This window comes from Thunnus albacares, chromosome 21 (assembly GCF_914725855.1).
Source record: "Thunnus albacares chromosome 21, fThuAlb1.1, whole genome shotgun sequence".
Taxonomy (NCBI): domain Eukaryota; kingdom Metazoa; phylum Chordata; class Actinopteri; order Scombriformes; family Scombridae; genus Thunnus; species Thunnus albacares.
This window is the reverse complement of record NC_058126.1, coordinates 27,304,501-27,365,448: the sequence shown is the minus strand read 5'-3', so window position 1 is coordinate 27,365,448 and position 60,948 is coordinate 27,304,501. Positions and strand designations below refer to the sequence as shown.

Below are 60,948 nucleotides of genomic sequence, written 5' to 3'. Positions count from 1 at the left end.
TAACAGCCTTCTATAGTGAAAATTGACCATTTTGTTAAAGATAGGTATTTGATAGTAGATAAGCTCTTAAGATGATTATTTGCTTATTTCATCTTATTTTTTTACTTATTCAAAACATTATAGGTCAGTTTTTCCTCTGCAGGATCAATAAAGTTTTGTCTAATCTCATGCCTGTCCTCTCCTACAGCATTTTATATATTTAATATTCTTTTCACCCCCCCACCCCCCCCCCCCCCCCCCACCACCACACACACACACATGCTGCAGGATGACATGTTGACTTTGCCATTTGACGAGCCGTCCTCTAACCAGACCAGCAGTCCTTTCAGGACCAGCTGGGCCACCAACCAAATAATAAAATCAGTGAAGCCAGATCCTGGCAGAGCCTTGCAGGACACGCTTAAGTCCGGGAGAGAGGATGAAGAGAGGCATGGTGCAGAGGAGGAGGAACAGGAGGAGGAGGAAGGCGATCTGAGAAGAAGGGGTTCTCGTAAAAAGAAGCTGAGCCAGGCCCGGCAGGACCGGGTTCGGCTGCGGCGCATTGAGGCCAATGCGCGGGAAAGGAACCGGATGCACGGTCTGAACAACGCACTGGACAGCCTGAGGAAAGTGGTTCCATGCTACTCCAAGACGCAGAAGCTGTCTAAAATAGAGACGCTCCGTTTGGCCAAGAATTACATCTGGGCCCTTGGTGAGATCCTGAGCACTGGGAAAAGGCCGGACCTGCTCACTTTCGCCCAGACTCTGTGCAAGGGTCTTTCCCAGCCCACCACTAATCTGGTGGCCGGTTGTTTGCAGCTCAACACCCACAGCTTCATCTCAGAGTCTGGTGGGGAGGCATTGTCCCTCTACCCAGCCTATCACCACCACAGAGCTGAGGGAGTGGGCTCCAGCTCGGTGGACAGCAGCAGGCCCCTGCGTCCTTTCAGCTCCTTCTGCAGCCCCTACGACACTCTGTACGACAGCCATTCTCCAGACTGCTCCAGCCCTCTGGATGCAGGGACCCTCAGCCCTCCCATCAACTTCAATGGCATTTTTTCCCTGAAACACGAGGAACCGGTGGACTATCGGAGCTGTCACTATGGTCTCCGCTGCTGCTCTATCAGCCAGAGCTCCTCCACAGACATCGGCCCGTATGACATCCATCTCCGGGGCCAGTTTTATCACGTGCAGGAGGAATTAAACAAGCCTTTCCGTAATTAATGAACCAGATTAAAAAGAAATCCTATCACCCAGTTGAAAAAAAAATATTTAGGATGTACATTTTGGCGGGGTGCTTGGCTGCAAATCATCTAATGAACAATTATTAATTCATATTAATTGAATGGTAATCACTTGGGAACCATACGTGTTAAGTTGAGGAATACTGTGGTCCTGAAGGACAACACATACAACACATTGTGTGGCACACACATGCACAAACATAGGATTTTTTGTTTTGATTTGGTTGGTTATTTATTATAGCTTTTTTTTTTTTTTTTTTTTACTACTAGAGCCCACGCTGCAATAAAAGAGAACAAAGAGGCAAAGGAAACTATGCAATACTGAGCAGACAGTGTCACACCTTGAGAAGATGCTAAAACACACATTGCTTATTATTAAGCAATGTGTGTTATTATTATTATTATTATTATTATTATTATTATTATTATTATTATTATTATTATTATTATTATTATTATTATTATTATTATTATTATTATTATTATTATCAATACATAATTTGAACATGGAGGAAAATGAATACCCCATATTTTTCTGTTGCTCTGCAGTGTCTCTTGCTTTTGTGTAATTTATTGGGTGAAATTATTTTCCCAGAAAATATGTAAATAACTTTCCAAATTATACAGTATGTTTGTATATAAAGGAAAGCTGGAATTATTCCCGACTGTATGTATGTGTTTCATGGAACTGTACAGCCTTTAGGCCCACACTGATTTTGATTGATTTTGATTACTATTGATTGTAATGTGGTAGTACACACAGGCCTTGAAATGTTTGGGAGTGTCATTACATTTAAAGCAAAGATGTTAAGCTATTCCCTACTGAAGCAACAAAAACAAATTCATTTATTTAGATTTGTTTTTAATCTTAATCTGCAGTTAAATTATATATAAACTATGTGTAACTGTGGTGTTTTATTTGTAATTCTCTCAGCGACAAGGTGGGTTTTGGAGATGGTCTGTTCTTGTGCACTATGCTTCTGCTTTATTCAGCTTTGTCACAAATTTGTTTTATACAACAAATAAAATCCAAGTTAAAACAAGTAAAGCCAAACTGTGTTCCTGCAATTAGGAGGGCAGGTTTATATACTTTTAGGATAATTTGGAAGCACCAGTCAGTTGTTAGAAAATGACTCCACTGTGATTTAGGTTTGAGATTTTTATGGTTATCAACGTTATTATGATTTGCTATAAATTTGTGTTAAATAGAAAATCATAAATAAATAGCAGATTAAATATTTGCTATTTATTTTCACGTTAAGTGAAATATTAAAACCCAGGATGCACGTTTTTATGCCTTTTTCACATGGAAACATCTTTGATGATTTCTATCATTATATAATAATTTCTCCAAAATTCAGCTTAACATGTTTTGGAAACTTAAAGAAAAAAGTTCTACTTTGAAATATGCAGGTCCAGCAGGGACACACAGGGTAAGAAATGAAAATGACATTTGAAATAATCTTGTCACTTTGTAAATCTGCTGTAACTGGCAGACATTTGTAATACGATGCTGCTGTAAATGCTGTTAAACAAAACTCTACCTGTGACTTTCACTTTTATAAATATCCAGCCTAAGCCAAAATCACACAGAGTCATACAGTCCAGTGAAAACCATGTGTTTCTAAATTCTGGGATTTTTTTTATTGTTAGATTGACTAAAGGATAAACTGATTTTTCTGTCTACTTTAAACTGCATTGGCACCAACTCATTTTGGTTCTAGCAGTGAAGTTAAATTATATCTACATTCTAAAATAAATACAATCATATTAATAATATTAAAATATATTATGGTGTAGGTAAATTGAGCACTAAGGTCAGGGGTTTTAGAAGACCAGCTTATTAAAACCATATCTGTGAAGTATGTGACTGAATCTGACAATAGCTGATTATGTGGTGGGAAGAAATGTGACAAGCCTGCATAGTGCTTGTTCACACTATTCTCATCCGTATGTACTTCGGTGTGACAGCTAGCACTCCACTCCTCACGCCTTAAATATCTCACTTACACCAACATTAACTGCAAGGTGTCCGCTTCTAAACAGTCAAATGGAATTAACACATTCTGTGAAATAAAGCTTACTCTGTGCTGTCTGTGTTTGATCTTTTTGTTCATATCAGGTTAAAGGGAAATCACCCTCTCTACAGTGTTGGATGTCTGCATCACTGCTATGCTCCCTGCATTCAAAGAGTGAATTTTGTAAAACTCAATGGCAATTTCCAGATCAATGTTTGAATGGATTATAGGCTAATACAACAAGAATATACCAAAATCTCAGCCACACTATTCTGAAGGATGATTCCACTTAATTACAACATAGGTCTTATATTCATAGTTATAGGCCAGTTTTTAGTTGTTGAGAGCTACTTTAGGAATTTGAGTGAGAAGTGAGTAATGTTAAGTTCTCTGCACTCCATTGAAAAAAAATGTCACTTTAACATTATGATTGGTAATAGATCAATTGTTAACTAGTCATTTAAGTTACATTTTTACTGAAACAAGTCCACATTTACTTACAATGTGCTCAATTAAAAGTGGTAATGTTACTAACTTGTTATTTTTTTTAAATATTATCCATGTTGCTTGCTTTACACCCATAAACAAGGCCTATTTTAAATTGTGTATTTTTATACAGAAGTTGGTATGAGCATTGTTAACTCAGATGCTGTTCAGTTGGGCCGTGCTTTCAGAGCCTTCAGCAGACATGCCCCCAGCATCAGAGTAGAAAATAATGCTTGCTTTTCCATGATTTTGAAATGTAATTTTATATACTTGGTTATTTTTTTAATCATTCAAATTTGGCTGAGTGGTTAATTACACATTTTTCTGTGGTGTGACGAACTCAGAACACATATTTATTATTGATTTACACAGACTTTCAATGAAAATAAAAGAGTTATGCTGTGAGTATTCTGTACTTAACAGGTCATATAAATTCCACTGACTGATCAGAGTTGGAATTTTGATGAACTAGATTTTGGCTTTCACATTTTGGAATGGATGTTAATGGGTTTGTTATAAGAGCTATAAATTGAAGATTAGTAAGGCTGCTTGGCTTTTCTGTTGTAATTCAAACATTTTGCATGTCCTTGGAAGAACCTTCAGACAAGTCAAACAGTTACGATGGGGTTTAAAGGAGACACTGATCTGGCCTTTGCTAACAGAGAGGAAAGATACAATTCTCCCTCTCTTTCCAATAATATCTGATATACAGTGTACACCACAGATAAATGCACAAAGTCAAAAACACTCCTCACACACACACCTAGCCTATGGAGGTTGGTCTTATTTTCTGCTTTCAGGCAGCCACTGGTTTCAGGACATTACAACAATTCACTTGAGAGTAGGCCTAGAGCTGCAATGATTAGTTGCTTGACTGAAAATCATTAGTAACTATTTTGCTAATCAGTTAATCATTTTAGTATTTTTTGAATGCGAAAATGCCAAATATCTTAGCTTCTAAAAATGTGAGGATTCTTTTTTTTGTAGAACACGATAGTAAACTCAATATCTGGATTGTTGGTTGGACCAAACAAGATATTTGAAGATGTCACTTTCGACTTTGGACATTATAACTGTAATTTTTCAATAATTTCTGTCATTTCAGAGACAAAAAGAAATTAGAATTTAGAAAATATTTGTTAGATTATTCTTTAATGAAACTAATTGTTAGTTGCAGCCCTACATGGTCGTCTTTAAGTATCTACAAGCTGATTTTGATAGAAATGAATGGCACCAATGGTTGCCTGAAAGGGAGGGAAATCAATCTAAAATCTTGAAATGGCAGTACTCTGGTTATTTTACACACGCAAAACCACCAGTATAGTTCTTTAAACTCCTTACGACATGACCATGCCCTAATCACACTACAACTTTTATCAGTATGTGGACTTTTTCTTATATTTATCTGTATAGCAGTTTATTGTACTAAATTTTCTCTTGGCTGTTTGGAAAAGCAGGTGTTAACTGATAACCAAAAATATTTTGTCAGATGGTCTTGGACAAGATAAACTGGTCCAGAGAGGATGAAGAGGAAGACAGTGATGTCTCTTTGGAAGATACATGTAGGATCACAGGATTCCTTCGCACATTTATTGAGAATGGTAAATGTGTACTTAATGTAATAGTCCCTTGTAGGTTATTTAACTGAAGCTCTGTAATGAGGACAGAGAAATTACTGTGCTTCTGTACTCTGTGCTTCCTCTAATTTTCTCTTTAATTGTGGTTTCTCAGCTACAGTAACAACTCTAAGCACAAATTAAGTACAATTATTGTGGTGAATCTTTTGTTTTTGCATTAATGATTGATATTGTTACTAGGGATGTGCAGAGGGCCCAGTATATAGAGCTTAGCGTAAATTCAGGCAGGAAGACTATCTTTAAACATTCATTCATTTCCCACTCCTCTCTCTCTCTCCCCTGCTCCTCCCGCTTTCTCATCAGCTGTTTAGGGGTGTCACTCCTAGTTATCAAATCAGATTCCTCCACAATCTCTAACCACCAATCACGGTTCAGCTGTCAAATGTTAAAATCTGTTTCCCTCTCTGCCGCTGTCAGCTGTCATTCCAGAGCAATCATCAAGACCCTCCTCCACCCCATCCAACTCCATGGCTGCATCCTGGAAGCTTGCTCCTCTCCTCTTCATCCCAGCTCACTATCTTGCCTTCCCCACTCTGTTACTTCAGCCCCAGGCCCGAGTTCACCAGAGGCTGTTACCACACCACCAAGATCTACACCTCTTCATCACCACCACCAGTGTCTAGACTCCATTGGGGGTTATCCTATAACTAACTATATTTACTTCATAAAGAAATTGAGTCTCTCCTGATTGAATTGTATTTGTATCTTTATTTGTTGAGGCAGCAAATTTATTTGTATTTGTATTCGAATAAAAGTGGAAGTGGTTTTGTTTTTATTACACTTTTAATTTTAGAAATTTAAAGTGTTACAATAAGTGTTCATGAATATAACTGGCCTGCACGCTGTTATTTGACGTTTTTTTTAAATTTTATAATATCTGTATGAAACACATTTGTAAAAAATACACTATTTGTGCTTTGCCAAATAATATATTTGTATTCAGGCACACCCCTTGTTGTTACAAAATCTTTTTTGGCAATAACAGAGAAATGTACTTTCTTCTCTCCTGTGGTAGACTCTCCAAACCTGCTTGAGCAGCTTCAGCTGCTTGAACTTGTGCAGTTCGAGGTGGGCTGGAATCTGCTTCCCAGACACTTGGATGTTGAAGTGGTGGAGAGCAGCTTCCCAAGGTCTTCCACATGCTTCCTTATGCTTAAACTCTCTGCTCCCAGGACATTACAAAGAATACAGTGTCTTTGAAAGAGGCATCCTTACTGCTATTTGGAGTGGTGATACTGGTTTTGGAATGGTCTACCCAAGCAAAGAAAAAAAAACGTATAAAAAAAAAGTATATTTTCTAAAAGTATATTTCATATGCTTTGGTGTACTTTTTTAAATGTTGAAATTACTATACTTGAAGTTGTGTCAAATTGAAACCACTTAAGTTGTATTTAATATACTGAAAGCTGCACTTAAAGCATGCTTAAATACACTAACAACATATTTGTCCTGCATTTAGTTAGTTAACTAGTGTTAAAATATACTTAAAGCATCAGAAGTACAATTTTGCAAATGAAAAAAAGGTATACTGGCATTGAATTTATAGTTTATTACCAATATAAAACAAAATAAATGTACTTAAAATATACTGTCAGTGAATTTTAATACCATTTTTACTGCATTCAAAATACAATTAAATCATGCTGGAAATATGGGAAAAGTATACTAAGGTGTATTTTCTAAAAGCATTTTAGTATGCTTTCATGCACTGAAAATAAGTGCATTTAATTTGCGTTAAATTGCAAACACTCAGGTTGAACTAAATGTATTAAAAGTTGTCTGGTTGGCTGGAACAGCAACTGCAGGAGTGCGTCTGTAGTGGCAGGGAAGGCACGGGAGTATCTGTAACACAACTTGAGACAGAGAAGGTGAGACTGGACAGAGAGGCAGAGAGGGCCGCTACACAGGCGCTGCTCCCGCAGCAGCGCTGCAGCAGGGAGACATGAATATATCTTCTCGATGGACTGAAGCTTTAACACTGACTTTACCTGTCAACAGACGCTTCAGCTGGGTTTGAAATAACTCCTTGAGCACTACCATTGACTGATAATGGCCCCATTAACCAGTAACAGCTAATACTATGACACCGGCGTCTATCAGCCCTGCTCTGCAGGCCCGGTGAGAGCTTAAAACAAATAGGGAAAGAGAGGAGCGCTAACAGCTAAGTTAAGGCAATCTCTACCCAGCATTTTCCTCACCAGTGTACAGTTTCTGGTGAACAAAATGGATAAACTGCGACTGCAGATCAACACTCATAAAAGGATTACAGACTGCAACTTCATGATTTTTAGTGAAACATGGTTTAACAGCAGCGTCCCCGATAGGCAGTTTCCCGGCAAGAAAGTGTTGAAGCTGAGAGATATTTTCAGAGGAATCAGTGCTTCTCTTATCATAGCGGACCAGGTCACGGACTGAGTGATGAAGTTACACGATTGGTCGGCTGATGGCATAACTTCATTGGTTGCCTCGGCAGGGTTTCACCATGTGTTACCACTTCCTGTGTCCGTCATTTAAAATTAAAAGCCAGACAAATTAATACAAATTAATTAATAAATTAATAATTCCCCTTTATCGGGAAGAAACCTCAAGCAGAACCGGGCTCAACGTGGGTGGCCATCTACCTTGACTGGTTGAGAGAGAAAGAGGGGGGGAGAGAGACACAGGAAAGCATAATAACAATAATATTAACAATAACAATGATAATAATAATAGAGATAACTAGTAGCAATAGTAGCCGCAGAAGGTGTCAAGGCAGGACCATGCAGTTATCACTCAGGCTCTGGAGTTTCCTGTGAGACAAGAAAGCACAAAAACTCTGGGGAAGAAGCCAAATTAGTTAACATGCATTAATGGTATATGAATGCATACAGATGGAGAGGAGGAGGAGAAGAGAGGAGCTCAGTGCATTACAGGAACTCCCCCAGCAGTCTTGGCCTATAGCAGCACAACTAAGGGCTGATCCAAGGCAAGCCTGGCCGCCCCTAACTATAAGCTTTATCAAAAAGGAAAGTTTTAAGCCTACTCTTAAATGTAAAGAAGGTGTCTGCCCCCCGGACTGAATCTGGAAGATAGTTCCACAGGAGAGGAGCCTGATAGCTGAAGACTCTGCCTCCCATTCTACTTTTGGAGACTGTAGGAACCACAAGTAAGCCTGCATTCTGGGAGTGCAGTGTTCTAGTGGGGTAATAGGGTACTAAAAGCTCTTTAAGATAGATCATTAAGGGCTTTGTAGGTGAGAAGAAGAATTTTAAATTCCATTCTGGATTTTACTAGCCTATTTAACTCAAGCTCACTGGGCCCGCAGGCCACCAATTGAATAGGTCGACTGTATATTGTTGTGCTACTACTACATCTCACCTTATACTATATTATGCTTAAATTCCATACTGCTTATACCTTACCATATTTTTACTATTTTTTGCCAATTGTAAATATGTTATACTGCTGTACCACCCAAATATTCCCTCTGGGGATCAATAAAGGCATATCTTATTTTATCTTATAATTGTCTTCATCTGTAATTGTCTGTCTTGGAGTATATCTGTATCCTTTCACTGCTATAAAAATAAAGAAAGCAGACTGACTGCCAGTGTCTTACTATTTGCTTTGTATTTGCAGATTTTGTTCCAATTTTCTCAATGAAAATCAGTTGAGAAATGTAAACATTATATTGTTTTTTTATCTCCCTGTTTACTTTTGTTTGTTTACATGCCAGTCTTGCCCGGACCAATATGGCAGACACGTTGATGTATCGGAGCAACGGGCCGACACAGTCAATGCAGCATCTACATATATATGTTTATGGTGATGCTATTCAAATTTGAGATCACATGATGCATTTCTTTAGCTCAACCAATCAGCTCATGATTTCACAGACAGCCTGTCATGATCTGATAAATATGAGATAAATTTATATATATTTATATTAAATGCAAGGGGCCCGCACCAGCTTTTTTGGATTGCAGTTGCACTGGCTGCATTGTCTATATTTATGCCACTATATGTGTACATTGTGTCCTATGTCAACTCTGTCTCCTAGAAATTACATTCATATACAACTAAATTATTTTGCCAATTGCCAATTGAATGAATGAAGTGTTACATTTATATATTGCTCTGAAGTTACAGGGAGGAAGTCAGATGACCTGTAGGACTCTAATGTAGAAAGATGCAGAACTCTGACACCACAGACCTAGGTTTGCATCCTGAGTCCTGCATGTGTTTAGGTTTAGGCACTTTCGTTCAGGTTACTGAAAGATGGTGTTGTGGCTTAAATGTTAATGCTGAGTTTCAAGTCACTGCAGACTTTTTTCCAAGTTAAATAGAGACCATAATCTTTTCCTAACCCTAATCAAGTGCTGCCATTGTCTAAGCACAACCATACAAAAGGTTAGTAATTATAATGACATTGTTCTGTGATACAGGATATATTAACAGAAGAAAAATTCAATACATTATCACTGAACATTTTCTCATATGTTCAGTATCAACATTTTTGCAGCTTGTCGAATATGTTAATGACATTTAATAGGAACATTTTGTCATTTTGTAGATAGAAAATGTAATACAGCCAGCATTACATTTCCTGCCTAATGTACAGTATTTGCTGTTGCAATTTAGTAGTACAGTCTCTATACTATTATAATATTTCAGGTTTGCCAACATAGCCCCTTATATTTTTTTTAAGACAGTGCTATTTTCAGTCTAATCACTCATTAACTCCCTGATGTAGACTCCCTGCTCCTCAGTGGCAGGTGAAAAAATGCAAGTGATGAGAAGAAGTATATTTGTCTATAACTCCCCCCAGTCAGCAATGGGAGTTAGCTGCAACAATGACAGCAGTGCAGAGGGAACTGGCAATTTTGAACTGTCTGAGAAAGAGAGACATAAAAAAATAATCCACATAACTTTTATTAATGCTTTAATCCATTTGTAGAATTCTCCAGTGTTTTTACTTTTAACATTTCTACTGAATTATGTAAGAATGCACAAAAACTGTTTTTGATATAACCACACACAAAGACCCCTTTCTGTGGAGTGCACAGAGAGACACATGTATGTAAATAAAACACACTCTCTGTATGTTCTCTGGTGAAAATGTCACCATTTTCAAAATCCTGCCACAAATACTGGGTCACAGATGGTGCGGGACACAAAATTTCCCCCATTAAATTCCTAATAATCTGCTTTTGGATGAGGAGGGTGCTGTGGAGCCTGGTGGAGGGATTCTAGTTTTAATTAGAGGATTTAAGATGCTAAGTCCCTCAGAACAGTGGCCCTCAAGAGAGGTGGGTGCAGGTGATGCTCAAAAACTGAAGTCACACCTTGGTAGCAGCCAACAAGTCATTTATATGTAGAATGGAGTCACTTTGGCATTCATCCTTCTCTCCCCTGGCCCCTGAAGAACTCCCCCTTTTGCTATGATTGGCAACATCCCACACAGTTTGGCTTGGGCTTGTAGAGGTTTAGCTAGAACCACTGGGAAATAATCAGTGTGTGTATGCGTGTGTGTGTGTGTCTGCAGTGATGTTAGAAAAATAAAATCAATGTAATAGTATTCCCTATTTTCAATCCTTTATAAGAAGTTAAATATCTCATGGATTCAGATTAAGTTCAAGTTAATCACAGACACACATTCAACTCTCCATCCATTCATTTGTTCACTTGACATTTAATCAGCCTATCTATACTTTGGCAAACTCTACTGCTAGTATCAAAAAGATACTGTAGCAGAGAGCAGTGCACATTGATGCACCCCTCAAAGAAACACATAAACTGCACCAGACTGCAGACAAAAACCGATGCCATTAGAATAATTTGAATTTGAATACTCAACAATTCTACACAGTGTGGCTTTAAAGCGGCACTAATCACTATTTTTATATTAACAGTGCATCAAATGGAATTATGTCCAACTTAGACTCTTACAACTCTGTTTTACAGCCTGCAACTTTACTGTTTGGGTCACACTAAGCCCTGAAATCAACCTCGTTTCTAGCAGCAGGTGGCTGTTTTGAGTGAAAAAGCTCTGATATACCCACTGCACACTACTGAGTCTCACACTGAGAAACTCTTGTTAACTTTTTACCTCAACAAAGGACAGTTTCGGTGTCCATCTAAAGACCTGCACTCCTACAAGTTCACATGTGCCTTGTGGAATGAGAACAATTTGAGCTCATCTATCTGCCAGACCATTAGCTATGAAGAGAGAACTGAATATTAAATATGTATGAACTGATCCTATCTGGACAAATTACGTGAAGTTTGTCTGTTCTTGACTCAGGCTAATCAGAGCCACATTAAGGGCTATTTTGAATGACATGTCATGCAATGAGGCCATTTATATTACCAGCTAATACTGACATCCACTAACTGCTAATGACCCCATCAAAGTCCCTAAAAATACCATTAGTTTCTTCATTTAAAATAAAAATAGGTATTTAAGTTTGAAGTCATTATGATATTTGAATATCTGTACTTCTACATTACTTGGAATATACAGAAGACTCAGGTGTAGAGGACATTACATATTAGCAACTGCAAATGAAAAAAACTTTACACACTTAAAAAAAGTTAAGAGGCATGAATTAATTTAGGATGTGTCAACAAAGAGTCACCTGGTCACTTCCCAGGCAAAGGAGGACAAATCAAAGGGTGAATCCAAATGTCCACCCTCCAGACTTGTGGGCTGAATCCTCACGGACTTCAGTCTTATGTACCGTGACATGTTTACCGTCATCATGTCAAGTCTGCCAAGGCACAGAACAGCTAAGGGATAAAATGCACTACAAGATGGGACTTAAGACCTCACGTGTCTCCATGGAGATTAATTGAAATTCCTGACTCTGTAACTCATTTCAAAGTGTTTTTCTGAACGGTTCTTAATGGTTTTGATATGTGCAGGTCTCTTGCTTTTCACAGCAGCTACAACACATCTGGTCAGAATGCTCAGTAAAATTTTCTCTTTACTTGAACTGCTAAACACTGCTAACATTATATTCATATTAAATCCTCAACTGAGGACCTTCACATTATAGACAGAAAAAAGCAATCTTTGCTCATTTAGCAGACTATAATAAACAATTCCACATTATTATTAGGCCTATGAATATTCTGTGTGTAGCCTACATTATACCCCACTACATCAATTAAAAAAGATGAAAAGATTTGAAAAAAAGATGAAAAAAGCAAATTTCATCAGAAGTATCCTAAATATTTTACATATTATTATGATAATGATAATAATTATTGTTTATTTAATAAATGATAATAATAATAAGTATTAATATTGCTGTGGAATATGGGTAATTTTCCGAGCAAAGTCTGGTGAAGTTTGCACCCCAAGCAGACTCTCTGGAAGTCTTCAGAAAGTCTGCTTGAGGTCCCTTGTGGACTTGATGAACTGTGGATTTGGACAGTCTTTAGCACTCACATCCCAACTTCAGCGAGTCTGCAAGTGTGGTTAAGTCTGGATATTTGGATTCAGCCACACACTCCTACCTGAAAGGACCACCCCTCTCAGCTACAGCCACTTTACCGCAAAGGCTATAAGTTTAAGTTTATTTTATTTGACCTGGACATCACAATAGCATTGGAACTGCAACATACAATTATAAACAGGCACCAGATGCACTGTGTGTGGTGTTTGTAATGAAATGCTAAATTACAATGCCTGTCTGCAGGATGCTTTTTTTAACAGTTAGAATATAAAAGTTAAAATATACAGAAGAAAAGAAAGATAGAGGAAAAATAAGAATACATGCACAAATACGAACATAAAAATACAAGTGTATCTATATGGGTGTATTTGGTGTGGGAACAATGTTGTTTCTCTTTAAGCCATGATTTAACACCTCTGTTGAAAACATTAAAATTGTGTTGCATTTTCAACTCAATGGGTAGACAGTTCTATAGTTTTGCTCCTTTAACAGAGAAGACTGATTGTCCAAATAGGGTTTTGCACATTGCAATCCAACAGCTACCCTTTGTTAAGGTCTGTGAGTTGACTCTATTGGAGTGCTGGTGTCTTGTAATAAATACATTAAGCAAGGAAGGAGCATGACCATGTAGGCATTTAAAAATAAGCTTAAGGTTGGAGTAGCTTATGAAGCTTTTGGAAATTAACATATTGTGTTTCTACAAGATGTGACAATGGTAGCATTGTTTTTTTATCCATGATTTTTATTGCCTTATATGGTGATATGATGGGTTTTATAGTTAATTGTGAAGCTTGTGACCAGGTAGTGATGCAATATGATAGGTGTGAGAATATCATGGCGTGCATGTAGAGCTGGGCTGTGCTGAAAGGCAAATACTTTCTGATGAGTCTGAAGCAGCTCAGACTTGATTTAACTTTTCTGTTTTCCCTGGGTTTTCCCTCCACACCTGCCCTGCACCAGTCTAGTTAGCCCTGCCCTGCTCCCTGTGTCTTCCCCAGCCTATCAGCTCCTTTCCTGTTCTCTTGTTCCACCAACACCTCATCCCTCTGTCGGTTTAGTTTGTATTTAAGTCCTGGTTTTCATTTTAGTGTTGTTGGCTCATCTGCTCTGCTTTCTTCTGTGTTGTTCAGTTGCCCTGTTAAGTTCAGTTTAGCTCTGCCTGCACTCGGTTTTCATTAAAGAGATATTCTTCAGTTCATACTGGCTGGTGTCTCCTGCATTTGGGTCCACCTGCTCCGCTACTCCTCCCTACCTTTTTTCTCCCTGTTGACGCCAGCCATGTGATGTATGTGTCATGTGACTGACATGTATTAATTATTTGATTAAATTCAAAATTTAAAGAAAATAACATGCTTTGCATTGCATTCTTGCCTGATGAGTCTGCTTAATCTATCTGGGTCTTTCACAGTAACTTCAGCCTCCCACAAGATTTAGAACTTTACATCAACATTTTTGTAAAATGTAACATCTGATGTTATACTTGCAAGCCAGAGCGGTATATCATCTTTACAATGCTACTGTAACAAGCACATTTGTCCATTGTTCATTTGTTCATCTCTTTGGTGAGTAGGTTGTTGCTCAGCAGTTAGAGTGGGTCATCTATTCTTTGCAGGGTTTGCCATTCAATCCCTGGCTCCTCATATCCACATTATAAATTGTCCTAATGTTAGGCCAGTGCCTTGTGTGTTAACTTGTTGCTGTCAGAGTGTGTGAAAAGATGATTGTAAAGCGCTGTGTAAATGCAGTCTTGTGATCCATGTTTATCTGACAAGGACCTCTGGTGACAGTAAATTTATTATGTAGCCAAAAACCCTTGTAAGGAAGATAGGTCAATAATGCATGAGATTATGACACAGTAGAACGCTGTTCATTTCATATTTCCTTCCATTTGTCAGTGTTGGTTGACATGACTGTGATCCTTCCAAACCTTAACCAATAAGGTCCACCTATTCAGCACAGAGCTGGGCATTTAACCTTGACCATCCATCCATTTGTCAGACATCACTTATCAGGCCAAAAGCATGTTTACAGAGCTGATAATCTTCACTTTGTAATAAAATGTGTTGTCTTTTTGAATGTAAAAATGATACAAAATATGGTAATATGACATTTAATTGGGATGGAGGTTTAATCTTTCGGAGAGTATATGTGCAGTTGTAAATATGCACATTGGCATTTGTAAGGGGTGGAAGTGTGTGTGTGTTTGTCTTTTGATACCACACATTTCCAAATGGGCACACACTAGCAGCACTCACAGCCCACACAAAGACCAAATGGTGTGCTGGCAGCCAACTTACATCCCAGATCTGCTTCTTACTGTGGGAGTGCAGGGTGTGTAAAAACTGCCTCAATAAAGAAGACATTACAGGAAAAGAACATACTTCTTTTTATCTAATGGGCTCTATAGTGTATCACACAAGAATGGCATGCATCTTGGTATGCCTTTCTCATGAGTAACAGTTACAGGTCACAGAGATCTGTTGTATGTGTTTCATTATGTGTCCTGACCTCTGGGGCAGCAGCAATGCTTTGAGCAGCTATTCTGTCAGAAATACAACAGAACAACAACAAACAGTGTATTAGTTTACAGAACACTACTTTTGTCTCTACTATATAGAGACACACATACAGAATGACAATAGCTGAAAAAAATCCAAACATTCTCACACCATTTGCACAGTCAGGCTTTCTCTGATGAAGCTACATCAATCCATGAAAAGGTTAATAACTTCAATCATAAATTAAGGTCATCACTAGACATAGTGGGACCAGAGAGAATAAAAAAGAAATCACAAACTAAGGCCCCCCCCTGGAAAAATGAGCAAACATGCCTCCTAAAGAGGGAATGCTGTTGAGCAGAGCGTGCATGGAGGAAAAACAAGCTAACAGTCCACCGCGAGATTCTCATAAAATCTTTTCTGCTATGCCTTGCGCTGTGATGCGCTGTGTGGGAGGCATATTTTTCTAAAATTATTAACACCAATGAGAATAATCCCAGAATTTTATTTGAAACCATTGATCATCTCCTAAAACCCACCCACTTTAACGAGTATGCGAGGAGTTTGCCTCGTTCTTTGAAAATAAGATTGTCAGCATCAGGACTAGTATTATAAACACTACCAATCAAAAATAGGCTGGCGCTGCTCAAGGAAATCTTAACTTTTTTAGGAAAATTAGTGAAGGGGAACTCCGGAATATCATCTCTCAACTGAAATCCTCCACCTGCTCACTTGATGCCATCCCCACTTCCTTTTTTGAAGAGGTTGTAGATGGTTTTATTCTTGATGTTCTAGATATTGTAAACTGTTCCTTAGAGTCAGGTATCTTCCCGGACCCACTAAAGACTGCTCTAGTTAGGCCTCTGCTCAAAAAACACACTCTAGATTCCTCTGTTCTGAGTAATTACATGCCCATATCCAACCTGCCCTTTCTAGGTAAAATCCTGGAAGGGACAGTGTTGATACAGCTAGAGGCTTTCTTACATAACAATGATATTTATGAAAAATTTCAGTCTGGTTTCAGAGGTAAACATAGCACCGAGACTGCTCTCACTAAAGTCATAAATGATCTTAGAATGAGCGCAGATAAAAAGAACGTTTCTGTCCTTGTTCTCCTCGATTTGACCGCTGCATTCAACACCATTGATCATGAGATACTTCTGAACAGACTCGAAAGCTGGATTGGTCTCTCAGTAACCACACTGAGTTTAATACCTACCTCACAGACAGAAACTACTTTGTTAGTCTTGGTGACTATGTTTCCAAGAAGCACTATGGTGTTCCTCATGGCTCGATCCTTGGTCCGTTGTTATTTTCTCTTTACATGATTCCACTTGGTGAAATTATTTGTAACCACGGGATTCATTTTCACTGCTATGCTGATGACACCCAGCTGTATTTATCTGTAGCACCTGACAGTAAGGATGCCCTACACCCTCTACTAAACTGCTTCTCCAGTATTGTGCAGTGGATGAATGGCAACTTTCTCAAATTAAATGAAGACAAAACTGAAGTCCTTATCATTGGCACGGACGCTCAAAGAGATAAAATAATAAATAGACTTGGAAATCTGGCCCTACAGGTAAAACCAATAGTGAAAAACCTGGGTGTCATTCTTGATCCTGACCTCAATTTTGACGATCATATCAGCAATGTTACTAAAACAGCCTTTTATCACCTGAGAAACATTGCAAGAGTCAGAACATACGTCTCCCTCGAGGATGCAAAAAAAACTGACTCATGCCTTTGTACTCTCACGGTTAGATTATTGCAACAGTAAAAGAGTTCATATTACTCCTGTGTTAGCATCTTTGCACTGGCTCCCAGTAGCACTGAGGATAGATTTTAAAATTCTTTTACTTGTTTTTAAAGCTCTGAATGGGCTAGCACCCTCTTACCTCAGATTGCCTGTCAGAGTGTGTTCCAAATCGCTCCCTCAGATCGCATGGTGCTGGTCTGCTAAAGGTGCCACTGACGAACAGCAAGAGGTATGGTGACACTGCCTTCAGTTCCGAGGATTTGGAACATGCTACCTCCTCATATCAGACAGGCCAGACAGTTGCTTTAAGAAGCAACTCAAAACCTACTTCTATGACCTTGCCTTTAATTGATTTTGTTTTACCCCTATGATTTTATCCCTTCTCTAGAAGTCTTTTACTCCTTTACTATGTCTTAACTGATATTTATCCTGTTTAATATGTATGTGTGTGTGTATATGTATGTATATGTTTATGTATGTATGCATATAAATACACATGCATATGTATATGTATATATATATATATATGTACGTGTGTGTGTGTACCTATGTGCTTGTGCATATGTATATATCTGTATCTATGTTTTACATTTCTTTTGTAAAGCACTTTGAGCTGCATTTTATGTCATGAAAGGTGCTCTATAAATAAAGCTTATTATTATTATTATTAATGTGGTTGCTTCTCTTAGTATGTGTTAAAAACCTGGCAGCAGCATTATGTACCAACTGCAGTCTTTGGATGTTATACCTGCTATTACCAGACTTAAGTGCATTGCAGTAATCAAGTCTGGAGGAGATAAAAGCATGGATGACCTTTCCTAAGTCTACAGATGAAAGGAATGACCTGATTTTGGTTAGCTGTCTCAATTGGGCAAAGCAGGATTGCAGCACTTTGGTCACCTGAGCATCAAAAGACAAAAGAGAGTCAAAAATATTTTTTAATTTCAATGAGGCAAGACATAAAACCAGAAACAACAGAGGTACTAGGCTTTAACAGGACATAAAATTGGGTGCCATTTATGTAGCAATGGCAATCAATGCTATGTCTACACATGATTTACACGTGTGCATTGGACTGCACACACTAGATTGCTTTTCTTTTTTTTGCGTGTGCGGACTTTCAGGTGGACCAGTTTCTGTCATAGTGTGTTGCTGCATTAGAAAAACACAGGGATGCAGTGTTTGTTGAAAATCCTCCTGGGTGTCTCAGATATTCCAGACTCTAAGAGGCTAAATGTCTTCAAGTATCTAGTAGGGATATGCAGAGAACCCAGTATTTGTATTTGAATCTATATTTGTTGAGGCAGCAAAATTATTTATATTTATATTTGTATTTGTATTCGAATAAAATTGGAAATAGGCATAAAATCCAGTTTTTGTTTTTATTATACTTTTAATTTTAGGATATCAAAGTGTTTATGAATAAACTAGCTTATGAAGGAAGTCCCCACACCGGGTCTCGAACTTGAGTCTCCCAGACTATAGATGACTGTGCTGACTACAGAGCTAAACCAAGTGTATTGCCAATGTGCAGACAGACCTCTACCTATTTATACACCCACAACACAGAGACAACACAGTGTGTAATTCTTGCTTTGCACTTTCCATCTACTGCCTATTTTTTACAACTTCACTCTGTGGAAAGGAGAAGGGGAACAACAGGTTATGAAGAGTCCCTTGGGAGCACTTAGCATGTGTCAGTAGCTCAGCTTTATCCCTGGGGAACACCCCCCACTCTAGGAGTGATGTCCAAATAAGGAAATGAAGGAAATGTGTGTCATGCAGCAAGTTGATGTGAGGAGGAGAGACACTGAGATAACAATGTAACTAACCTGCGTGCTGGTATTTGACATGTTTGTTTTTTTTTGTTTTCTTTCCAAAACAAACACTTTTTAAAATATTTGTACAAAATAAATGTTGGTAAAAAACCCACTATTTGTGCTTTGCCGAATAAAGTATTTGTATTCGGGCACACCCCTAGTATCTACAACCAAGTCCAGTTGACCTTCATTCAACCCTCCTTGGATAACCATGACCTGGATAACTGAGAATCTTCATAGACATTAAATTCACATACAGTATTTGCTAAGATGGTTCAAAAAAAGAAAAAAAGATCAATAATGATCAAGAATGGTTAAAAAAATTACAGTGAGTGGAGTAAACAGGAGGGCAGTTGTTGAGGATGCAAATGAAAGGCAGCACAGATGGCACCAGGCTCCATCACTCACTCTCTGGATAACACCACAGATATAATATCTATATATCTGTGGTTCTCAGCCCTGCACTCCAGCAGACAGTACCATCATTGGATGTGGCCTGTCTGTGCTGCTGGGTGGGCTGTTAACACACATCACTACTTCTATCGGTGTCTATTGGCTGAGACAGGAATAGTATTTGTAGGAGAATTTTTGTTCTTATTGTTGCAATCATCGACTGTAATATGAACAATGTGTCTCCACTTCCTACTGCTATGTGAAAGTGAAGCCAAAATATCTTCTTTCAGGAACTGCCATCTTGCTTGTGTGATGTCATTTGGAGCCAGAGTCTGAACAGTAGAGTCGGACAGTGGGGCAACGGCCCATGAGACACCTCAGCATGCATGACATCTCATGTCTTTATGCTCAGAGACGATTTTTTTCCCCCTCAGGTACTCTGTGGTACTCTAATGCAGCTGTTCACACCACACAAATCTCCCGCTGTCTGTATGTTAAGTGTACCTTTACCAGTCAAAGCATCCGTTATGAGATTTCTAGTTTCACCATGGGCATATACAGCTATGGTGGGTGAGGGAAACAAAATAAATTAATCAGTCAAGAAAAACAATGTCTTACAGGACAACTGCCTCTGGGGGCAGTGACGCTGCAACAGTGGTCAAAATTGCTGTGGATTGAATGGATGGTCTCATATAAGATCTATAAGATATAATGAAATACCATATGCATACTGTGTATACTGCAAATGATGTTGGGCCTCAACCATGTGGTCAGACAAAGGCCTTCTTGTAAACTCTGAAGCCTGACCACGAGGCCGCCTTTGTCCTTTATTCCCTGAAACAAAGGAAGAGCGCCACAAGGCTGCTTCCACAGACTACAACTCCCAGCCTGCCCTGCAGTTTTCACCTTGGTGCAAGATCTGGGAGAGCCCCAAACTCTTGTTTCTCATTGGTAGAGACGCTCCAACACCACAGGGAGCAAGAAAGCAGGTTGCTTTGTTGGTGAACAGTCCAGACAACATACATTACAGACCACCATCTGTATGTGCGCTCTCTGTGACAAAGCAACTACTGCTTTCTTTCCACGGTCGCGGGACTCTACTGTTAGTCAGCGTTTCTTTCTTTGTTTCCTCTCTCTTACTACTATCCCTGTTTACACATACACACACACATAAACACTTGCACCCCTTAGCACATTTGGTGGGCACTCTAACCAAAACACCGCGGTCACTTCCGCTATTTGATTCTCGTGTGGTGTGGCGCGGCGTGATGTGACTTCCTCCCTTAGTCACACCTGTCATGTTGACTCTTGCACAATGTCATCATCCCAGATCATGTTTGCCATCTGGTCACCCAAACACACATGCTTTAACTGTGTACAGCTGTTGTTTTCTGTTTGTTTTGCTTAGGTAGTAGTTGTAGTAGTTGTTGTAGTACAGTGAGTTGATAACTAATGCATCTGTTAATTTTATGAATTCTTGCTGAGGTTAATAAATTCTGGTATACATTTAAAGAGAAGTCTTTTGTGACTTTGGTTGAGAGAGTCAGAGCTCAAACCTTTGTTCACCCGTGGAATCTGGCATCCCTCAGATATTAGCATTCCTTAGTGAACTCCTTTAATGAGACTACCTTACTGTTTGGTTATTGGTCCTGGTTTCTGACTGGTGCCCCGTTATTATTAATTTGTATAAATAATTGTATTGATTTTAATAATCAATATTTATATTTGATAATTATTAATTATTGCTAATGACCAAACACGCTCCTCCCAGCACCGACAATGATATAGGCATATGTGGTTTTCATATATCCCCCATGGGAATTGTAAAACATCACATTAGAAAATAATATCCCATGCAAAACTCTGTTTCATATACAGTATATGTGGTTCATGATACATTTGTTTTTATGGCATTTACAATTCCCAAACTTGTACGCCTCTGAGATCAGTTTTGACATTCCTGCAAATGAATATAAATGTCATACAGGATATCCACACTAAACAATCAGAGGTGGAGCTCTTCCTGGCAGATATCTAATTTCTAACAATATGGCCTCTTTTTATTGTCTAACCATAACAAACACACACATGAACTCACGCACGCATGCACACGCACGCATACACTCATGCACAGTGCAGTGAGGGGGCACAGGCAGAAAGATGGGTGATTGCAGGAATGTAGCTGTATCCTCGGGCTCTGTCAGTCGGTGCCGTTTCACCTTGCTGCTTTTAAAAATCACCCTGTGTGTGTGTGTGTGAGAGAGAGAGAAGGAGCCAGGGGTTCCAGTATATATAGCCCTGAGACAGAGCTGGCATTGGGGGTTGGGCAGGCAGCATCACCCACATCCTCTTCTCACAAAATATTTCTGTAATTTCAAGGCAATCCATGGTGGTATAGACACTGGCTAACCAATTACTTTCTTGCCTTCCTTTTTCTCTTTTTTCCAAGTTCATCCCATCTTCATCGACAAATGGTGGTGGATGGCAAGATGTAAATGAGATCCTTATTACAGCAGTGTTCATCAAGCTGGTGCTGGAGGGACTTCAACGTCTTGATGAATATGCATGCAAATTTGTTAATTAAGTTAATTATTCTGCTGGAAATTCATTTGTCTTCCTGAGAAAATCTCTCCTGCAGTGGCTTTTAGCATGTTTCGGTCATTAGTCACTTGCCATGCTATTTAAAAAACACTTTGGTTCATTCTTTTTTAAGAGGAAAAGAGAGAGGAAAGTTAAGATGAGGGCAGGAGTGGAGATGGTGGTGCAGAGGCAGTCACTGGGAGTCAAGTCATCTTGAAGATGTCATCGTTGGATTAAAAAAGATGGAAATCTGTACTTTCTTTTTTAAAGGGGACGTATCATACATATTTCCAGGTCTATATTTTTATTCTGGGGCTCTAGTTGAATATCTTTGCATGATTTACAGTTGAAAACTCCTTATTTATCTGACATTTATCTGAGATTTATCTAGCCCTTTATGCAGGCCCTCAGCCTCTGTCTTAAACAGGCTGTTTTAGCTAATGTCTCTTTAAGGCCCCCCATCTGATGAGCCCACTCTGTTTTGATTGGCCAGCTTCCAGAAGTTACCCCTCTGGCCTCTCCCACCGGTCCAGAGTCTAGGTAAACAAAGTATAGTAATAAGATTTCACATATTTTTCCTGTTCTTTCTTGAAATGGAAGCTTCTCAAATATGTCTGTACATGTTTGAACTACACAGGGAACAATCTTAGCAACAACCTTAAAAACAAAGGCTACAGAATAGACGGCTGCTTGCTCACAAGCAGCCGTCCATTCTGTAGCCTTTGTTTTTCTTTTTCTGGTATCATGAGGAGGAAGGAGCGGTAACTTTGCAAATGAAGCATTCAAAGCAGCTTGAAGCCCTGGCTTTTGACTTGAAGGGAACAGTTCTACATATGTTAACCTCAAGTTTTGGAACTTTGACCATGTTTAACATCTAACATCATTACAGTATATAAATAGCAGAGAATCACAAAAAAATGTGATATGTTCCCTTTAAATTTAGTTTTCATCTTAAGTACAATTCACTAACCAAGACTACGCCAAGAACGATATGGATTTTTTTTTACTGGTGATCTGAGATTCCTTGTCTGGAAGCGGTTGAAGCGGCTCCGCTGCGGAATGAGTGGCCGGAGCATGGTTCTGAAACTTTGCAGAGGTTTGCAACCAGGAACGCGTAGCAACTCTGCCTGATTCGGCAGTGAAGAGCGGGTCTTGTGGAGATGCATGGTGGACTAGTCTCTGGTTAATGTAGTTTTGAATGGCTCTAAAAGCTCAGATTAAGTGAAGAGAAATGTGGGACGAGAGAAGCCAAACTGGTCAGTTTGCTTTGCTTAAGGTTAAATATGAGAGTGTCTGGGAGCGGCATCTTTGTGTCTCCGAAGAATGAATGGAAATATCAAACGTTGTTGCATGTTGAGATGGATTGTGGTCGAGAGAAGAGGCAGTGAACTTTGAGCAGCACGGAAGGCCATAGAATATCTGTAAAAACATAGATTCTAAGACTTTGTCAGTGTAGCGAGGCAGGTAGCCTGTGTGGAGAATTCCGGTGTAGCAGGCCAGGACAACTGAAGTCGGGGGCAAACGTTTTGGCTTTAAGACTGGGTTAAGCCTTACTGACCTTTGGATAACATGCCGAAGTGTGGAGTGATGCTGGATATGGTGCCCTTGAGGATTTCTTGTTTATAATGGTCGACGACAATGTAATTGTGTGAACGAGGATGACTAAGACCTCTCAAGCCCCAAAAGAAGAGCTTCGATGATGACGTGGTTTGGTTCGTTGAGAGCAGGGAAGGTAGGGTGGGGACAGTTGAGGTGGCCGATTGGAGATGAATCACCTACAACTGCTGTAATCCTGGAAACAGAGGGAGGCACTGAGTCGGAGTGCAGCTGTACGTTGCAAGAGCGGGCAATGTGGTTGTCTCAGAAAGCTCTTGGGAGCATCCAAAGGCGAAGGGGGTAGATCAAAAGCTGGTAGGTCCATGAAGGGCTGGAAGAAGGTGGGGTGTGGAGGGATGAAGGAGGGTCGAGGACAGGGTGGCAAGTGGAACCAAGAATGAGAAAGTGGACAAACAGGTGATCGGGATGGCCCGTTGGAGCATTGTTTAGGTGTTAGATGAATTGGCGTGAATGTTAACAGAGCATGGTGGTGGTGGTGGAAACTGTGGGACAACCACGTATCAATCAATCAATCAATCAATCTTTATTTATATAGCGCCATATCACAACAGAAGTCATCTCAAGGCACTTTTCACATAGAGCAGGTCAAGACCGTACTCTTTAATTTACAGAGACCCAACAATTCCCCCATGAGCAAGCACTTGGCGACAGCGGTAAGGAAAAACTCCCCTTTAACGGGTAGAAACCTCAAGCAGACCCCGGCTCTTGGTGGGCGGCCATCTGCTTTGACCGGTTGGGTTGAGAGAGAGAAAGAGAGAGGGAAAGGGGGAGGGGGGACAGAAGAAAAACAATCACAACAACAACAACAACAACAACAACAACAACAAGCACAAGCAGCAACAGCCAGGGAAGGATGCCATCAGGACTGTGAAGGACCGCGAAGGTTCGGCCCGGGGGTCAGGTTTTCCTGTGAGATGAGAAAGCACAAAAAACTCCGGGGAAGAAGCAAAGTTAGTGACATGCATTGATGTTACATGAATGCATACAGATGGAGAGGAGGAGGAGGAGAGAGGAGCTCAGTGCATCATGGGAAGTCCCCCAGCAGTCTAGGCCTATAGCAGCATAACTAAGGGCTGATCCAAGGCGAGCCTGGTCGCTAAATATAATTGGGTATCATCTGCGTAACAATGAAAATTTATGGAGTGTTTCCTAATAATATTACCTAAAGGAAGCATATATAAGGTGAATAGAATTGGTCCAAGAGTTGTACAGTGTTACAGATTGCTTTTCTCCAAAAGTTGATTCTGGTTCAGCTTTCTTACTGTGGCACTCTTGCAGCCCTCACCCCCGCAGCCCAAACGCATAACGCACAATGCTGCCAGCTGGTGACCCGAGGCTGGTGACATGTGCACACTGAAATCATGATGGGAAAAAGAAAGGAAAAAGTAATTTTCTCTCAATGAAAAACATAGTCTCCTTGAGACTTATGACAGACTGCCAAAAACAAGCCAACGAGATGCAGCAGCGAAACAAGCGTTTGAAACAGCTGTTCTGTATTTTGAAACAGTCAATAAAATTCAGTAAATAGCAAAGCTGGCTGTTTCATTACTTTTATACTAATGTTATAAACATACAAATGTCAATTAGATGGTGATCTGCATGAGAAATTAAGAGAAAAAAATTTAAGAAATTAAAAAAAAATGGGTTATGATAATCATCCACTTATAGTGATCAATGTGACCTGGATGTGAGTGATCACTATAAGTGGTTTCCTCTGTAGTCCCAAATATAGCCAGCTAACATGTAACAGAATTGTATTATTAATGGTGAGGACAGGTGTATTCCCTTTTATTTTGTGGACTCAAATTAGACGTTTTGGCAAGCTAATCACAAGGTAATGATGGATTACCAGTAATAACAGTGTCCATAAGGGTGAAATGTTAACTACTGGAGGGATCAATCATGAATTAATGATGAATTATAATAGTTATTTGTCAGTGAAGGTGATGCACTTCTTACGGGCAGACACAAACTTGTCTTGAACTTCAATCATGTAATGATTAAGTGCTCAGTAACTACTCAGCATGATGCACCACTTGAGGGAGCACAAAATACATAAGTAATGGACAAGTAATCATGAAGTCATTATTCAGTACTTTGTAACAAGTCAGTGTGGACCACGAAATTGGTAACTAATGGACAGGTAATCATGAATTAATGATTCAGTACTCCGTAACAACTCTGTATGATGCACCTCTTTGCTTGATGGGGACACAAAATGGGTAACTAATGGACAGATAATCATGAAGTAATGATTCAGTACACAATAACCACTCAGTATGATACATCACTTTATTTGAGGGTGCACAAAATGGATAATTAATGTACAAGTAATCATGAGGTCATTATTCAGCATACAGTAACAACTCAGTGTGGACCACGAAATTGGTAACCAATGGACAGGTAATCATGAAGTAATGACTCAGTAACAACTCAGTATGATGCATCACTTAACTTGAGGATGCACAAAATTGGTAGCTAATGGACAGGTAATTGTGAATTAATGATTCAGTACTCCGTAACAACTCAGTATCATGCACCACTTGACTTGATGGGGGCACAATGGATGACTAATGGGCAGTTATTCATGAAGTAATGATTCAGTACTCAGTAACCACTCAGTGTGATGCATCACTTTACTTGAAGGTGTAAGAAATTGGTAACTAATGGACAGGTAATCATGAAGTAGTTATTCAGTACTCAGTGTGAACCACAAATTTGGTAACTAAAGTAATGAACAAGTAATGTTTCAGTGTCTAATAACAACACCGTATGGTACACTTAGCATATTACACAAAAATAGAAACTAATAGGTGGGTAATAATTGAGTAATGATTTTTTTTTAGCCCATTATTCAGAAGTAATCAAGAACTACGCGTTAAGTAAAGAACCATTATATGGCTTCACAGATACCCATAAACAATGAATTACATATTATACATTATTATTACACATTAACATAATATCTAACAGTCATTTCTCAATTAACTAATCATTAGCTACTCTATACTTAGATTTGGAGTTACTCAAGAACTGCCCATTTACTAATTGTTTACTAGTAGTTAGTTCCTTATTCCTTCCTCATTTGTTCCTGGTAACAACTCAAATTGTGAAGTGTTACCTAATAATGTTGGTTGTAGGTTGTTTTTGCTTTATCATTATGGTGCAGGGAGTGTGCTAAAAATAAGACTACTAAGAGGCCAGAGGAGCTTATATTCTTGTTGAAGCCGATGAGAGATTTAACTACTGATAGGCCAGCAGGATTTCCTCCTTATCACTCTCCAAGGCGAGCTTCCCAATCCAAGCTGGGCTATTAATGTGCCAAGCCAGATAGTCTACCTGCCCACCTACTGGATTGATAACTTATTAAACTCATAACTGGCATTCCTCGGAGGGTAACTCATATTCCTACCTCAGTGACCCAGTGGATATGTAACTTATTTCCCTCCCCATTCCCTAGCATTTCTAGGCTACTCATGAGTGCAGGTATGTGCACAGATAGACCCCAAGCAACTGCCCTTTTGGCCTCTGACTAGATAAGTGCCCTTTTTGAAGGCTTTTTTTTCTATTTCTTTATGTAATTTTTATATTTTAGTTTTTAGATTTGGCCCATGGCATCAATTCTCAATTAAAAGCATACTGTAATGCCCGACAACTGCAATCGAGTTCTAATTCTACAAGACCACACAAGCCCCTGCCCCTCCCTCTTCAACTTGTCACAGCCACCACAGTTAAAGGTTCAGTGTGTAGTATGTGTGGTATTTAGTGGCCTCTAATAGTTAATCTAACGGTTCTAGATTGACTCACTTGTCGCTCACCCCTCCTTTTCCTAAGACTTTGGAAAAGTTCCAGAAGCTACGGTGGCCTTCAAGGACAAGAAGCTATTGGCTGAAGATGGCATCGTCTACGACAGCTTCAAGCACTTTTAACAAGTTAAGTGATGAGGTGTAGATGTATTTAGTCATTTAGTCTATAATACTATAGTTTATAGCTCACGAGTAAGATAGCAATTATGAGTGTTTTATTGTTTTGGTAATACAAGCTAACATTAGCAACATAATGCTAAACAAAACTAATGGTTATTTTATTCTAACGTTAGGCATTATTGATAGCAAGATAGCGTTGGCAGGATAACATTACATATTTTATTATCCGTTTGCAGAGTCAAGCACCAGAGGTTAGAGGTAGAGGAAGAGGGCAAGGAAGAGGGCGAGGCAGAGGTGCTGCTGTAGACAGGGCCAGGCGAGGGAGGAGAGCAAAAACTGGCACCGCAGAAGCAAGGGAAGAAGAGGAGAGTCTGGAAACCCTCCAAAGGGACCAAATCAGGCGGTGTGGCATACAGTTGCAGGGTTTGGGTGGTGTGTGGGGATGTGGGCGTGTTTGTGCTTCAGAACCTAACCGCTGTAAAACAATCAGCAAAGAACATTTATTGATCTGATTCACCGGCTTCCTCACTATCAGCACTCTCTCTCTTCATTCACCCTCTAGCTCTCTCAACCACAGCTGCTCTCTCTCTTTTTCTCTCGTCTTTTTTGAAATGAGTTGTGAAGCCAACAGAAAAGTCTAACTCAACTTTTAACATTATCAAACAAAGAGAAGTCTTATTTGTGTTTTTCCTGTGTTTTATTTTTTCAGAGATTTCTTGAAGAGATGACCTTGGAGGAGCACAGGCAGCTCACCAGTGAACTGCTTCAGAGGCAGCCAGGGTTAATTTTTGATGCCTTGATGATGCATCAGCGCAGGCATGATGTCCCACCTTTTGCTGGAGTGCCAGGGGTACCATGGTGTACTTGTGGTAACTATAAGGACATGCCTACAGACTGGGAGAGGAAATGCTGAGCCTAATACGCACTTCTCCCAGTACTGCCTTGAAGAAGGCTTTTTACGCATTCACAGGCAGTACCGGGAGGACATTACGGTATTAGGCCAAACCAGGGAGTTTTGGGATGACAACTGGGAATACCGTTATGCTGCCTATAGACATTTCATCTATTGACAGCATGGCTCTTTAGGCCGGCGAAACTGACTTGTCATCCCCAATTGCTGTGTTTGGAGGATCAGGGAAAAGTTCCCTGATCCCCAAGGACAATACACTGGTTTCACACCTGGCCTCTGAGTTTCCCTCCAGGCCCTCTGGAATGTTCACACAGTATCTCAAGTACTCACACACCTGTCTGTTCATCATCAAAGCATCAAATCAACTCATATTTATTTGTTACATTTTTGATATTTTATTTATTTTTATACTTGTTCTATACATTTTCTATATTTATATATTTTCTGGATAATTATTACATTTTTTTATATATATATTCACATTTGTTCAATTTAAATTTGCAAGTTTAAGATATTCATCAGATGTACGCGCTGTAATCATTGCAATGATATACATGTTAACTCAAAGACAACAACTTTTGTTGTCTTTGATTGTAGTGAAAACCTATGTACTCCCGGCCATCAATGGCACATGGTGAAATGCCCCTGACGTAATACATAGTCACTTTAGAATGAAGATATAGGCAATACCCATGCATCAATGCTGTGGGACCTCTCTCATAGCTGGAGACACAGCAGCAACATCAAGAAAATGCTAGCACAGTCACATACCCTTGTAATACTGTGGTGGAAACTGCCCTCCCATGACGAATGTGCTAGTGAGAGTGCAAAGATAGCATTATGCCAATAAGAGACAGTTCCCGGGGAGTTAGCAAGAGGGCTAATCTGTGATATAGCAATTTGGTTTTCTGTGTGAAATGATTAAAGGCCGCCAGGTCCATTTTTAGTGTGAGAAAAAGATGGAAGATGCTGAGGCAGTAATTTATAAGATAAGTCACCCTTGTATTATCACCAAAGCGTAAAGGTCACTCATGAACTCAGAAATAATGACCAGATGGTTGAACATAATTTAAAAATGAGGTGGAGTCTAGAAAATAAGCTCCACAATAGTAGGAGTTATGAAAAGTATATAATATGAGGTTTTATGATTTTGCATCTGGTTTTTCTTTGTCCCGGGACAAAGGCATCAGTTTGCTCTGTATTTTTTTCATATGCACAGTAAACCTATTCACATTGAACTCTACCAGCTTCCAGTGTATTTTTGAGTCTTTCTCTTATAAGTTTTGGGTGACCTGAAGATTTATTGGCCCATATGAAGATTTTTCCACGACAATACATTATGTTACGTCCTAAGATGCTGGGAACCTTGGCTGGCCTGGATAAACACATCAAAATAAATAACAGAAAAATTCTACTTCTGACTGATGAATGTAAAATTAAAATCCTGGTAGCAATTACATATTTTTCAACATTGAAATGGGGAAAAGGTTACTTGTGTTCGACTATAAGGTAACTATTCCCCCCAATATTTACATGTGCTCCTAATGACAAATTAGGAGCATACAATGAAATTATGGAGCACTGTGAAAAATATTCACAGAACGTATTAACTCGGTGATGAGCAGACTTCTCAGTTTATCTTTCACACTAACTCATTACTCTGACTTTATGTTTTGTCTTTAGCACATCACCAGCCCTAAATATCTTAGTTAGTTATTGGCCCATGTGTTGTCTTACTGCCACAGAAAATGAATAAATATTTGGGTTATGAGCACAATATTGCCTCTCTGTTGTCTCTTATCAGACCACCAGCTCTGTGAGAGGCACAAACTGAGATGAAGCTACAGTGTGCTAATATTTAACATTGCGGCATTTCTTTTCGGGGAAACTAATGTACTGCTAATAATCATTGTACATCATCTAGGTTTTGAACCATTACCAGCGGGGAGAAATATATATTTAATTCGGTTGTAATCTTTAACGTTACTCTTACCTGTTCAGCAGAAATCAGGCAACTTCGGCGTCAGTCTGCAAACATTTCTCTAGCAACAGGGATTTCCATCTGGGAAAGGCAACACCAATGTTTATCCTCATTTTATGCCGCTGCTTGTCCTGATTTTGTTTAGCTTCTTCGTTTTTTGTTTCTTTGACGATGACGATTTACGCTCCTGTGATTTTCCTAAATAATAAGTATGAAACGAAACGAAAACACAACAATTATTATTTTCAGTTGATAAGACACTAATTAAGACACACTAATGAATATTATATCAAATTTTTACCAAGTCTGTTCTGTTAGACGCCACCAAATACTACACACTGGACCTTTAATGCACACATATCAAGCGCCCTGCGGAGCAGTGTGATCCACATCTCAATATCTAAACATCAATATCATAAACATCAAAATACAGCAGCCAGCCTAACTTAGGCAATAGCCCACCATTAAACTTAATAACAAGCTAGTCTGACGTAAAACAGTAAAAATGGAGCAGCAGAGTCTTTGTGTCCAGGGGGAAGCAGAGGCTGGGCGAGGAGGAACCAGGGAGAAGTTGAGGCTTGCAGCTGCAATCTGAGGCTAAGACAGGAGCAGGAAGCTGAGCAAGGCAAGGCAGGGGAATTGGCAGAGTGAAGCAGGGCAGAGTGAGTCCACAGAGCTTGTGAGAACGGAGGTGAGCGGGTTCTAGGCAGAATGGGAGAGGGATGGAGGCAGGAGTCAGGCCAGGGAATGAGTGTAACTGAGTCTATGATCTGGTGGAGTGTTGAGGTAGGAACTGGGTATTTGAAGCACAGCAGGATGATCATGGTGACTGGTAGCTGGTGGCCTAACTCCACACATCTGACTCCACTCTTGCAATCAAGCATGCACGCACACACACGCACACACACAGCTAGGCAGAGGTAGAGGGCCTGACATCCTTACTCCTTATCTCTTGTATCCTCCTGTCCTCCTCTCCTCTCTTCTCCTCCTTATTCTCTGAGGGGTTTCCACTCTGACAAAGAGTCTGAGTTTATTGGTGAACAGTACTCAAAGGTCAACCTGATGAACTTTTACTTCCTGTGTGTAGAAGTATAGATTTAGATCTATTTCAGGTTGTCTGTGCACGGCCCTGCATGAGTGTGACCTATTTACCCGCTTTTAAGCTTTCTCTCGCTGCCCAAACATATCTTACGCCAAACATGGGGCACCACCACTGGTCTCTCATTTACCACTGTCGGCCTATCAGTATCAAAATCAGTCTCCAGCTTCAACATAGACATAGGCTCCTCCCACCTCTCAGTAGTGTTATTTTTGGCAAACTTCCTGCGACATCATGGCTCTTCTTATGACATTCCAATTCCAACCAACAATGCCACCAAAAAGGCCAGATTTCCCATGAAGAATATAGTCATCAGCAGGACATCAACTGATTTCTATGGTGACAAAACAACACAGTTTACATTAGAAGTCAGATGTTATTGTTTATTTATTTACTTTTAAGCATGTTTTGTCTTACCATAGTAGATTCCAAAGTATCTGTAATCCAAAGAAAAGAGAAAAGATTAAGTCCCTGCAGGATACTTAAACAATAAAACATTGTTTTCCACATAAAAGTTTTTACATTTAGTTCTGTTGAACGCTAACAGATCCAACAGCAATGGACCCAAAAAACAAGCTGACTCTAACAAAGTGGGACCTGACTAGATTTGCTCCAGTTGGTTTCACTTGTGGAGCTCTTGCTTCTATTAGTCAATCCAGTTCTGGACTAGATGTCACTGAAAACCTTCACTTTACAGCAGTTTGATGTTTCTGCCTGTAGAACAGTTTTCGTGTTTATTCATTTTTATTTAAACTCGAAAATCATTGAGGGCGAAGCCTTCATTTACAATGACGTCAAGCAAGAGAAAAGACAGTCAATTAAAACAAACATATAAATATAATTAATAAATAAAGTAACAACAAAATCAATTAAAACAGGTTAAAAGAAGTTAAAACATTTGAGATTGTGGAATTAAAATGACCAAGAGTGAATGAATCAATGAATTAATTTTTATAGTGCTTTGTAGTGCTTTTGTAGTGTGTGTATTGGATGGTGCAAAGAAGCCAAAAGCAGCTCTTCCAAACTCTGTATTGACATGTGGGGCATGGAACATGAGCCAGTCTTTAGTCCTAGTGTAATGTTGTCCAGTGGACCAAACTAGCATGGAAGTAATATAAGAAGGCAGCTTTCTAATAAGGGCCTTGCAAATAAACAAATACATATGCAAATCCCACCTCTCAGAGAGAAAGGACCACCCAGACTTTTGTACAGGATGCAATGATAAATGTTATATAAGCATCACCAGTAATGAACCTGAGTGCAGAAGGGTAGACAGCATCAAACGGCTTAAAGTCGCAGCCAAAGCATGCCTGTACAAGATGTCACCATAGTCTTAAACTGATAAAAAAATTGCCTCAACAAGAGTTTTCTACAATGTAACGAGAAGCAGGATTTATTCCTAAAGAAAAAGCCTATCTTTTACATTAATTTACTCACTAAATTTGATACATGATTTATTGAAGGATATCTTCTCATCAATCCAAATGTCAAGGTATTTGTATACCATGACTCTTTTAATATTGGTGCCTCTTTTAGTGATGATGATGAGGTTATCCATATTAATATTTTTGGCTCTGGAGAAAAACATAAATTTGGTTTTGTCTGCATTTAAGACCAACTTAAGGATATTGAGCACATATGATGTGCATTTAGCAGCTGCAGTACCATTATCAGGCGTTGTGGGGTGTGGGTGTGTTTATTTTAAACCGCCATGAAACAATCAGAAAATAATGTTTTATTCCTCTCATTCACCAGCTTTCTCGTTACCACTGCTCGCTCTCCTCATCCACTCTCTAGCTTGCTGAACCACTGCTTCTCTCTCTCTTTCTCTCTCTCTCCTTTTTTAAAATGAGTCAGGAAGCCTTCAGCAAAATCTACTTTACTTTTAACATTATCAAACGTCCTAGTAATGTTTTAGTCTTCCCTCATGGCAGGGTTACAGGTTGCGTTTCTCCAAGAGGTGATTCTAGTTCAACTTTCTCACTGCTGGCGCCCAGCACAATGCACAAACCATCTGCTTCAGGCTGGTTACCTGAAGCTGGTGCTGCGTGCACATTGAAATCATGATGGGAAAAAGAAGTCATTTTCTCTCAATGAAAAACATAGTCTCCTTGAAACTTATGACAATCTGCCAAAAATGAGCCAACGAGATGCAGCTGTGAAACAAGTGTTTGAAACAGCTCTTCTGTACTTTCAAACAGTCAATAAAATTCAGTAAATAGCAGAGCTGCCCATTTCATTACTTTATATTCATGTAATAAATATACAAGTGTCAATTAGATGGTAATCTGCATGAGAAATTAAGAAAAAAAACAAAAATGGTTATAATAATTATCCACTTATAGTGATCAATGTGACTGGACAGACATGATCACTACAAGCGGTTTCCTCTGTAGTAGGGAGTAGTGACTGTCTCTAAAACGCAGTCCTCTTTAAGGAACAGGTACAGTACAGGTTCTACAAAGATGCAGCATGGAGTGCACATTAAACTGTTCTGGTTTCTCTCATGTCCTGTTGGCTCCTGAGACCTGTAATGCATTGAAATCAACCCAGAACTGTATCAGGGCATTTTTCAAGCATGACACAGATCTGAATCTCAACTTGAATCAGACTCTGGTTTGTTTTCCCCCTTGGTACAATTTATTTGGGCAGATGTGAATACAGAAATCGTACTAAGTTAATAACTCATCCACTGATTTGGACCACAGCAAACAAACTACAGCTGATGACTTGACCTTAATTCAGTTTAGGTCACATTCTTTAGGTTTTCTGGGGTTGGGTCTGCCTCAAGATTTACAGGATAGGTTCACTGAGCATGAAATCTCTTTCAGTACAGGCCTAGTACAACTTAACCAAGATCCTGACAGTAATTCACATGTACATTGTCATTGTTGTTTCACATGACACTAGCAAATGACACACCACTAACAGTTTTCTTAACATTCATTCATTACATTCAACATTCATAAAATGATGAGTTGAAAGAAAGAAGTCAATCCAACACTCCTAATGAGGCTCACAGAGGTTACAATATATTGAATGCACACCACCACTTCAATTCAGGTTGTATTATTCTGCCTTCCTCTCAGCTGCAAACAAGCACACATTAAGATTCACTTCACAGTGATTTTATCAGAATTAAAAAGTGTATTTACCTGTTCTCTTAATCTTCCATTTTAAGTGGACCTCCAACAGGATATAGAAGACAGCTTCCCAGCCAACAAAACCACCCATCACTTTTATCAGCCATTGGCCCAGAGTGTTATCAATCAACGTCAGTCCTGTGCATATGGCCGCCACTATGTAACAGCACACAAGAGCCTTTTCAAGACAAGCACAGTCTCTTGTGGAATTACTAAACATCTTTTATTAAGAGTGCTCTGGAGAAAGATACATTTAGGCCCTTACCAGCTAAAATCTTTATTGCCACTGCATTCAAAGCATGAGTCCAGTTGAACAGAAACCTCCTGTCAAAGAAAAGAGGGAAAATATTAAATTATCAGCTGTCATGGTTTTAACTGTTATCATTACCCACTTCTTGTACCTGACAAAACAGAGAAGAAACCCCAGATGAAAATGAGCCATCTCCATGACAACTGAGCAAACTCCATTGGCTATCCAGATAGCAAAATTGCTGATGCCCAGATCCGGCCCACACCCAACACTTTCATCCCACATACTGCATGGAATGATGGCACTTGGGTGGTCTGCACCTGTTTCCCAGATATGGGCCACAAGTAAGCCATAGCAATGCCATATGTCAACCAAGAACAAACCAGATAAACCAGAACCAGCCCACATCCACCAAGACCACTGCATCTTTACCAAAAAAGGCTCACATTTGATTTGGGATATATGGGCGATATTTGCTATTTTACATCTGGGCCATTTCAGGCTCACATCCATTTTGTCTGGGCCAGAAGAAGGCCAGAAGTGCCACATCATTGCCTTAAGTGGCCCACTTCCATATGCTATCTGGGTAATGATATCCATCGGCTCAAGACTGTGAAATGCAGTTAAAACCTCCAGAGAAGGATGGTAAGTGACCTTTCGGTTAAGATTTCCTGACAAGCAGCCTCTTTTGATTGTGATTCTCTCAGTGCTTAGTCCCTTGTCGCCCACCAAACAGATAGTTTTGGCTTCTTTAACCTCAAAGCTGATCTTTCTTCAACCATGGCCACAATCTTTGTTTTAACCAAGTAGGCTGGTATGTCCAACTGATAGAGACGCCAAGTCAGCAGAAGTGTTGTTTTGGATTTCACTGATGAATCAACTATTTTGTCATTAGTTTTGGGGACTTGTTAAATCACACACACAGCAGGGTACTTACAATGTATGTTGTGGGCCACAGCGCAGCAGAGCCAATATGGGCTGGAGGAAAGACAGGATCATAACCAGGCAGCCTAAAACAGGATGGGCACCCTGAAAAAAGCACACAGCAACAAAGACATTCACTGACATACACCTGTCACACTGGGGAAGTGTTTACATTGTTCATACTTAATTTTTCCATTTTCCCTTTAACCAGATAAAAACTTATTTGAGGACAGCATTTCAGGTATATTTTAGGCAAAGTAAGGGTGATACTTTGATTAAAGTGTATTATTCGACAATCAATATGTCAATATAAAAGCTGCTCTGAGAATGTTGCCAAGTGGAACATTTTACTAATTTAGTAAAATGTATTCAGTGTTTTAATTTATTTGTCATTATTTTGTTGGTAGTTTTTTGAACTTTGGACAGAGCCAGGCTAGCTGTTTCCCACTGCTTTCAGTCTTTATGCTAAGCTAGGCTAACCACGTCCTGACTCCAGCTCTGTAATTTAATACACAAACATGTGATTGATGTCCATCCTCTCATCTCACTATCAGGATCAAGGCGAATAAATGTACTTCCCAACATATTGAACTATTCCTTAACATTGCACTTGGTGGTGTTGTAATGGACTGCTTTACATTATAAAATAATGCAATAATGTAATTACCTAGCCAAAACATGATGTGCATTTTACATTACAGTATAATCCCATTAGTCCATTGAAAAATATGAAGGAAGTAATCCCATAAATTACCATCATGTTAGTATGAAATAAGGCTGTATACTTTGAATCTCATTTGCAGTCAAATTTTTACATAATTTTCATTGTAATGGCGATTTAAATAGTGGATATCATTTGATGTATTTCTTGTATATATTATATATTTTACAAATGTTTTCAAACTAAGGGGTCAATGATAGTCTGTCATTCAATGCCTGCTCTACATATCAAGCTGCTGTGTCTATCTTTAAGTTGACTGTATGCAAGTTATTCAGCCTCTGTCTAACAGTTAATTTATGTTGTACTTTTGTCTGAGCCTGTGGGAAGACAAATCATAGCTATGTAGATTTCTGTCTCTTTAATTTGGTGATCTGACAAACCTTAGGGGACAGTGTTGTTTGGTTTCAATTCAGTGTGATAGTTATGCTACTGTGTCATTGTGGCATTTTGTGAAGAAATCTAGTTGAACCCTTGAACTTGTTTCTATCTTAGGGTTGTTTACTAACCTCGGGGATTAGCTACAGATATCTTCAACTTAAGCCTATTGCCTTAGAAACTGTGTGGATCATGAGGAACCTGGATGAGCTACATTGGAAGGACATTATTGACCAACCATGAGTTCTCTGTAAGATCATCGTATGACCATACTTGTTCGTAAGAAGACATAACAGTTTGTGGATTTGTCCTTTTAGGGACCTGACTGTTTTTAACCTTGCTTCTGGAGAGGTATAAAGCTGTCTGGTTTGTGTTCAATCTTTAGAGAAAGGGCTGACTTTGGAGAAAGGGCCAGCTGAACAACATGCTTTCTCTCTAAAAATACAAGATAATTGTATTTCTGTATTTGGCTTGAATGTGTGCTATGGAGCTGTCAACAAATATACATACATTACATTTGTATAATTGTTATTGATTATGTAATGTATTTTACAGTGTCTACAACTGCTTCAACAATTAGCAATGTTTAATGCTTTCTTTATGACTCTGTGTGTTTTTTGAGCAATGATGCAAAAATTTCCATAACATCATTCAAATCAGTTTGTAGCCCAGAGCGAGAACTGGCCATTAACAGACATATTTTTTATGAAATATCAACATAAGTCTGTTGTAACAAAGCATCTCAACTCTATCATTGTTATCAAATGGCATACACAGTACTTATAATACAGTGCAAAATGACACAGAGAAGCAGACTGCTTCAAAAGAAAAAGCCTCAACAACACATCCAGGAGGCTTCAGTCCATATGATGATAGATGGAAAATGTTCATAAAATGCTAATGTACTGACCCCAGACCAGTCCTTTGCATATATGAAGGAGAGGATGAAGGCAATGGCTGTGGCTGCTAGCGTCAAACTCATCACTGCAACATGGACCTAGAGAAGCACAAACAAGACAGCATTCTCAGATATATGTTCTCTAGAAAAAACACACCCTAGACCTTTCTGATATAGATCTTCTCATTTGACTTGGCTTTAATCGGAAATGAGTGTATTTTTCTATAATTGTGATTTGTTTTTTTATTTATTTCCTGTTTTGGTTGTGTCCAGCCATGGTGAAAATCAGGTTGAAGGCACTACTTCCTACGGAGATACTAATTTAGACACACCTACAATGTATCTAAAATGTTTCAGTTATTAATATTCTCAGTAATCACTTCAAAGACATCAACTCAGCTTAAATAAAAAATCATGACATAATGTAGTTTTTATCAATAAAAATCTCAATTATCCTTTAAACTGTCCAATAATGTATGAGACATTATTGGATGGTTTAATTTGTTGGTCTCTACCATAATTCACAATATACAGATAATAGATTATCTTGTTCCCCACAATTGCAGAAATATATAACACACGTTTCCAAGTGTGGGGTTTCTTTCTGAATATATAGTATCCTCATATGTTGCTGATTTTAACTTTTGTATTTTCATGGTTTCCAAATGTTTTTTGTTCGTACATCTCTTTGAAATCTGATCAAATGTGGGATATACTGTATAAAAAAGTAATTCCTCTGTAAAATATTGTTGTATCTGTGAAGTCTCACCAGAAACCATACATCTTTGCCCCACAGGTTCTGTCCCTTGGCCATTTCTTTCAGATATCTGGCTACCATCATTCCCAGTGATCCCGTGGTCATCCAGGCTATCAGCATCAGTGATCCTGAAATACAATCAAATGTTTGAATGCCTCCCTGTTCTCAGATCAGACTGTATGGTTTTATGACTCAATATGCATGTTACCCATGGACAGATTATATGACAGTGAGCTAATGGTTATGGTTACTGGCTTTTCTATTATTTTGGCCTTTCAGACAAACATGAACCAAAAATGAGACTAAAGCTGTGCCTGAAATGACTAGTTATGTACTACATAGTGCACTATATTTACCCTCTGCCATTTTGTTTTAATTCTAAATATGAACTTTGTGTTAAATAGAGTTAGTGCCCTCACAAATTTCCCCTCTGGAACAAAAAAATAGTCAATGTTAGTGTTAGTGTTAGTGTGTCTGTTACAGTGATGACATGAAATAGTGATAATGATTCATATGAGTCCAAAATTTAAATGTATTTCTGTGTATAAGGAGTACTAAATGATTGAAGACAGCCGTTAGGCCCCATCTTAACGATATAAGCGCATGGTCTACAGTGAATGGCGCATGGTGTGTCCAAATCCACTTTTGCTAATTTCATCATGGAAAGAATGGTTGGAGCACCAGGCGCATGGTTCTAAAGGGTTGTCTTTAGTCTCCTAATTAATCATGGGTGTGTTTTGGGCGTAACATGCAATAAACCAATCAGAGTGTCATCTCCCATTCCCTTTAAAAGCCAAGTGCACTTGCACCTTGGCGGATTGCTATTATAATGGTGCATTTGCCAAGTAGTAAGAAGGAGCGATTCTCTGCAGAGGAAACGGATCTGCTCATGCACGAAGTGAAAGTGCATGATCCTTTACAAGCACACTGGCCCCTGCTGCTCCTGGACCTTCCCGTGGCCCCAACTAGTTTAAGATCCTGTTCATTAATTTGTTGCAAATTTCTCTTCATTTGTTTTTTGAAAAGGTTTATTTTTTAATTACAGATTTGGTTCTCTTAAAAATTGTTTTCAGTCATGGAGTAACAGATAAAATCAGCAGGATTTTAATTGCTTAAAATATAGAAACCTGATCACTTTAATCTCAGAAATGTTAAAGAATATTTGTTAAATATTGTTCAAAAATTAAATCATTAATTTTAATCATGTAAAAAATCATCATACACAGCTATCAGGACTTGATCAGCCCTCCAAGGTGCTGATCCTGCTGCAGCAGCTAGGAGCTGTCCATAGTTCTTTCCATCTTTAGTTCAATCATTGTTTTCCCCTCATTTATTTCCCCAAGTGTACCTCATGTCTTCATGTATTGATGTGACAGGAAAGTAGATCTGTGTCTAATCTGTTGTCAATATCTGTTTGCTGGGTCTTGACAGACACCTATGTATTGCCATGATTTGGTCAAATAATTAGACAATTTCATTCGTCATTACTGCGATTAGCTAATTCTGATAAATACTATGACTAATGTAATGTACACAATAATAATCTCTCACATTGTAATCATTTTATTTGTAATCTTTTGAATGTTTGTGTGCTGCTGCACATCCGTGTGTGTGTAACAAGCAGTGTGTATGCATGTTGTGTACCAGCCTATGTAGTCGCATATTAATATCTTCATAATGCACTTTTAACATACAGTGAAACACTGAGCCATTGACTTCAGACCAGGTTTTTGTTGGTCAATCGTGCAATCACTTTCCGCTGTCTCAAGATAGCAATGCTCAAACAATACATCTGACCACACCTCAAGACCAGCACGTCCATTAAATGCTGGTGGGTTACATTACAGACCACTGCTTTGAAAGCTGATAACACATTGTGTTCACAATAGTTCAGAGTTCAGCATTATATAGCATGAATGCCCTTGCTTGGTAAAACTATATGGCTTTGGAAAGTTGAGAGGACAATACGTCTCCATAATACATTATCCCTTAAGACAAAGGACAATATTTCACCCATCTACATCCATCCACAAGCCTGTGCATACACAGCCACCCAAATTAAGTGGTCTAATAAAGGTGGTTATTGACTCACACCCCGACTACACCAGATGTGTTTCAATTCCATTTTTTGTCACTTGACTCAGGTCAGACAGAATGGATACACTAGTTTTAGTCAACATAAAAGTTCATTTAAAAAAAGAAAAAAGAAAACAGTTCATCCTCAGGGAAGCATACTGTGCTCAGTAATTTCATCACAATGTCCCCATAGATTGAAGTGTTTAAGGAAAGTTAAGGGGTCACCAAAATCACTGATTAGTATTGTGGATTATATCCTGCTCCGGACTGGTGTTGGATAAACCAAGTGACATTATTATTCTTACGTTCTGATGCTGCAGTAACAGGACAAAAACAATTGTGTGTTTCCAGATTGTGCTAGTGTACTAATCATTCTGGGTGGGATCTTACCATGTGCTTTGATGATATTAGGCCATCCACCTATTCTTACAAGCTGAGGTCTGGAAATATCTACCTTGTCAGAGCTGATGAAAGAATCTGCATGGAACTGGATTTGTCCTGTAGGATAAACGCATAAAACAGACAGCTGAATGCTCTACTTCCTGTTCATTATAGACTTCAGAGTGATGCTAGCACCTCAACTTACTTTTCATTTAGAAACAACTGCTGCTCATCTTGTTAAAGCTGAAACATGACTTTCTACATGGTAATTGAAATTATATTAACACTACATCAAAGATGGTGAAGTTTCGGTCAGTCATTGCAGAACTTGGAAAATACTCCAGTTAGTTAAGTGTAATAGTTTATGTATCAGTTATGATAACATTGCACTTAAAGGTTATAGGTGGAATCTGGGAACATGGTGACATCATGCACCCTTTAGCATCTGTATGAGACCCACTGGGCTTTCAACTAACCCCAACGTAAACCCATCCGCATCATTATTAGACGCTCAGAGCAACTGCTCCAGCCATCCATTAACTCCAATATTAACCTTCTTGTGGGTCTGTAAGATGCTGTGAGCATCAGTCAGTGGGTGGACCAGAGGACATGTTGCCTGGAAGTATTTTAGTCACTGTCACCATGTTAATGTTTTCTTTTAAAGACATCATCAATATTTCTTGATAACTCAACAATACAACAGGTTAATGTTATAGCCATCGGTTTTAATTATTTCTCCTTCAATTCTGTGAAATAAGGTTTTTTTTTGTCAGTATTGGATAGCGGGAGGCTCTACACTAGCCATAATCCTCAGCTACTGTTGCTATGGAGATGATGATACTCTAGGACACGAATGGATCCAGAGAACCTCAGAGTGTTTCACGTTACAAAACCCTACACTGTAATCACATAATTTATTACTAAATGATTCAGTATCTGAAAGTGAACTGATTTAAAGTGCTGAAGGCTTTGTTAGGTTTCCTAGTTTCTTCTTGGGTGTATTATAAATGCATTGTTACATCCATGCTCCACTTGTGTCAATATTGGATGCGATGAGTCTACCATGAATCCTCCATTCAATGGAAAGAAATTGCATAAAAAGTGTACATTGTTATGGATTTAATGTGCAATCCTCTAACCCAGGTTGTAGAGGTTGCAAAACAAGCCTGTTCAATGGAGCCCATCTGAAAGCACTGTTATTCCACTGATCTTCTATGCACTGAAATCCAGAATTTGAAGCTTTATGATTGGCTGACCATAGGACTCGCCCAGAAGTATTTTTCTTACTGGCAATTCCCATTTTAAGATTTTCTTTTAACTAGTGCAGTACCTGTTCAAAATGTGCATGTTTAGAACAGACGGATTTCTTATTATTTTTCAAGAACTGCATCCATCAATTAAAACAATAAGGATTTAATAAATTAAATGATGTAAATCCAGAGACTAAACTGAGGTTGAACCATAGAAGCAACCACATATATATGTATCAATTGACAATTGTATTAATTAAAATGACAAGGAATTAATATATTAAATGGTTTAAATCCAGATAGAAACTTCACCAGTGAGACTAAACTGAGGTTGAACTGTAGAAGCAGCTAAAACCCTTCCATTGGTTGATTCTGCTGCCAATCAAACGTGTCTGCACTCCTCCAGGCTATTTTTACTGCCTCTGTCTCTGTTTTTTCTCCTTTGTATATTCGTTCTTCACTCTCAGGCAGTTTAACTGAGCAGGGCATGTGCCTTTGTTTCACTCGGCAAGTCAGAGCCCAGAAGCCCTGCCAGTCTGTAATGTAACAGTGTTTATATCAAACAGCCCTCGCTACACTCAGACATGGAGCTGAGAGGCTTGCTGTTTGCTTGTTTATCCAAAGTTTATTAATATTAAATGTGTTGCGTGTCCAAATTGCACCAATGGAGCATCTGTCTCCAAAGTAAATCACCTGTTCAGTGTTTGATGGTTGTTTATTAGTGCTTTAGAATGTAAGTGCCATGAAACAATCAGAAAATAATGTTATTGTTCTGTCATTCATGGGCTTTCTCTCTCTCAGAGAAAGCTTTCCAGCGCTGGCTCTCTGTCGTTTGCTCATGCTCTCAGTTCACTCACCCTCTCTCTCACTTTTTCTGTTGTCTATTTTAAAATGAGTCAGGAAACCCACAACAAACCCTAACTTTTAATGTTACTAGATGAGGAGAGATGTCATCCCCTCCTCTCTCTCACGGCAGGGTTGTACAGCTCTGACCATGGCATGCAGTATCACTACAATCAATCAAACCACCAACATAATGTGACAGCCTGTACTGACAAGACTCAACTGAGCTTTTATTATGAAAGCCAGGAGCCACTCATGGGAGGGGGGCTTCCAGGGGAGACTGATTTGCATTGTTTCAACACCGCAAGGGCCAAAAGTGTCACAGAAAGTCTAAATGGAGATGTTAAATGACTCAGCAAATCCAATAGCTAATAGGAAAAGGAAAAGCAGTGGGAAAATGGAAATACAAATGGGAAAGGAATTGCCCTTTTAAATGTCTGATTAAAAGCTGTATTCTTAATTTTGTTTTCGAATTCAGTTCTGTATTTCTCTTTTTAAAACTATTTTCAAATAGATTTTGAAATTCCATTTTTTATTTAGGAATTTATTAATGTATTTTTAAATGATGTACTTATCGACTATTTTAAAAGTTTTTTGTGAAAGGACCCTTTTGGTCCTCCATAGTTTTGCAGCCTTGAGTTTAGCGATTTGACTTTCACCATCTTGGATTTGACCGTCGCTATCGTTGATGTTTGGAGCCAGAAGTGACCATATTTTGACGAGGGTGGAGCCTACCCTTGCGCTAACTTGGTTAGCACAGTGCATCTACAGTCCATGGTTAACTGTGATAATGTTAATGCTAATGCTAATTTTCGCTAGCAAAAAACAGGCCTAAAACCATTAAAATTAAATGTACTTATCAGAAAAATAGAACAGCCAATTCCTTAGAGGTTCTTTTAGTACAACCAAATGCTGAACAGACTTTTTTTAGTTGACAAATGTTACAATTAACTTTCATGAACTGAAAACACGCTGTGAAATAGTGGCAGCTAGGGGTGTGCCCAAATACAAATACATTATTCGGCACAAATAGTGGGTTTTTTATAAGCATTTTGTACAAATATTTTAAAAATTATTTGTTTTGGCGGAGAAAGAAAAAACATCTTAAATACCAGTGCACACGTTGGTTACATCTCTATCTCAGTCATTCTCCTCTGCTCCGCTGTTACATCTATCAACAGGTTTCAACGATGGGAGTCACATCCACCTGCTACATGATGCACATTTCCTAATTTGGACATCACTCCCGGCATTGGGGGTGTTCCCCAGAGATAAAACTGAGCTACTGACACCATGAAAGTGCTCTCAAGGGACTCTCCATAACCTGCTGTTCGCTTTCTCCTTTCAACAAAATTAGGTTGTAAAAAATAGGCAATAAATGGAAAGTGCAAAGCAAGAATCGCCTTTGAAGTTCGTTTTTACACGTTACATGCTGTGCTGTCTCTGTCTTATGGGTGTATAAATAAGTAGAGGTCTGTCTGCATATTTGTGATGCACTTGGTTTTAGTTCAGTAGTCAGCGAAGTCATCTATGATCTGGGAGACTGGAGTTTGAGAACTGGTGTGGGGACCTCCTTTGTAGTTTGATAGTTTTTTCATAAACACTTATTTTAACACTTTAATATCCTAAAATTAAAAGCATAATAAAAACAAAAACTGTATTTTGACACCTATTTAAACTTTTATTTGAATACAAATACAAATATAAATAATTTTGCTGCCTCAAAAAATATAGATACCAACACAAATACTGGGCTCTCTGCACATCTCAAGTGGCAGCTACACCTATATTCAATGAATCTAGGATTATGCCATGGTTACATTACATTGTCAACGTTGTCGCGGTGGAAGTGACTTGTCAATCACAAGGTAGCCACGCCCTAAAGCATACCCCTTTTATCATCTATTTTACTCCAAATGGGATCATAATTTACAAAATGAACATCGTGCTGTATTGAAGAAGACTTGAAAGTAGCGATCGCGACCATAAACTCATTAGAAAACTGTTTACTGAGGTAATAAATCAAATGAGAAGTAGGGTCATTTTCTCATAGACTTCCATACAATCAGATTTCTTTTTGCAACCAGTGGAGTCACTTACTGCTGGCCATTGGAAAGAATGCAGGTTTAAGGCACTTCCGTATTGGCTTCCCTTTTCAGACCTGGAACTACTATCCGCTTGATTACTACAGGCTTGGAGGAAGGCCTGAAATGCTTGGGTTAAGGTTAGATTATGTTCAAATATAATTGAATTTTTAAAATCTATTTACAGAATGGAATAATAATAGTTTTGAAATGGGATATAAAGCTTGAAATGAAATATTAACTTTACAAAGGAACTATCGACTGCGCAATGGACAAAGAAATGAAGTAAATGAAATATATGAAGGTGACAAGAGCATTAATTAGATGTAACAACTGAATAAATAATTAAATTATGTAACAGTGGAGGCTGAATGCAACGGACAACCCAAAATCCAGTTTGATGGAAAATGTCAAAGTGACAAGTGCAGGGATTAAATGAGGGATGTAAAATGTAAAGTCCAGTTTAATAACCCTGTCTTCATTCCGTTTATATGGCCATGGTACAAGATTCAATGCATGCATACACACACACACACAGACACATACCACACAACGGAGTGCTTTACAGGATGACGTGGCTTGATATTAATTGAGGAAGACTCTGTGTTTTAAGAAAATGATTTCATATTAAATATCCTTAAATAAACCCCTATGAGTTTACATTGGAGTTAGTCAAAAGCCTGGCGTATCTCATACAGACGCTAAAAGGTGCCTTGTGTGTTGGTATCAGATGGCGAGGGGTGTGACAAAGCGTTGGTCTTTGACGCCCTGGGAATGAGAACCAGTTGGAAGGGTCAAGGAACATGAGCAGACAATCAGGCAGGATGTAAACAAACCAATAGTTTGACCAGATTATCTAAACCACTCTTTTGGAGGTCAAACTCAAGGATGTAATTTCAAAAAAGTTCTTGCACATCATAAAGGCCAAGTAACAGGTGCATAGGATCAAAACTCTTGACTTGAGAATAAAACCAAAGAACCCTGCACACTTACTGTCTCTTGAGCTCACTTTATTAACACAATGGTCTTCATCAGGCAATATTCTGATTTCAGTTTGGTTTAATGATTTTAGGTACTAATCCTGAAAGACAATCTCTACACAGCTCTTATTTATTAATCTCCATTCAAATTCAGGCTAATATGGACAATTTTAAACTTAAAAGTGAAAATACTGTATCTGTGTTCTGCTCATTCTAGTAGTTAGTAACATCTTTATCCCTGATCACAGATTAATAGCTTCCCTCTCCACCATTACACAATGTATTTACCGTTGCTGCTGGGTCCATGGGCAAACATGAGATAGTAGGTCCTGTTAAAGCCAGTGGTCCTCTGAGTAGAAATAGGATTCATTGATGTGAAGGAACAGCTGATCACCATTCCCTGCACTGATGCGGTTACATCAGAAACATTCCCCTAATGGACAGTTAGAAATAATTTCAACATGAAGCAGAATCTTACACAGTTACATCACTCAGCAGTTCACTCATTGTAAAAGCAGTGACAGAGCATAAGTAGTTCATGCTCTGGCTCACAAAATACCATTATAAGATACAGTGCCAATAGCTTAGATATAAGTCAGTGGCATAAGAGAAATTTCAGTACCAGAGGAAGAACTTGTGGAGCCTTTTCTCCAGTTGAAAAGGCATGCTTCAACCACACCAGACCATTACTGCCTATTCCACAAATGTAAATGTCATCATTTCCCTGAGGACAGACAGATAATAATATAAAAAGTCATGTCATGGTAATTTCTGCTTTAGATTGTGATATTGCTCAAAATAATTCTAAATCATTTTTACCTCATATTGATACTACAAGAAAATACAATTAGTCAAAATAATATTGATATGAAAATCCACAGAAACTTAATTGAAATCAGCTCTTTCATTTTTGAGGTAATGTGGTCTGGATGTGAAGTGAAAACTGAAACACTGACCAATTTACAGTAAATCCTCCAGGTACACACAAACATACATTAAATAAAGCATTTGTCTTCACATTACCATCTTCTGATCATCTGAGAATCCAAAAGAGATGTATCCATCAGAAGGACCTGTTATCTCATAGCGGACAGCTGCATCACTTGGAGACATGCTGGCTGACATGAAATAACAGTCAGCACTGATTGCAGGGTCACAGTTTGAAGGCTGACTGAGGCACACCTTGGTGACACCACAGCTCGCATTGGAGATATTCTATACAGGAAAAAGAAAATGGTTTACACTGATATCACTGATATCAAGAAATCCTACCAGTGGCTGGAAAAGGCTGGACTGAAAGACAGCACAGAAGCACTAATCATGGCAGCACAAGAACAGACACTTAGTACACTTAGGCGGGGATCTACCACACCAGACAGGACTCCAGATGCAGGCTGTGCAAAGATGCTCCTGAAACATTTAGGCACATAATAGCAGGGTGTAAGATGCAGGCAGGAACAGCGTACATGGAACGCCATAACCAAGTAGCTGGCATAGTGTATAGGAACATCTGCACTGAGTATGGGTTGGAGGTCCCAAGGTCACAATGGAAGACACCTCCTAAGGTGGTTGAGAATGACCAAGCCAAGATTCTGTGGGACCTCCAGATCCAGACTGACAAGCTGGTGGTGGCTAACCAACAGGACATCGTGTTTATCCACAAACAACAGAAGAAGGCAGTGGTGATAGACGTAGCAATCCCAAGCGACAGCAACATCAAGAAGAAGGAACACGAGAAGATAAAAAATACCAAGGGCTGAAAGAGGAGCTAGAAAAGATGGGAGTAATGGCAACAGTGGTGCCAGTGGTAATTGGAGCACTGGGGGCTGTGACCCACAAATGGGAGAGTGGCTCCAGCAGATTCCGGGTACAACATCTGAGGTCTCTGTCCAGAAGAGCGCAGTCCTAGGAACACCTAAGATACTGCACAGAACCCTCAAACTCCCAGGCCTCTGGACCCGAGCTTGAGGAAGACACACCACCACGCCCCCATGGGAGGGGGGTGAGAGGGAGATTTTTATATATATATATATGTGTGTGTGTGTGTATGTATATATATCTTCTTCTCAACTTTCACTACATCCAATCAAATTGTTTTTTTCACCTTAACTTCTTCTGCCTTCTTTCTACCCTGTGAAGATTGTGGTGAATATTTTTTAATGCTGTATTTGGTTTTTGGGTCACTCAGCCTACCATTTGGTTTGGCAGATATACTTAATTTCTAATCATAATTAATACTGTAGTGACCCTGTAACTTTGTGCCTCACGGACAATGCTCTGTCCTGTCTTCTGCTGCTTAGCCTGGAGGGCAGATGTAGTTATGGAGCTTTAGTGGGGGCTCTACAGAAGCAAATTGGATGGTGTTTAAAGGCTGAGCTCCTGCATAATGAACTGAGTAATCAGCGCAACAAACCTGGGGAGCCACTGCAGGTGTTGGCCAACAACATAGAGGGCCAGACGCGGCAGGCATTTGCACACATGCCCCCTGGGGTACAGAGCAAGTTGGCATGGGACCAGTTCATCAGAGCTCTCTTCCCCACTGAACTGCATGTACAGCGGCAGCTGCATCCACAGTCTTTGCAGTTGGCCTTAGAAATGGCTGTGGAGAGGAAGAATGTGCGGAGTGTGACTGCTGGGAACTGTCAAATGGAGAGCCCACCTGCTGTGAGGGCTGCAGTAGGGAGCTCCTCGGAAGAAGAGAGGTCGGCATGGGTGGCTGAAGTGACTGAACTGATAAGGGCTGTGTCGCTACAGACGGCACACAGGCCACGCCCAAGCCCCAAGGTCTGCTGGGAATCTGGTCAGCCGGGGCATTTGGTCAGGGAATGCCCCAACCCCAATCCCAACTCCAACTCCAACCCTGTCTTCTCAAGCCTCAATATTGACAGGAGGAGCCCAACAGCACAGCCGGGGGAGCCAGGCTCCACTTCTCCCAGAAGAAGATGACAACACATGCATGGGGCTTTTTGTCGTGGTAGGACTGTGCATGGTCACAGGAGAGTTGGCACCTTTTAAAGGCAAATGCATGTTGACCGTGACTGCAGAGGGGGTTCACAGACCCCCCTCCCCCCTCCTTCTGGTTCTCCTCCTTGGAACTCCACAGTGGGTGTTACCATGTTCCTCTCACTACAGAGACCAGACCCAAGACAGCCTTCTGCGGGGGCTGTGGCAGTTCAAGGTCCTCAGATGTGGACATTGTAATGCCCCTGCCACCTTTACAAAGCTGATAGACAAGGTGCTGGCTGGTGTTCCAAGTCAGCAGTGCCAGGTTTACCTCAATGACATCCTGGTGCATGGCTGTCCCTTTGAGGCTGCCCTAGGATCCCTACAGCTGGAGCTGGAAAGGATCAAAGCAGCTGGCTGCACCCTGAGAAGTGCCACTTTATGCAGAGAGAGGCATCCTTTTTGGGGCACAAGGTGGGGGGTGAGGGCATCGGCACCATAGAGGAGAAGGTGTGGGCTGTCGCAGACTGGTCCACCCCCACCAATGAGAAGCAGCTGAAGAGCGTCTTATGCCTGGCCTCATACTACAGGAGGTTTGTGCAGGCTCTCTCCTGCACTGCTGCACCCCTGTTTCAGCTGCTTTGAGACCCACTGACATTGCTCGACTGAGCAATGTCAGTGGGTGTCTAGCACCCTTCAGCACACCCTGAGCAAGTCAGGGCCAGTCTATCATCTTCCACCTCTCTGCCAATCACGAGAATGCATGGTAGGTCAGTTGGTGTGGTTGATGGAGCAGAGGGGCGGGTGGGGGAATGGCCCGCTGGGTACTTAAGCTCTGTCTATGTGTTACTGGAGCTGTTGAGTTTGAGTGTTGTTGCTGTGAGACATTGCTTGAGTGGTTTGATAAACCAGTTAATTTGAAAACTTTACTCTTGTCTCTGACTTATAAGTGAAACATTACAATACTTACAGCAGGTGGTGCAGGTTGATTTATTGTGGTTGCCATTATTTGTGGTTCGGTAGTGAGACTGGCAGATCCACCAGTGCTGACATTAGTGAAGGTCAGGGCTGGACTTGTAACATCAACCCAGAATGTCCTGAAATTCTGCACGAAGGATGCACTGTGGCGACACCAAAAACATGAATTAAGGGCGAAAGGCATGTGGACCATGCAAAGTAATGGCTCAAATTGCTGCCCCAGTCGAGCATGGCATTGCTAATAGAATGGAATGGAATGGAATAGAATAGTTGAATTAAACCTTACTGGAATTTAATGGGTTTTGTGTCTCTTAATGCTTCTGATCTCCATGCCACCTGAATGGAGGTCTTAGCAGAAACTGAATTGTGGGATACAGCTGAGTTCTGGACACACACACACACACCAAACATGAAACATCAAACAAAGACATCAAACAAAAGAACAAAGGAAGGAGTTAAAGGTGTTTTACACATGATTATTTTTTACCACTTTCCTGTTGCTGTGTTATGTGTGTGTTGTTCTTTATGTTGTACATTATTTCAATACAATAAAAGAATATTTCTGGCTTGAACAACTAAGGTTACTTTTTCAGAGGTTAGGGATCCAGGATATGTATAGAATTTATGCTTCAAATATTTTGTATTTAATTTCAAAATGTGATAATTTTTTGCTTCCAGAGACCCACCCTTTCTCACTCTGAATATACCATGCTACCAGCTCTAACAGCTGGGGTAAGGAGAATTTTGGAAAGCAGAAAAATAGCCATTATTACTTTTTCCATATACTGAATGTACACATTCTACACACACATACTGTAATATAATGCATGCTATGGTTTGATATGGTATGGTTTATCGTGTTGCCTGCTATAGGCCTGAATATTGTCCACATTAAAGTCTGCTGTATGGGAGTAAACTCACAGGTCTCTGACTGCAGGTGAGGAGCTGAGCAGCCGCTGCTGTCTGGGTGAAGTAGCCCACAGGAGACTGCTGCCCCACCTGTCTTGCCTGTAACAGGAAACCAAAGAATGGTTTGGAGCTTGGAGCCTGAAGCTGAACTGGGAGGAAGAAAACAAACATTCTAGATTAATGTTCACAGCCCAGAAAGCCCTACTGACAAGGAATTCAGACATTACTGGGTACCCACATTAGCATAACAGTTATCATAAACCACATGCTTATTCATTTCAGAGTACTGTTAAAATCCACACACAGAAACTCCAAAGTTAAGATAAAACTTTTAATTATGGCTCCACCTAATGATTTTCAGAATCAATCAGAGTAATACAGCAACTGTAATCTGACATAGTGAACAAATCTTTGCAAGTTTGTGTCTACCATAAGGATAGTAAAAAATGAATACAAACCACTGGCTGTCTATAACATAAAAGAATATGCTCAACAATTTTATCTAGTAAAAGCAAAGTGGGTATTGTGACTGGGAAGAGATATTGCTGTTGTGTTTTTAAGTATTTTTTTAGTGCTGTGAGCACCACAAACTAAATTTCTTTGTTTTCCTTGTTTTGGGGTGGAGTGGGGAGAGAGATATCACTAGAGGGTTTAGAGAAAACATGTTATTGAGTAATTTTGAACCTATACCCTTGAAGAGAAGCCATTTGTTTGTAAAGGGACATTTGCCCCTTTGTGCTTTCATGATGCTGTTCCTTACCTGTGATCTCCTCTCCAAGCCTGTAGCTGTTGCGGTCCGTCATGATGGTGAAGGGTGCTGGGCCTGTCTGCGGGCTCAGCCCATTGTGGTAGGGTCGCAGGTCGGCACAGCTCTCTGTAACTAGACCTGAGCTGTAGCAATGAACCACCGGAGCAAAACACAGCAGCAGCAACACAACATGGTCCATTGCAGTAAAGTTAGTTTCCACTCTACTCACAAGTACAGCTGGTGAAAAACAGAAACAAAGAGTGACACAATGCTGCCTTTCAACTGAGAGGAGCTCAGATATGTGTGTTTGTGTGTGTGTGTGTGTGTGTGTGTGTGTGTGTGTGTGTGTGTGTGTGTGTGTGTGTGTGTGTGTGTGTGTGTGTGTGTGGAAAGAATGCCTGGGAGCAGGGAGGAAGGGAGGAGGGATGTATGGAGCACTGGGAGGAGGCCACAGGTAGACATCATACCTTTCTGTTACACAAATAGGAGAGGCGGGGACTGGTTGGAAGGTGGAACATCTTTGTGTGTGTGTGTATGTGTGTGTGTGTGTGTGTGCCCTCAGAGCAGCAAGACTGGTTTGAGTTGTTGCTGTTGCCAGACAACAGCCTCTCCTGCTTCCAAGAGTAGTGAAGTTTATTTCAAGTGAGACAATGACAAAACAAAGTCACATTTAAAGAGCAGATATTTTATCCATAGTGTAGTTATATAATAATTTGTTTTCCATAGGATGATGGGAATTATTTGCTATATCACTATGGGTTTTTTTGTAATTAAAGTTTTTACTTGCACATACTTAAAAAGACAATATTATCAGTTTCAGTTACAACATATTCAAAGGCCTTTGACAAACACGCATATTTGGAGCGAACATTTGGCAATTACAGCAATGTAATCAGATCATCACCATGTCCCAGCAACTCTGTGAGCAAGGAGGCGGTCTCATGACCTCTTAAAGTTGTCATTTTCATTGTTAATTTTGGCTAACGTGTTCATATGATAGAGGGGCACATGAGGTGAGCAGCCCTGGGAATAAAGCGGTGGTAAAAGTTCACCATGGCGAGGAACTCCTGCAGGTCCTTGACTGTGAGTGGGTGCAGGAAGTTCATGATGGCTTCCACCTTTGAAGGGAGGTGGACTGCACTGTCTTTGGTGACATGGTGTCTGAGGAAGTCAATGGTGGCCCGAACTGGCACTTGACTGGGTGGGCGATCAGCCCGTGCTGGCTGAGCCACTCGAAGAGTCAAGAGGTGGGAAATGTGTTCTGCTTTAAAGACAGCCTGATGGAGTCTGCACTGCTGAGTGTACATGCATACGAACATAAGGTGGTAGCATAGATCAAGCAGCGTTTTTTGACATCCACCAGGAGTCTATAGGCACAATCTGTGCTAAGGAGGGGGACGGCTACTCTCTCTATGACAAAGTCCCAGCCGAACTGCTGCCGTTGGCGGCTTCCATGGGGCGGTCATGTCCGTCGGTCAGGACATCAACTGTTGATGCCAGTAGGGTGTTCCTCTGTGCACCTGTGTCACACAGGAGCCGCCATCCAGAGATGGAGTCTTGGATGAACAGTAGCCTGCCTGCTTGGCCGATGCTCATGGCCATGACCCCGGCATTTCCCATCGTGACAAAGTTGCAAGGAGCACAGCGCCACTTGGCTGTGGGACCAAACTTTGCATGTTAAAAACACAGGCCAATGATGCTTTGCTGCCGTGGGGGAGCTGCTGCTGCAGCAGCACCATCTCCAGCCAGTGACAAAAAAGCCTGGGCAACATGGCCATGCTGTGTTATTATCCTGCTAGGAAGATTTTATCAGCTTCCTCGGCCAGAGCCCGGCAGTCAGTGATGGCAGTGTTAGCCAGAGCAGCACATACATGAGATGGCAGCTGTCACAGAAACAGTTGGAGGAAGAGGAAGTGCGGTTTATGCTCTCCAATGAGGTCCAGAATCCTGTCCATAAGTTCAGATGGCTTGCTGTCACTGAGCCCTTGTAGAGTGAAGAGCTGGCTGGCCCACTCAGCATCAGACAGTTTAAAGGATTTCAACAGGTGAGCCTTGAGTGCTTCATATTTGTCCTCTGCCGAGGGTGTTTGAGGAAGCTCGCCACTCTGGTTGCTGTTAACATCCCGAGGACTGACACCACGTAATAGTATTTTGTGTCATCCGTGATGATCTCCCAAAGCACAAATTGTGCTTCCATCTGGGCGAACCAGGCAAAGGCAGGTGGCACTCACCTTGAGTGAGACAGCATTGTTCATGAAGAGATGTCTCTGGAGATGTCCAGCAGACAAACGTCAGGGTCATCAGTGTGGAAGTTGCAGGAAAGGAGAGACAAACAGCTTCTCTTTGGACTACACAAAGGTGTGTGTTGTTTATTTTTCACACAGCTAACACTGCTAACCAAAAAAACTGCTGAACGCAAACCATCAAAAAAGTCACAAACTCAACAGCTTCCATTACCGTAGTTACTCACTGCTTATGAGGGCCATGTCCAACTGTCAGTGTGTCAGTGTGAGGGGAAAACAACACAGAAAGAGCACATAACATAACTTTTTGTTTTGAACCAGCGATTATGGTGAATAATGTCCCTTAGAGTCCACTACAGTAAATACTGTGACGTGCTCACTGTCATCATGTCAAGCCTGAGAGGGCACTGGGCCATGAAAGGACTTAAGACCTCCAGTGTTTCCATGGAGATAAATTGAAATTCCTGAACAGTTGTGATATGTGCAGCTCTGCTGCTTTACTCTCAAAAAATCTGGTCAGAATGATCTGGGAGATTTTCCCTTTACATGAACTGCTAAACACTGTTAATATTATATTCACATGAAATTCTAAACCGAGGACCTTCACATCGTAGTTGGACAAAAACCAACCTTGGCTTGTCTAGTTTAGAAGATTTAAAAAATCATTATTAAGCCTATAGGCCTATTATTCTGTGTGTATATTATACATCACTACATCAATTAATTTATACAACAAAAGTGAAAAAATGCAAATGTATTTTAATTAATTAAATTGGTGGTCTGGGGCCACGGGAGGGTCCAGGAGCAGCAGGGGCCAGTGTGCTCGTTATGGATCATGCACTTTCACTTTGCGCACAAGCAGATCCATTTCCTCTGCAGTTTAGTGCTCCTTCTTACTACTTGGCAAATGCGCCATCATAATAACAACTCGCCAAGGTGCAAGTGCACTTGGCTCTTAAAGGGAGTGGGAGATGACACTCCGATTAGTTTATTGCATGTTACGCCAAAAACACACCCATGATAAATTGGGAGACTATGGACAACCGCTTTGAACCATGCATGTAATGCATCAACCATTTTTCTGTCATTAAATAGCAGAAGTGGATTTGGACACATCCTAAATGCACTTGCGCCATGCGCTTCAGACCATGCACTTTAAATCGTTAAAATAGGGCCCCATGAGTCCTCTCTGAGTCCATTGACTGGTAGAACCAAAATGGTCTTAAGTTGAGGGAAAAAAAAGTGTCCCTTTTAGTAGGAATCCAAAGGGGTTCTTAAACTGTCTTTTAATTGGGAAATTAAATACTGAAAGTTGTCCAGGAGATTTTGAGAGAGAGAGTGAGAGTGAGCAACTGACTCTCACATAATTGCCACAGCTGCAACCATCTGAGCCCTTTTTAAGCTCAAAAATAAACTGTACTGTGCTCTAGGTTTAATACACAATACGAACTATAACTCACTGTAACTTATATTAAATGCAAAACACACATTACTCCCTAAAATAAGAAGTAAAACTGTGACATCTAAAGCAACATATTTCTTTGGCATTTAGCTTCAAAAAGTATAAACCATGTGAATTTACATTCTGGACACAGGTATATGTGCAAACTTCTTGTCAAAGAAGTCACATGGTGGCTAATTAGTGATTAGCTTAATTCACAATTAGTGATTAGCATGCTAATAAACATTAAATTGGTTGTTAAAACTTTACCATATGGCAGGTAACACATTACTATAAGACAGAGAGATGTTACACATCTTAAATATGCATGCTCACCTTTGTCTATGACTATTACAAACCAAATTTGCCACCTGGCTTGCATTTAGGATAGCCTATTTCATTTATTTTTGATGACTAATGTTACCTGAGCTGACACATCACATAACAAGACAAAGTTACATAAGAAAATTCTACATTACTAATTAGTAAAATAGCCATTTCATACCTCTGATCTGTTATTCCCTAATCTGTTATTACAGCCAGCGGTGAGTAACAGAAGCACCATTTCTGAATATACATATGTAACTTTACCATACCTCAAGTGTTTACTCTTCCCTGGTCTGATGGGTTGGTCAAATGGCTGTGATTGACTGGATGGCCATTCAATCAATCTAACTTGACCAATAGGTTTTCATGTATGGGGAACTCAGTTTCATTTCATCAATGACCATCTCAGGAAAAAGCGGGGGTGATGGAATCATGTTTCTGTGAAAGTGTGGGTGTCGCAACACCCATAACACCCCGCAACTGTCAAAATCAATCAATCAAATTCATGCCCACATTGACTTCAATTACACAGGCATTCCTTAAAGCTACTGAAGGTCCTGGCGGGGGGAGTCACTGATTCACAGGTACCATCCGAAGAAAAATTGTGATTAGTCCATTTTCCTCTCCGTTATATTAACCCACTGTTTGCCAAGACAGACTGTTTGCCATATTAGTCCAAGTTTATAATGACAATCTACAAATTATTACTATTACTTCAGTGAGTAAAAATAATTGAAAAAAATATTTATTAGGAATGCAAATAACTTTCAGTATTTTTTCTTAGGCCTTCACTGAATACCCTGAAGGCCCAAAGGGTTCCCCTCTGCGAGTAGTGATAGTTTAGTGCTAACAATGATCAAAACTGTTCAACATGTTAATAATATAACGTAAAAAGCTTCTTGTAGTTTTCATGTCCTGCATGATTTAGTTTTGATCTGCCTACTGGTGCAAATGTATCTTTGGCTTCATACACAAACCTTGGATGATGGCTGTAATATTTTGATATATTCTCATTCTTACATATCTACTGTATCTCTGAAAAATTGAGGGGTATTTCTAATAATATTTGACCCAACTTTGTATGAAAGGTGATTACTGCTTCAAATGCTCCATCTCTCCCTCAGAGGCTCAACATTCAGGCAACAAAGGTTCCTTAACCAGCCATGAAGAGCCACTCATCTGAAAATGTTTATTTCAACCCCTCACTACATCAGATGATGTGAGTTTGAGTCCCATCTCAGTAAAAGATGCACACAAATGAAGCTCAATGGTGCATGTTTGAGAACTAGCCAACAAAACTGTTGGGCTCTAACTACTGTAACCAGTCTGTTAATACACTGGTTAGATTTACTGCAGAGCTTGTAGCAGTGTTCTTAAGCCTTAATCTAATGTTGCAAGCATGAGTTACAGACGGGTGACAAATTAAACAAAAACCCTAAATAAATAAATGAGTGGAAAAATGTAACAAATGCAGATGCTTCAATACAGAACATGAGGGCTCATTAATGATTTATTGAGTATAAAATGATGTGAATCATATGATATGGTATTCACAGTCACCAGATCTCAACCCAATTGAACATATATGGGAGATTTTGGAGTGACATGTTCGACAACGGTACAGATCATCATATTAACATTGAAATTATTTCTGGTAATGCCATGGATAACACATAATGACTATGTAGGAACAACATATTTCTTTTAGCAACGCTATTTTATCTTTTATTGATTCTGATTCTACTTATTGATTCCAGTTGTCATTGTTCTGATTCTTAGTGTATTATTTAAGGAAGATGCAATCAAGCCCATTTTAGGGGCAATATGTTAGCAATAATTGCTGAAAGTTTTGTAACCTCCTTGATGGTTACTTGGTGCAAAATATAATGTTCTCAAGGAAGATTTACAGATGATGTTCAGATGATGATGATGATTCATGGTGTTGTGCTGGGTGCAGGGGTCAAACGTCATACAGGACCTCCAGGATGGCAGCAAGGGATGAGGCTTGGCTCTTACAGCTAAAGGGGCAGTGCTGGCCATTCTCATTGGTCAACCCAGGGAGACCCTTCCAAGGTGACCTATAGAAGAAGACATGGGAGAGAAGAGTGGGGCTTCATCACAAACCTTGTTGAAATTGATTCATTAATGGCAGTAACAGCAATAACATGCTGATTGTGACTTCCCTACCTCTCCAAGTGGACAGCATGATGAGACAGTATGTTTTTCACCAGGTTAACAGTTTTGTCATATGTTTCCTTTCCCATTTTCTTGGCAAAGTAGAGCTTGGCACGCAGGAAGTAGCCCATGGGCCACAACCATTCCTGAAAAAGAAGGAAAAATGTGTCAGAAGCTACTAAATGGCTGCCAGAATAACTTCTGTTAGGAGGAGAATAATGTATGTTTGCTTACTGGGCCTTGATGATAGTTGAAGCCTTTAGCTTGGTTGAACTTGTCATTATCAAGGTTGTTGTCATAGACTCCACAGTACACCATGTCACTGCAAAACAAGGTAGAGGGAGAATGTCATCTATCTGACAACTTGTATTTAAAGGTGCACACAGAGCTTGTTCCTAGACAACGATCTTGCTCTTAAAAGCTAATTGTGGTGGAAGCAAACATATAGCACAGAATTGCAGAGGTCCATTTTTGACAGAATCTGTGTGAGCGTGTCAGAACTCATTCAGTGACTGATAACAATAGATTACAAACAATGTACCATTTTTTTTACAACTTGGGTCTTATTATTGGAGTTTTGCCATCTTCCTTTAACAGTTCAGCCAGCCAACTTCTGGAATAGATTATGTGAATATATATATGTGGAATATGTAGGAGTTGATATTTGGCATCTAGACTCTGACCTCATTTATCCCTACAAGGAAGCACCTACATCAGCACAGCAATGAGTGGCAATTTCTCCCTTAGGTGTAAGGTGGACTCAGAGCCTATGGGCAGATGCTTGGGTGGACATGCAGTTTATGAACAATAGAGCTTTCAGGTGAGTGATGTGGCAGCAAGTGCAGCAGCAAAAGAGTGAGCAGAGTACTGGTGGCTTATTGAAGTACAACCCCTTGATTTGAACTGTAATCTTACAATAACACTTGTAGTTAGGCTATTGAGAGAGTGGAACATAAAAAATGCAAATACCTGTGCTATGTTATACAATGCAAATGGACCTATACTAGTTACTTATTAATGTCCAACTAGTGTGTTTTTGTTGATACTGCTACTTCAGTTGTTTGTCTGTAAATATAGTAGTTTTGTTGTCATTGTGTTGTAGTGGACTGTTATATTCAGTTCAATTTTTATTCATATAGTGCGAAATCACATTAAAAGTCATCTCAGGGCACTTTTCACATAGAGAAGCTCTAGACCATACTCTTTAATTTACAGAGAGAGAGCCCCAACAATTCCCCCATGAGCAAGCATTTGGCGACAGCGGTAATGAAAAACTCCCCTTTAACGGGAAGAAACCTCAAGCAGAACCCGGCTTTAGTTGGGCGGCCATCTGCTTTGACCGGTTGGGTTGAGAGAGAGAGAAGGGGGGGGAGGACACAGAGAAGCAAATGTTATATGAAAAGGTGTTCCTGATATTTTCACAAAGACAGTTATAAAATCACCAGATAATAATAAACTACATACATAATAATTTATATATTATATTTATTATAAAATTTCACAATTTTATAATTATAAATATTATCAGTATATAACATTTTACAGAGGTTTACAAATGATCATAGTTTATTTAAAGATTCAGTGTGTAGAATTAAGTGGCATCTAGTGGAACCGACTTTGGCAGAAAGGGAATATAATATTCATAAGTAAGTTTTAATTAGTGTATAAGCCCATGAAAATTAGAATTGTTGTATTTTCATTACCTTATAATGAGCCCTATATATCTACATAGATATATGTAAAGGCCACCATGTTTCAGTTTACAGTAGCCCAGAATGGACAAACCAAACACTGCCTCTAGAGAGGGCCTTTCACGTTTTTCACGAGTTTTGCGGTCACCGTAGGTTCTTCTACATCAAGGGGAGGGTGAGGTGAGGGGTATTCGTTTGGTTGCAATCTGCAACCTCACCACTAGATGCCTCTAAATCATACACACTGGTCCTTTAAGACATCAAATCTTTATTACTTCTGGTACAGAGGGACATGGCCTGTATGGATGGTGTATCTCCAGTTGGTTTAGGTGGGCTGGTCTGAGTCAAGAGATCCCAGCCAATTTGTAATCCCACTCCGCCCTGCCGTTCACCTTTGTTTTCTCCTTCAAGCTTTTCTAACTTGTTGCTTTTTTTCCAACCTGTCTGATCGTCTGACTGCTCTTGTTACTTGACCCATTGGATGTCTTTTTAGTGATGTCACCGTGTTCCCAGATCTCAGCTCAGCCCAGATCTCAGAACTTGGTGAGTAAAATGTTACTGTTAGAAATTATGGACAAAACTACCAAAATTAGAACAAAGCTGTAATAAAATTGATTTAACCTTAAAGATATTAAAATGGTAGTAGCAGTGTTTGAACTAGTTGTCATACTGCTGCAGTGCTTACACTTAGTACTTACAGTGGTAGTTTTAAAATAGTTGTGGTTGATGCAGATAAAGTAGCATGTGTATGTACTGTGCATGCATATGTTTCAAAATATATGATTTTGTGTTTGTGTTAGGGAGGCACACAACTGACCAACCATCAATTATTAGTTATTTACATTCATGTTGATCATGACCAAAGTGATACATTTTATTGTGGCCACTTTAAAGCTTCATGATTTTGTTATCACACTCATACCTCTAAACCACAGGTCACTGCTGATAATTCTGTTAATGTCACCTGACAGCCCTCAATACTCATGCAGGCAACTCACTCAGGGTCCAAGGTCTTCATTCCCAGGGGCCCAAGCAGCTTCCTCTCAGCTACATCCAGAGACTCCCAGGCTTTCTCCACTGTGAACAGCTCAGGGGCCTGCCACACATGCACATGCACGCACACACACACACACACACGCACACACACACACACACACACACACACACACACACACACACACACACACACACACTTTGCTCACTGTTCATGGTGACAAATTACACAAATTGAATTTATTTTGCCCCTATAATTTAACACAACACTATAAGTGCAACAGATTCACCAAATCTTTGGCAGGACTTGTTGGGGTTTGATATGATTTTATCAAATCTGAATCCAGTTTCAAATCTGCCCATCTAATTACACTACCAGCCAACAGCAAATAACAGCTGGCCTTTTGGCGATGTCCATGGCACAGAGGAATA

General features: G+C 39.8%; 3 protein-coding genes and 1 long non-coding RNA gene across 8 annotated transcripts in view; 2 read left to right on the top strand and 2 right to left on the bottom strand.

The window, feature by feature from the left end:
• Window positions 1-273: 273 nt before the first annotated feature.
• On the top strand, window positions 274-5,987 carry neurod6a (neuronal differentiation 6a). Its single transcript, XM_044340471.1, has 2 exons — window positions 274-1,195; window positions 5,782-5,987. Exons 1-2 carry the CDS (start codon window positions 274-276, stop codon window positions 5,985-5,987), a joined length of 1,128 nt encoding a protein of 375 aa, XP_044196406.1.
• Window positions 5,988-25,677: 19,690 nt separating this feature from the next.
• LOC122972751 lies at window positions 25,678-26,629 on the top strand. The gene is made up of 2 exons (XR_006399843.1): window positions 25,678-25,729; window positions 25,772-26,629. It is a non-coding gene; the product is annotated as an uncharacterized LOC122972751 (long non-coding RNA).
• A 3,553-nt stretch (window positions 26,630-30,182) lies between these two features.
• Window positions 30,183-51,845, bottom strand: zgc:163022 (putative ferric-chelate reductase 1). Its single transcript, XM_044340470.1, has 13 exons — window positions 51,659-51,845; window positions 50,911-51,047; window positions 47,092-47,283; window positions 46,691-46,792; window positions 46,357-46,501; window positions 40,921-41,028; window positions 38,467-38,582; window positions 37,710-37,796; window positions 35,717-35,808; window positions 34,795-34,853; window positions 34,542-34,685; window positions 31,804-31,823; window positions 30,183-31,720 (listed from the first exon to the last, which is right to left on the bottom strand). Exons 1-13 carry the CDS (start codon window positions 51,843-51,845, stop codon window positions 31,631-31,633), a joined length of 1,479 nt encoding a protein of 492 aa, XP_044196405.1. The 3' UTR covers window positions 30,183-31,630.
• Window positions 51,846-57,149: 5,304 nt separating this feature from the next.
• The window catches only part of LOC122972458 (glycogen debranching enzyme-like), a 75,774-nt gene continuing 71,975 nt past the window's right edge, over window positions 57,150-60,948 (bottom strand). For 4 of the 5 annotated variants that reach the window (XM_044339576.1, XM_044339577.1, XM_044339578.1 and 1 more), the window contains 4 exons: window positions 60,522-60,619; window positions 58,067-58,154; window positions 57,845-57,978; window positions 57,150-57,735 (listed from right to left, as the gene is read on the bottom strand). In XM_044339576.1, the coding sequence (XP_044195511.1) occupies window positions 57,618-57,735; window positions 57,845-57,978; window positions 58,067-58,154; window positions 60,522-60,619 (438 nt within the window). In that variant the 3' untranslated portion in view covers window positions 57,150-57,617. Of the gene's footprint in view, window positions 57,736-57,844; window positions 57,979-58,066; window positions 58,155-59,122; window positions 59,163-60,521; window positions 60,620-60,948 lie in introns of those variants that run through there. The other variant, XM_044339579.1, reaches the window with a different exon arrangement.

Excerpts from the sequence above, each read along its gene's own strand:
- neurod6a (XM_044340471.1), top strand. The coding sequence starts at position 274 with ATGTTGACTTTGCCATTTGACGAGCCGTCCTCTAACCAGACCAGCAGT. Across the intron at positions 1,196-5,781 it reads GGAATTAAACAAGCCTTTCC|CTGTCATTCCAGAGCAATCA; the intron begins GTAATTAATGAA and ends TGCCGCTGTCAG.
- zgc:163022 (XM_044340470.1), bottom strand. The coding sequence starts at position 51,845 with ATGGACCATGTTGTGTTGCTGCTGCTGTGTTTTGCTCCGGTGGTTCAT. Across the intron at positions 51,048-51,658 it reads GCTTGGAGAGGAGATCACAG|TTCAGCTTCAGGCTCCAAGC; the intron begins GTAAGGAACAGC and ends TCTTCCTCCCAG. Across the intron at positions 47,284-50,910 it reads TCACCTGCAGTCAGAGACCT|AATATCTCCAATGCGAGCTG; the intron begins GTGAGTTTACTC and ends TTTCCTGTATAG.